The sequence below is a fragment of the Musca vetustissima genome, unplaced genomic scaffold (genome assembly GCF_032173495.1).
Source record: "Musca vetustissima isolate MV318-11 ecotype Yass unplaced genomic scaffold, APGP_CSIRO_Mvet_v1 utg6361, whole genome shotgun sequence".
Taxonomy (NCBI): domain Eukaryota; kingdom Metazoa; phylum Arthropoda; class Insecta; order Diptera; family Muscidae; genus Musca; species Musca vetustissima.
The window spans coordinates 1-55,915 of NW_026880425.1; the positions used below are offsets into that span (position 1 = coordinate 1).

The 55,915-nt window shown below is 35.0% G+C and overlaps 1 protein-coding gene across 1 annotated transcript; it reads left to right on the forward strand.

Moving 5' to 3' along the window:
- Window positions 1–973: 973 nt before the first annotated feature.
- On the forward strand, window positions 974–30,058 carry LOC133326018 (uncharacterized; the record flags this gene model as incomplete). The annotated part of the gene is made up of 3 exons (XM_061534695.1): window positions 974–1,107; window positions 27,352–27,580; window positions 29,899–30,058. Coding segments are annotated over 3 exons (503 nt in total), but the record flags the coding sequence as incomplete, so codon positions are not given.
- Window positions 30,059–55,915: the final 25,857 nt, after the last annotated feature.

Genomic DNA, 55,915 nt, shown 5'->3' on the forward strand with positions numbered 1-55,915 from the left:
ATTCTCAAATGGAATTATGGGTCTATCTCGTTTCCTTTTACCTGTTACAAACATATGCACAAAGACATAATACCCTGTACCACAGTGTGGCGAAAAAAAATCATCGTGCTATAATTTAATTACTATACTCGTCAGGGGCTCCCATACTCACAAGGAAATTTCACTATGCAAATCTGAACCGATTTCACAAGAAGTTTTCAACGAATATTTCCTGGTTATGTGAAATGACTCATTTAATAGCTACTGCACCTTATTGTGGAGGGTATAATAAAACAGATATTCCCCTCACACTAATGGATATACGAAACAACCTGTAATAATGTGCCGCACGTATCAAATATCTTTCAAGTCACAAAGAGCACATAAATATGTTTTTAAATAACTTAAAACCTTTTCGAAAAAAGAGTTCAAGGGCAAAGATTTTCCCAGAACGAAAACAAACACAAATTCCAAGAATACAAAACTATGCTCTACTTTTTGCCCTCACACCTTTGTAATATCCTGCCACAAAGACAATTCTTCTATAACATCGTTATTTTTTACCACACAATATAAATTATGGGGGCAATTTCTACAAGTAATCTTTTTTGGATTTCCATTTTAAAAAGCTAAACAAATATCCAATTCAAATTCAAGTCACGTTTTTACTCCCTTTTTATTTCCACGAAATCAGACCTCAATTCAGTTCCCTCAGATAGAGCGAGAGAAAGAGAGGGGGTGACAGCAAACACATCATCATCATTGACAGCACAACGTCTATTGTATAACATTAGTTATATCATCAATAGAGAAGAGGAAATCTATTTGTGAATAAAATTGAAATCAAAATGGAAAACTGTTTTATAATGGCACAAAATTAAGTCAATTTGTAAATGTTAAATTAGGCAGATGAAATTGAAAAACCAAAAACAACTTTCAATTAATGTGCTACGTTTTCCTTGTTTTCTCCCCGCGTTTTTCTCCGAAAATATAGATTTGCCACGTGATGGACCGCACATAAAAGGCCAACAATTTCAATATCAAATTGGTGAAATATTAAATTTAAATTGCTCATCGGGAAAATCACATCCAGCATCACATTTACAATGGTTCATCAATGACCAGCCGGTAAGTGGTTTTTATTTACACACATACATATTTATATAAAATATTTATATAATATATAATTTCATATGAATGCTATTTTATAAAATTAAGTGGATTTGTGCTATTATTTTTGAAAAATAATTTTGGAAGATATATGCCAACAAAATAAATTTAATTGTAAAAATAAACAAATATATATTGGACATAATCAGTACACTATTATTATGATGCCATAAAAATGTTACAAGGGATACTCTAATATTACAAGGGATACTCTAAAAATATAAGTACCAAATTTTCTATAAGTACGAATTTTCTAAACTACCTCAATCGGACACTCCAACAGTAATTTTAATTCCAAAATTCTGGAGTACAGCTCTATTCGTTCACACAAAATCAAGTTGTACCAAATATAGTACTATTTAGTACACATAAGTACTATACTTCCATATCTCAATTCTACACTACAACAGCAACAACTATTCCAAATTCTAGGTTTTCAGATCTCTCGATTCACCCAAATCCAATTTGTAAAAAATCTAGTGCCGTTTAGTACATTTAGTACACACAAATGCGAACTGCAAAACCTTTCGTTATAGCTCAATCATCAACAGTGATCTTAATTCCAAATTTCAGGCTTTCAGATATATTCGTCCAATCCAAATTGTATTAAATTTTGTACGATTTAGTACTTTTCGCAACCATACATACGAATTCAGAATATAATTTTTGTCATCTTTCACACAAAAGTCTGGTTCCATAAATATTGACCGATCTTTATAAAAACCAACAAGGTTCTTCTTTGGCCTGATCCTCTTCTCCATTCAATTTTTTATGTTCAGGTCATAATTGTGGCCTCCAGAGCGACCAGAAAAATAGACAAAAATAAAGTATTTGATCAATTCCATCCCCTAAATATTAACCGATCATTACCAAAAACAATAGGGATATTCTTTAGCCAGAACCTTTCTTATATACAAAAATTCCTGGTGGCCTTTATCGTGTTTACAAATTATAATGGACAGACGGGCGGACACACATGTCTAGATCGAGTCAGCAAGTCAAGATATGACGATCGGAATATCAAAAGGTGCTAGGACCAATATTTTGCGGGGTTACAAAATCTTGGGGCCACACAAAGCTATAATACGCTGACAACATATTTGTAGTGGAGGTACCAGAGAAAATGGATTCTTAGGGCTTGATTTCGGGATCGATCTAGGCTTACAAATTTTAAACTTTTGGTGGATGTTCCATAAGGGTGCATTTATAGACTGCATTTCCTGATGTGATCCGGATTTGATCAAAATATTATTTTGTGCTAAGTTCGAATAAAATCGGATATTCAATTTGATTCTCATGAGATTGTACAAATTTCAAACATTTTGACACTTTAGTACTAATGGGTGTATACTTAAATTCCTCAAATCTTGTGTAAAAAATACCTGAAATAAGCCAGGTCTCATATATATATGCGCTGTAAATTTTTCTTCTCAGAGAAATGCTAAATCAATGTTTGTCGAATTGTAGAGAATATCCCTGGCTTTCAGGCATCCATAGAAAACGGTAAATCAAATCCAAGGTTTTTATACCCTACTCAACTATGTTGTCAGGGTATTATAGCTTTGTGCAGCCCCAAAAGTTTGTAACGCCGCGAAATATTGGACCTAGACCCACCTTTAAGTATACCGATCGTCATATCTCGACTAGCTGAGTCAATCTAGACATGTGTGTCCGTCCGTCCGTCTGTCCATTATAATTTGTAAACACGATACAGGCCACATTTATGGACCAATCTTCACGAAATTTTGCATGTAGGGTGGTTAATATAAGGGGATGAAATGGACCAAATACTAAATTTTTATCGGTTTTTGTGGTCGCTCCAGAGGCCGCAATAATGGTCTGAACATCGTGAAATTTTGCATGGAGAAGGGGATCGGGCCAAAAAATAAGCATGCCTGTTTTGATAAAGATCGGTTAATATTTATCGGTTTAAGTGGACCCTGACTTTTGTGTGAAAAATTACAAAATTTGTACTCTATAGTGTATATATTTACCCCTGAAGGACATAGACCCGAGATGTTGATATTATATCCAAGAGGAGTGGTTGACCTTTAAGTAATACCAATTATATTGTTGCATGTGCTCGGATGTGGGAGTTACACCTAAATATTTGCAGGTATTCGTATATTATTTAATAACCCATAATCACTCTAGAGAGCGGAACTATAGCGCTGATCGCTTTGAAATGTTCCATGAGGTTCCAGTTATGGTCAAGGACAACGCCTATAATTTTCAGTGATGATCAGATAAAAAATTTTGGTGAAGTGGACCGAAAACTTATTTTTTGTGTTATTTTCGAGTCGATTTATAGACCACAAATTTAAGCCGAACATCACAACACCACAAATTTAAGCCGAACATCACAACACCTTCACCGTGGGTTGAAGGGAATCTGGACAATAGCTGTACTGAATACTCGTAATATTCGGAAAATATGTCAGTTTAAGGAAGAGGTGCTGTTTACCTCTAATCGGGCAAGAGGGTGCAAATATCACGAAATATTGCCCTGGCTCGGAATAAACATATGCAGAAAATTTGAGTTCCGTGGTAGTTGTGTAGGGTATCGTTTGGTCGGCCCCGTCCGACTATACTGCTCCGCCCACTGGTTTAAGGATTGGATTACTTTAAGGAATATTTTGGGTATGGATTTTGATTTACACATTCATAAGTTAAAACTGACTCTAGACAGAATTATGATTTTGATCACAATTCGAAGCATTATTGTCATACGGTAATCAAAATTTTTTTCAGCTATTGAAGAATGCAGGAAACCAGATACCTTCCAGGTAATCTGGTTCCCTGCAGACAGTAGCAGCACGTAATGCGATGGGGAAATATCGGGAAAATAGGGGAGATGAGAATTTTATTTTCAGAAAAAAGAAGAAAGAACAAGAAAAACGTGAGCGTGAGCAAATCGAGATGTAGAGAAGTCAGAATGAAGTCCGGAAATTTTACCAACGAGCAAATATGAAGAAGGAATCCTGGTGACAGACACAGACAGATGTGTTGGGGATCTGGAAGGATCATTTTGAAAAGCTTCTGGTATCAAATAGTGGCGGTGAGGAAGATTCTCCAGAAATAATAAAAAATGACGGTATAGAGTGTATACCACCTAGCCAAGATGAGGTTAGAATATCAATTAATCCGCTGAAGAGTAATAAAGCACCAGGGTTACCAGCCGAACTATTCAATACTGGTGGTCAGAGTGCTGTATGAAGGACTGAAGCCACCGGTCAATGACATTTTTGGACCAATGCGGCTTCAGACCTGGCAAATCCTTCATTGACTCTGCGGGAAAATCCTGGAAAAGACCCACAAAAAACACATCGACACATTCCACCTATTCGTCGGCTAAAAAGCTACATATGACTGTCCTATCCGTTCAGAGGTGTTCAAAATCGTGTCTGTGTTCGGGATTATTTTAACTTGCACAAGGTCAGCAGTTAAAGTCGGAAAGGCCCTATCGTAGCCCTTCAATATCTAAAGAGGATTCAGAAAAGGTGACAGTTTTTCGTGTGATCGTTTTAACATCCTGCTGGAAGAGGTCATACAAGACGAAAAGGTGAACATAAATGACACTCTGTGCACAGTGCTGCCAGTTAAATTTCATGAAAAATCGTCAATTTTTCAGAAAAAAATCGGGATAATCGGCATTTGTATTTTTAAAAATCGGCAAAAAATCGGCAGCATATAATTTATAAATAAATTCATATTTTTTGGTTTATAACAAATCAATATTGTTTATTACATTTAAAAAATTCAATTCTGTATAAAAAAAGATTCATTTTTCTACAAAAAATGTAGATTTTTTTTAATATAGTAATTATTATGTACACTAGTGAGATCTTTCTTTCGTGTGCGCACTTTTTATTCGTTTATTTTTAATTTTGCCTTATTCCATGTAAAATGTAAACTAGACAGAGTACAATGCTGACAAAAAATGCAGATATCTAAGCCATTGAAAACGGCTGCGGCGAGTCGCCGATATTTATAATGATTTAAAGCTGCCAATTTTATATGTTTGTATGGTAACGCCGTATTAAATTAAAAAGTTAGACAATTTTTGTCGATTGTTGAAATATCGGCAATTCTGAGTCAAAAATCGGAAAATCGGCATTTTCCATTTTTAGAGTGAAAAATCGTCAAAATGCCGATAAATCGGCAAATATGGCAGCCCTGTCTGTGCACCAAACAGAGTATGTTACTCGCCTACGCCGATGACATCGATATAATGGGTCGAAGATTGCGAGAGGTAGCAGCCACCTTTGAACAAATTGAGAAGGAGTCTGCCAAAGTGGACCTAGCAGTAAGTGGCGAAAAGACCAAGTTGATGGTATCAACTGGCTAGACGTCCAGTAGACACGGACCAATTGTGGAAGGTGAGAACTACAGCTTCGAGGTAGTCAAAGATTTTATATTCCGTGGTATCGTTGTAGATAAACCTAATGATACCAGTTTTGAAATTTGTAGAAGAAAAGTGTTGGCCAACAGATGCTACTATGGTCTAAGTAAGCAGTTTAGAAACATGGCCACGTCCCGCCAGACCAAACTCAAAATCTACAAGACGCTGATACTACCTGTGCTGATATATGGATCTGAAGCATGGGTACTTGCGCAAGAAGATGAGGCAGTTCTTGAAGTGTTTGAGAGAAAAATTCTCCGAAATATACCATAAGGAATGTACAAAAGTAGTACATCCTTATGGTACCTTACAAAGCGAACAGATTATTCGTTTTGGTCTGTTTATTGTTGTACAAATGTACAAATCTAGATTAAATCGGAAGATGGGATTTATAGGACAAATTCTCCTGGTACCACACCACTGATCAACTCTTTAATAAAAAAAGAACATATGCATTGGATGAAGCCAATAAAGAATAATCTTTGCAGACCCTAATTTTTATACGAACAATGTTTTTTATGCAATTATTGGCTGTGAAATTGGAAAATTACTTATAGGGATGAAATTCCTTGACGAGTACATAAAACCCAAAGCTGCGTTTTTATTGAATATTTGAGGATGAAAGAATATCGTATTGTGGTATTTATATTATGGTTGAAGAAAATAAGGACAAAAAATATTTCTCATTTAAAGGGAAAAAATTTGGAACCGATTGGGTTATTAGTATTTGAGTTATCGTGCCCGCCATTCGCAAAAAATGTTTAGAGAAAAACGCGTTTAAAGTTTGAGAAGCCTTTCAGCCGTCACTTGATGCTGACACAATAAATCGGATATATCTTCAGGAGTTCTTGAGATTTTCACTTGAAATTTTGTAGAGACATTCTTTAATCAGTGTAGATTCGAATTATATCAACAAAAATGTTGACCCCGAGAATGGGGGGTCCCCTTAACTGAAGACATGCAATCTCAAGAATAACCTACAATAGCCTTAAACAAAGTTATAAATCCTTTTCTTCATGGACTTGCAAGTTACCAGCAAAAATCATCACGCCATAGGTTAAGTCATTGAATTCTGACCATTGTGCTTCTGGGTTCTTAATATGTTCACCAAGGGATTTCTTTCCGATTCGGTTGAATTGATGCAAATGTCCCGCCGATGGCCATATAAGATAAATTGAGTAACATTTATAAATGTTTTGATTGTTACGTTATTGAATATTGTATTTAAGATAGACTAGACTATAGATTTTTTGTTAGAGCCTTCTTAACATGACAATTTTTTTCATCAAATATTTGTCACAAAACGACACCATAATTCAAAAATTTGTCTTCCTATAAAACAACTGTAAGGAATAATTTATATTTTCCAGCAATGTGCAACTGTTTAGAATAGTGTTATTGTAATACATGTCCGAAAATCACATGCCATTCTTTCTATGCGACCAATACTACAAAACAGCATCAAGTATTTTTAATATAAGCATATAAATCAAAGGAATACCCAACAACACTAACAACATTTTGATTAAATTGGCTGCTGTGAATTTCGATTTGTTCGCTGTCGCCAGCACACTAGTTATAACTGTAATCGTTGCAAAATTGAACAAATATTTCGGCTGAATTGTTTACATGCAGCTTATGGGCCACCCCGAAAATTTACATAAAACGCGATATTTCACTCTGTGCTCGTTTTCATTTTTAATTTCCGCTAAAACGTCACGTTCAGTTACAGGCAGGCAACTCTTTCTGTTCGGCAAATAATAAATAAAATAAACAAAAGATTGGAAGCAACACAAAGTATTCCGGGGTAATGGAAATGGAGGCCTTATCAGGGAAATGCTATTTCAGAATGTTATGACACTGCCTATGACAAGATTTATTTTCACAAAGTAAACTGCTTTCAAATAGGGCCTCTTTAGAGTTTTCCATATAACACCATGACATGCTGACAATAACCAGGTGGACATATTTTAAATGCAACATTTTTACAAAACAGCCACAACCATCGACAAACAAATACGCGAATGATGATGATAATCACCAACGCCATCATCATCATCATCGTTGCCATCATCGGTTGGCAAATCGATGAATGTTTGCCATTGTCACGAATTTGATTTACCGGCATCATCGTAAATTTATTCTATTTATTTAACATTTATTTATTAGTGTTCTCGTTTTGCACGACTCGATAGTAAATTTATGTTTACATTTAACATTTCTCTTCGATTTAAATTGTGGCCAAATGGGAAAATGTTGTCATGGCACAAGCACATGGCACAACACTGTAGCAGTCATTGAAATTTTTATGGATTTTAAATGAAATTTTAAAACGTGTACATTCGGAAAGGAAATTCTGAACGGGAACAAGTATAGAATTGCTACAAAATCCACGCCGCTAATAGTCATTATAAAAAACCCACGGCCTTATAAGTTCTTGAAAAAATTGTCTCTAAAAAACCACGCCTTGTCTTGGCGCCCTAATAGTCCTTGAAAAAATTGTGTCTAAAAAAACACGCCTTGTCTTGGCGCCCTAATAGTCCTTGAAAAAATTGTCTCTAAAAAACCATGCCTTGTCTTGGCGTCCTAATAGTCCTTGAAAAAATTGTGTCTAAAAAACCACACCTTGGTTTGGCGCCCTAATAGTCCTTGAAAAAATTGTCTCTAAAAAAAACCTTGAAAAACCACGCCTTGCCTTGACGTCCTAATAGTCCTTGAAAAACCACGCTTTGCCCCTGAAAAAATATTCTATAAAAAATCCACGCGTTGGTCCTTTTGAAAAATATTCTTTAAAAAATCCACGCCTTGTGTTGGTCCTTTTGAAAAATATTCTTTAAAAAATCCACGCCTGGTGTTGGTCCTTTTGAAAAATATTCTTTAAAAAATCCACGCCTTGCAATGGTCCTTGAAAAATATTCTTTAAAAAATCCACGCCTTGCAGTGGTCTTTTTGAAAAATATTCTTTAAAAAATCCACGCCTTGCAGTGGTCCTTTTGAAAAATATTCTTTAAAAAATCCACGCCTTGTGTTGGTCCTTTTGAAAAATATTCTTTAAAAAATCCACGCCTTGTGTTGGTCCTTTTGAAAAATATTCTTTAAAAAATCCACGCCTTGTGTTGGTCCTTTTGAAAAATATTCTTTAAAAAATCCACGCCTTGCAATGGTCCTTTTGAAAAATATTCTTTAAAAAATCCACGCCTTGTAAGGTCTTTTTGAAAAATATTCTTTAAAAAATCCACGCCTTGCAGTGGTCCTTTTGAAAAATATTCTTTAAAAAATCCACGCCTTGCAGTGGTCCTTGAAAAAATATTCTTTAAAAAATCCACGCCTTGCAATGGTCCTTGAAAACATATTCTTTACAAAATCCACGCCTTGTGTTGGTCCTTTTGAAAAATATTCTTTAAAAAATCCACGCCTTGTGTTGGTCCTTTTGAAAAATATTCTTTAAAAAAATCCACGCCTTGTGTTGGTCCTTTTGAAAAATATTCTTTAAAAAATCCACGCCTTGTGTTGGTCCTTTTGAAAAATATTTTTTTTAAAAATCCACGCCTTGTGTTGGTCCTTTTAAAAAATATTCTTTAAAAAATCCACGCCTTGCAATGGTCCTTGAAAAAATATTCTTTAAAAAATCCACGCCTTGTGTTGGTCCTTTTGAAAAATATTCTTTAAAAAATCCACGCCTTGCAGTGGTCCTTGAAAAAATATTCTTTAAAAAATCCACGCCTTGCAGTGGTCCTTGAAATAATATTCTTTAAAAAATCCACGCCTTGCAATGGTCCAAATCCACGCCTTGTGTTGGTCCTTTTTAAAAATTATCTTTAAAAAATCCACGCCTTGCAGTGGTCCTTGAAATAATATTCTTTAAAAAATCCACGCCTTGCAATGGTCCAAATCCACGCCTTGTGTTGGTCCTTTTTAAAAATTATCTTTTAAAAAATCCACGCCTTGCAATGGTCCTTGAAAACATATTCTTTACAAAATCCACGCCTTGCAATGGTTCTTTAAAAAAATATTCTTTAAAAAATCCACGCCTTGTATTGGTCCTTTTGAAAAAATATTCTTTAAAAAATCCACGCCTTGTATTGGTACTTTTGAAAAAATATTCTGTAAAAAATCCACGCCTTGTATTGGTCCTTTTGAAAAAATATTCTTTAAAAAATCCACGCCTTGTATTGGTCCTTTTGAAAAAATATTCTTTAAAAAATCCACGCCTTGTATTGGTCCTTTTGAAAAAATATTCTTTAAAAAATCCACGCCTTGTATTGGTCCTTTTGAAAAAATATTCTTTAAAAAATCCACGCCTTGTATTGGTCCTTTTGAAAAAATATTCTTTAAAAAATCCACGCCTTGTATTGGTCCTTTTGAAAAATGTTCTTTAACAAATCCACGCCTTGTATTTGTCCTTTTGAAAAATATTCTTTAAAAAATCCACGCCTTGTGTTGGTCCTTTTGAAAAATATTCTTTAAAAAATCCACGCCTTGTGTTGGTCCTTTTGAAAAATATTCTTTAAAAAATCCACGCCTTGTGTTGGTCCTTTTGAAAAATATTCTTTAAAAAATCCACGCCTTGTGTTGGTCCTTTTGAAAAATATTCTTTAAAAAATACGCCTTGTGTTGGTCCTTTTGAAAAATATTCTTTAACAAATCCACGTCTTTTGATGGCACTTGAAAGAATCAATAAAAAATCCACGCCTTATAGAGGAAAGATCCTCAAAAAGTATTCTTGAAAATCTATGTTCTGCATTGTAGTCCCTGTGGTTTTGTATCATATATACTAAACGCCAGACAATTTTGGAGAGTTATTGACATGGAAATGATTTCTAAATTTATTTTCCCATTCCAAAAATAACATCCAAAGCATATGTATGCAATTTTTGGCAATTTTATTTCATATATGAATGAACACAAAAGTTCGTTACCCAGACTACTACCATTTACCCTGCTTTGATTACCGAACAAAATACAAAAAAAAATAAATTGTCTATTACTGGTATGCATTCAACTTTGTCTACTCGATGGCAAACTTTTGGCATGTCAAAAGTCAAATGTTCATAGACGACAAGTGATTTTTGTTTCATTTTTTTTTTTCAAATAAAAATCACATTAAACAGTTTCCTTCCGGTGACACAAAAATGCTATGGCTAGACCATTAATTAGATTCACAAAAAGTTGCCAAAGACTTTAAAATCCTTTTGTACCTCAAAATTTAAGACACAAAGGACATTTGAAAATGAAAAATTTGTTTTGTATTTTCCTAAGTCTTTGATGTTAGTTTGGGGTCATCGTCACGTTTGCAGCGTAAGGTTCGTTGAAATGGTATATAGCTAATGGAATATGTGGAGCAGCATATCAAAGCCAATAGTCGCTCTTGTGTTGTTTTATTTATTGCAAAGGAATTGTGACCTAACAAAGTGCCTAAACACCGAAACACCCTCCAACGCCAATTTTGTTGTGTGGTGTCGAGTGGGTTCTACAACCGCAACATGCGAACAACTTGTGACAACTTTATGAAAATGAGCAATGATATGAAAGAAACACGGTTGTAAATCAAAATGTGCAACTGACATGCAATGCACCCTGCCGTCGAACTATAAAAATAATAAACAACACAAACAACGTGGAAAAAACACTTCATAATTCATATGCTTAGGAGGGCCAGAGTTGCCAAAAGGCATCAAAGGGACTAACTCGACCCTTTTAAAATGAATGGGAGAACAGGAGATTTTGTTATGTATATTTGTTTAACAGGATGTGGATTTAAAGAAGGACCAACATGAGCGCGATGTTGTTATAGATTTTTTTCAAGGACCAACACAAGCGTGGATTAAAAAAAATATTTTATATTTCAAGGACTAACTGATGCCGAGGATTATTAAATAATATTTGTTCACGAAACAACCAACACAAGGGCGTGGATTTTTTAAGAATATATTTTCAAGTACCTCAATGGGCGTGGAACTAGAACTAACACTAGGGACCATTAAAGTGCGAAGATTTTTTAAAGAACATATTTTCTGGGACCATTAAAGGACGTCGACTTTTTAAAGAACATTTTTCAGGGACCAATAAATGGCGTGGATTTTTTAAAGAAAAAATTTTCAGGGACCATTGGGATTTTTTAAAGTATATTTTTTAAGGACTATCAGAGGCGTGGATTTTTTAAAGTATATTTTTTAAGGACTATCAGAGGCGTGGATTTTTTAAAGTATATTTTTTAAGGACTATCACAGGCGTGGATTTCTTAAAGTATATTTTTTAAGGACTATCAGAGGCGTGGATTTTTTAAAGAATATTTTTTTAAGGACTATCAGAGGCGTGGATTTTTTAAAGAATATTTTTTCAAAGGACTATCAGAGGCGTGGATTTTTTAAAGAATAGTTTTTAAAGGACTATCAGAGGCGTGGATTTTTTAAAGTATATTTTTTAAGGACTATCACAGGCGTGGATTTCTTAAAGTATATTTTTCAAAGGACATATCACAGGCGTGGATTTCTTAAAGTATATTTTTTAAGGACTATCAGAGGCGTGGATTTTTTAAAGTATATTTTTTAAGGACTATCAGAGGCGTGGATTTTTTAAAGTATATTTTTTAAGGACTATCAGAGGCGTGGATTTTTTAAAGTAATATTTTTCAAGGGACTATCAGAGGCGTGGATTTTTTTAAGTATATTTTTTCAAGGCCTCAAAAGAGGCGTGGATTTTTTTAAGTATATTTTTTAATTTGACTATCAGAGGCGTGGATTTTTTAAAGAATATTTTTTCAAGGACTATCAGAGGCGTGGATTTTTTAAAGAATATTTTTTCAAGGACTATCAGAGGCGTGGATTTTTTAAAGTATATTTTTTAAGAGGAGACTATCAGAGGCGTGGATTTTTTAAAGTATATTTTTTAAGAGGAGACTATCAGAGGCGTGGATTTTTTAAAGTATATTTTTTAAGAGGAGACTATCAGAGGCGTGGATTTTTTAAAGTATATTTTTTAAGGACTATCAGAGGCGTGGATTTTTTAAAGTATATTTTTTAAGGACTATCAGAGGCGTGGATTTTTTAAAGTATATTTTTTAAGGACTATCAGAGGCGTGGATTTTTTAAAGTATATTTTTTAAGGACTATCAGAGGCGTGGATTTTTTAAATTATATTTTTTAAGGCTAAGAGGCGTGGATTTTTTAAAGTATATTTTTAAGCGTCTATAAGAGGCGTGGATTTTTTAAAGTATATTTTTTAAGGACTATCAGAGGCGTGGATTTTATAAAGTATATTTTTTAAGGACTATCAGAGGCGTGGATTTTATAAAGTATATTTTTTAAGGACTATCAGAGGCGTGGATTTTTTAAAGTATATTTTTTAAGGACTATCAGAGGCGTGGATTTTTTAAAGTATATTTTTAAGGACTATCAGAGGCGTGGATTTTTTAAAGTATATTTTTTAAGGACTATCAGAGGCGTGGATTTTTTAAAGTATATTTTTGGGGCATCTTTTTTTCGGCGTGGATTTTTTAAAGTATATTTTTTCGAGGACTATCAGAGGCGTGGATTTTTTAAAGAATAGTTTTTAAACTATCAGAGGCGTGGATTTTTTAAAGAATATTTTTCAAAGGACTATCAGAGGCGTGGATTTTTTAAAGAATATTTTTCAAAGGACTATCAGAGGCGTGGATTTTTTAAAGAATATTTTTCAAAGGACTATCAGAGGCGTGGATTTTTTAAAGAATATTTTTCAAAAGACTATCAGAGGCGTGGATTTTTTAAATAATATTTTTTAAATGACTATCAGAGGCGTGGATTTTTTAAAGTATATTTTTTAAGGACTATCAGAGGCGTGGATTTTTTAAAGTATATTTTTAAGGACTATCAGAGGCGTGGATTTTTTAAAGTATATTTTTAAGGACTATCAGAGGCGTGGATTTTTAAAAGTTAAATTTTTAAGTGACTATCAGAGGCGTTGATGTTGTAAAGAATATTTTTCAAAGGACTATCAGAGGCGTGGATGTTGTAAAGTATATTTTTAAGGACTATCAGAGGCGTGGATGTTGTAAAGGATATTTTTAAGGACTATCAGAGGCGTGTATTTTTTAAAGTTTATTTTTAAGGACTATCAGAGGCGTGGATTTTTTAAAGTATATTTTTAAGGACTATCAGAGGCGTGGATTTTTTAAAGTATATTTTTAAGGACTATCAGAGGCGTGGATTTTTTAAAGAATGTTTTTTAAGGACTGTCTCTTTAATGTTTATCATATTGTCTTGTTTATCATAATGTTTATCATATTCTAATCCCTTCTTTAAACAACATTTACCTCTGTTATCATCCTGAAGAAAAAATCTCCCAAACTAAGGAAATTATTCATACGATGACAGATTTCGTATGCAAATGAAAGTAATCGGAATAAGATATTTAACTTTTTCCGCATAATTTTCCATGTATATTAAATAGTTGAAAATAAGTTTGTGTGTGTGAGTTTGTGTGCGGTTGCGGTGTCAGTGGAACTGAACCAAAATAATCAAAATAAAGTCACGTGGTTACCCTGAGTAAATTTATATGCATGTCACATAAAACTCTACAACAATCAAGGAATGCGAAGCAAATCTGCTTCGTAGCACCAAACAAACAACGACAACAAAAAAATTTGCGAGAGAGAAAAAAGAAAACACAACGGGAAAATTTGAAAGGCAAACTCAGCAGGCTGACGACGACTGTCAGAAGCCACTGAAAAGGAAAATAAGAAAACAAAAACAACACCAAAATCCAACATAAAAGACGGCACATAAAATTGAAACTGAAAAGGAGAACGAACGAAACGAAACATGACAAACGAGATGGTGGGCGCGGGTAGTTTGGTATTCCACGAACATGCACTTAAAAACAAAATACAAACGACTCAACTCCTTCGCTGTCATAAACACTGTCACAAAAATAATGACGTATTCACATTCCACAAACAAAAGACGGTCGCACACAATGTAGCCTGAATAACAACGAGGTGGCAAAGAGAAGAAAATGAAGTAGGAGTTTTTGTTGTTGTTGTTTTTGTTTTTTGGTCCTGACAACATTTGTATATTCTATACGATGATTTTGTACTCAAGGTGTTATGGTTTATTATGCACTCGAAAGAGGCAAAGGTTCAGGTGCATTAGGTGAATGGGTAATGAAATGATTTTATTCACCTTTTTTAATTTCAAATCCTTAAAAAGGCTTTAACAAAGGAATAGAGGGCGCAAGGACAATTGTTCAGTATTTTGAATTTTTTGATGATAGTTTTATATAATTGAAGAAATCTATTTGCACAAATATTACTGCGATTCCTGGGATAAATATATCGGTCCACGTTTTGGAATAGTCCTCATATAACGGCACCGATCCAATTTTGGTATTTAAAATATTTTGTTATTGTACACATTTTTCTATATAGGGCCATATAAGGTTGGGAAAAATAAATCCATTATTTTTTTTCCGGAGATGGCTGTGCTGATGGATTTCTCGTAAAGTATCGATTAAACAATTTAAGATTTATGCTCGTTCGAAAGGATGACATTTCGCAGTCAAAAAAAAAAAAAGTTGAGAAATGATCGAAGTTGACTGACATGTTAGCATTCTTAACATCGCCCAGAAGCTGAAAATCGACCATAAAACTTTTTTAAACCATTTACAATTGACCAGAAACGGCCAGAATTGGCCAAGAGAAGAGGTGTCGTGTTCCACCAGGACAACGCTAGGCCATACACATCTATAGTGACTCGCCAGAAACTTCGGACTAGATTTAGGCTTGATAAAGATAATAGGCCATTACAAAGTTTGGTTCAAAGCGGACAATTTTTCTCATTGCAAAATTTTATTAATATTAAAAAATTTTTACCCTGAAGGGTTGTGGAGGTACTAGAAGTTTTTTGCAACTGGAGAGAAGGATTTCTAAAAGAAGCATTTAGACTTGGTAACACATAATAGGATGTGCAATGTTTGGTTCAAATCGGACATTTCATTCGCCAGATATTTAATATATAAATATTGAAAATGTTGACCCTTGTAGGGGAGGTATCCAGAAGGCTTGGTACATCGGACTAGATTTAGGCTTGATAAAGATAATAGGTCCTACAAAGTTTGGTTCAAATCGGACAACTCGCCTGATATTGGATTTATACATATTGAAATTTTTGACCCTTTGTTGGGAGGTACCAGAAGGAGTGGATAATGGGTCTCATCTTCAAAATTGATCTAGGCTTTGTAAAGATAATAAGTTGTGCAATGTTTGGTTCAAATATGATTGTCCTTTCCCATGATATTTTAAAATTACTTTTTTTCACAATTTTTAACATTTTGTGTGGGAGGTACAAGAAGGAGTCGACCAATGGGTCCCATCTTCCTACTTGATCTAGGCTTTGCAAAGATAATAGGTTTTGGACAGTTTGCTTCAAATCGATTATTCCCTTCGAGAGTTATCGTGCGGCCAGATAGATGGACACTTGTAAATTGATTCCGACTTGTCTAAACGGATTTGATCCAAAGAAACATGGAGTCTAAAATTAGCCATAAAGCTGACGGTATAAAAATGTGAACGGAGAGCATCCTTGATATACAACCGTATATGTTTTCATCGCGTAGAGTTCTTCGAGTTATGTGTCCTCGAACATTCCTCTTATTATTCGGAATATTCTCCGTGGTGCTTCCCATATAAAAGTTTGTCTGATGATGTTGGAGCTTATATGTGAAGCATGGTTTTCAACGGTCACACGGAATTGTCGGTAAGTTAAAGGTCCACGGTGGCTCAGCTAAACCTGACAATTTATTTACATATTTATATGATGGTAGATTTTGATATGCTGTTGCCCATTACATGCTTCTTCATTTCAGACTTGTGACTTGTGACTGAGTACCTTTAAATTTGAACGTCTTCAGAATCATTGTCTTCAAACTCAGGCTAGTTGGCAGAACACTTAGCAATGTACTTTGCTTTCTGGAAATATTTCATTCGATAAACGAAAGTTCTTTTCATTGTTGGTTCGATGTTGTCCACTTTTCTGAACATACAGGTCAATCGCCGAATTGATTGTTGTATGCTTGTCTGGTTCTGGCTACTCTTAGTTGGCTCGGTTCCAATTAATTCCCAAAGAGCTAAGATATGAAATATTTATTCACCAGCCGAACCTTCAGATTATTATCACAACTTCTACACCATTTAACTATTAAAACAGCATCGTACATGTTTTTCCAACAGAGATATTTTTTTCGTAAACTTCGATGAAACAACTCAACGACTCCTCAGAGTACGTCACAGAAATATATTTCTGTCGGCGACGAGAGTAAGGAAACACAGCCTTCAGTTTTTTATGAGGCAGTTTAGCTTTATTGTTATAGACTGTGGTATGTGTCTCGCCACAGTTGGTACTGGGGCTATGACCGTATGGAGGTAGCTATCTCGCCGGGGGAAAAACTGCTGGGAAAAGCCTCCTGTATGGCTGGAGTGCCGGTGCGTTCTTTTGGGCTTAGTGGCTTGGTACAACTCACTAGCGGAAACTGGTGAGAACAGCCTCTTGGATTACTGGAGTGCTGGGGTGACCTGTAGTTATAGTGGATTAAGACAACTCACTAGGGTACATAGAACTTCCTGGAAGTGGCTTTTCGTGGGGGGTCGGTGGTTTCAGTGGCCACGGGAAGCTCACTTAGCAGTCTCTCCTCCTTCACTTTGTGTCTTCGGAATGTGATTTACTCACCTGTTGAGGTCTTAGTGGTGCTTCTGTGCCTCTACCGACTCAAGGAACTCCAGGGGGTCCTGTCCATCGTCAAAATCCTGGTCGGGCACTGCCCGAATATTACTATAAGGTGACGTCCTGGGTATACCACTAGGAAATGCTGGACGTGCGAGGCTCTGAGGCTAGACGAAGGTCTAACCACTGGTATTCGTAATTGTTAGTCTTGGATTTTTCTTCGGTGACACGTGAGTTTTGCTATTTGACCTAGAAGAACTCTGCTCTTGGAAATCCTGTAACCGGAGTAACCTCTCGAGTATATCTGAGTCACGTTCCTCGCCTCAAAAATGGCCAAACCTCTTCCGGAGTTCTTCCACCGTTTCAGTTATTTCGAGGACAAATTCGTTAAGATAGTTACCAAGTTTCTCCTTTCGCAGACTGTACGCCCACGAGGTGCACACCCTCTTCCTATTTAACGGTTTGATCCTTACTCAGGTCTCTGCACCACTGTAACCGAGGATCATTCCGTGGATATGGGTTACATATTCCCCCTTTCATGAATATATAAAAAGTTTCCAACAAAATTCCAAATTTCCGATACAATTCGAACCTACCTCGTATTTCAACTGTTTGGCAAATTATGTATTCTTTGATGGAGCATAGAGGCCTAACTGCTTGGGCGCCACTGTAACCGACGATTATCCCGTGGATATGGGTTACATTTCCCCTTTGGAAACAATCGGTGAACAGAAAATTCATGAATATATAAAAGGTTTCATAAGAAATGATTCCGATGCAATTCGAACCTACCTCGAATTTCAACTATGTGGCAAATTACACATTACACAAATCAATTAAGAGGCGATGACATATGTCTAACATAAAATTGCTTTTCAAAACTAATTTATTTTATCCCCTTTCCTTTCCCAGAACTTAGTTTTCTTTAACAGTAATATATTCCCCAAAAATATTTATCTTCAATTTAAAAGAATAAACAAAACTATTTGGTCATACCTTAAAGCACAACTACTTAAACTCATTTCAATATAAATGAACACACACACACAGTCAAACTGTTATCCTGTAGGTTGCCAGTGTCCTAATGGTTTAAGGAAACTTCATCCGTTTATATGGACCACTATCTTGATGAATGTAAATTTCTGGTAGTTATTTCGTTTATTCACAAACAAGTCTCCGAAGGGAAAACTTTGTGCAAAAGAATTTCCTTCTCCTCAATTCCCTCCCCCTTTCCCCGGCATTTCGATCTCGATGTTGTCAGCTTTCTTGAATATGTTCATTTCACTCATTTAATGGCAGCTGAAATGGCACTCTGGCACTTGTAGACCAATTGGAAATGTCATTTGTAAAATGTAAAAAAAAAGGAGGTGAAAAAATGGATCGGACAAACAGTAGCAAGAACAGCAGGCGACGCTGACAAAGGCGACACAGATAAAGACAAAAACAAAAAAACACAAACAGAAATAAAAACAGACTTAAAGAACACAAAAGACCAGCAGCAGACAGAAATGTTGCAATGCTTGCAGCATGCCGCTTGCAATTCGCTTTTTTAAGAAAACGTAAACAAAATAATCACTAGGATTATCACCGCGGTGCACGACTCGAATGTTAAATGCCCGGAAAATATCTTCGTCGCCCCATGGCAGTTGTTAAATATTTAAATATTTTAGTAAGTGAAATTGTCGTCGTCAGCGTCTGGTGTGCTCGTCGAGAGTCCGTGCCAATTTCATTTCAAAAGCTACTACCATCAGTAGCTTGTTGTTGTTGCTTTTTTTCTTGTTTTTGTTTTTCATGTCAAAGAAAGAAACATTAAACACGCAAAAGATGTGGATTTTGTGCTGTTCTTAAGCAACTGACGTGTACAACACAAGTAAGAAGTTACCTTTGTGTGAATGTTTGTCTGTGTGTTTGTGAAAATATTTGTTTTGTGAATTATCCAATTAAACAGAGCAGGAGATGTACTCTAACTTATTTTTAATTCAATATTTATAAAGTTTTTCATAGGGATCAACGGCAGGTATTAGAGTAATGTAAACGATAAAACCAGTCTAGAAAGCATTCCTATTAAACATGTTTTATCGCACACCAATAGGACCGCGAAATTTAGTATACAGATCGCAATATCTCGACTAGCTGTGTCGATCTAGACATGTGTGTCCGTCCGCTACAGGACAAAATTATGACATATTTGCGACATTTTGCATCTGGCCAAACCGTATTGTTTTTGGTAATGATCCGTTTATATGTAGGGCATGAAATAGACCAAAAACTTTATTTTTGTCTGTTTCTCTGGTTGCTCCGGAGGCCGCAATTATTACCCGAACACCAATAAATTTTAAATGGGGAAGGGGATCTGGCTAAAGATTGGGCATATTTCAATGATAACCAGTATAAAAAGTAGTAAAGTCCGACTGGGCCGACTATATGATACCCTTCACCACTTTGGGTATATTGTACATATGTATCGTAACAATTGCATGTCTAGGTTCCCTCTTTCTCCAACCTATCCTAACTTTAATTTCATTCGAGCAGTATTAGACCCGTCTGTGTAACATGGGGAAAATTTATGGGAAACGATTTATAGCAAAATTGACACACGCTATTCGATTCCGATTTTTCCGAAACTCATCATTCTAGACTCAATTTAGTACGCTACGTCAAATTTTGTGCCAATCGAAGCATATAACAGGATTTTGGTGCACTGTTTACCTCGACGTATATATTGAGACTTTGGTACACCACTTACCTTAAATTGGACGAAAATATATATGGGAGCTATATCCAAATCTGAATTTCAGGAAACTTGACACCAATCATTCTAGACCTAATTCATTGCGCTGTACCAAATTTCGTGCAAATCAAAAGATATATAGGGACTTTGGTACACCATTTACCTTAAATCGGACCAAATATATATGGGAGCTATATAAAATTTTGAACCGATTTTCAGGAAACTTAACACACATTATTCTAGACCTAATTCATTACGCTGTGCCAAATTTCGTACAAATCGAAAGATATATAGGGACTTTGGTACACCATTTACCTTAAATCGGACGAAAATATATATGGGAGCTATATCCAAATCTGAACCGATTTTCACGAAACTTAACACACATCATTCTAGACCTAATATATAGGGACTTTGGTACATCATTACGCTGTACCAAATTTCGTGCAAATCGAAAGATATATAGGAACCGTTTACATTAAATCGGACGAAAATATAATGGGGGCTATATCTGAATCTAAACCGATTTTTCCCAATTTCAATAGGGTTCGTTCTTGGGCCAAAAAAGTGACCTATGCCAAATTTCATCCAATTCGGATTATAAATGCGACCTGTACTTTGTTTACAATTTTACATCGACAGACAGACGGACGGATGGACATGCATAAATCGACTCAGAAAGTGATTCTATGCATATTCTCAAAAGGAACCATATGCACAAAGACATATTACCCTGTACCACAGAGTGGTGAAGGTTAAAAAATTGAAGGACATAAACCCGTGAAGTTGATAGTATATCCAAGAGGAGAGATGGACCATTAAATTTATACCAATTATATTATTGTATGTTGTATGTACGAGCAAGTTGGAGTTATACGTCAATATTTATAGGGGTCTACCTATTCTGATATTGTTTAGCATTGCCGTTACCACACTGGAGAGCGAAAATGAAGAGCTGATGGCTAGGACATTTTGGAACAAAATCACTTTTTTATTTTATTGGTCTACCACCGGATTGAGTTAAAAGCGACATTTTGTAGATTAGCTGTGGTAGTTAGGTCACGGTCCAAGAAAATGAAGAAATTAATACAGGCAAAGTATCGTAATAGAAATACGATAGAAGTTCGGCCGGTCCGAACTTTTATACCCTCCGGCATATTTATATGGAGATTACCGTATGGTGTTATGTGGTAGTAAGTTGCAGAATTCGATATGTCAAATTATAGCCACTTCAATAACGAAAAGCAGTAAGTAAACATCAAAAGTGGAACGGGGCCGACTATATGATACCCTTCACCACTTTGGGTACATACAAGAGATGCTAATATATACCATATCGTGTAGATAGAACAGACATATCATCTTTAGGGGACCTTTGGAATGGAATCGGGCGAAATAAAATGTGTGATTTTCAAAGATATTTGACCCTATTCAAAAACCCCAAGGAAATACCATTCTGAAAAATATAAAAAAATCGTGTCAATCGGGGAGATTTTGTATGAAACTGAGCAAAGTTATGTATGTATGTAAATTTGAATCTAATTGAGCAACCATGGCATATACCATTTGGTATGATGCAACACAGTGAGCTGTCCACAATTTTATCCCGTGTATATGGATCAGACGTAAGCTCCTCGGTTAAACATTTGTATAAAATCAGACGAAAATAGACGATTTGAACAAAACTTCGCAAAAGTCTATCTGAACCTGACTCTGTACACTGTGCAAAATGTTTTCTGAATCAGGTAAATATTGGGATATTTGTGCACCATTTACCGATTTCAACAAAACTTCACAACCATCAAACTGGAATTAATTCAGTTCGCTGTGCAATCGGACACAGCGTACTGAATCGGACAAATATAGGGTGTTTGGCGGACTATTTACATAAAATCGGATGAAACTATATGGGCGCTATATCTAAATCTGAGCTGATTTCCACAAAACTTCATAGACATTAAACTGGTCCTAATTCAGTACATTGTGCAAAATTGTGTTTCAGTCCGACGATGCTTGGGCGTTTGGTGCACCATTTACATAAAATCGGACGAAACTATATATGGGAGCTATATCGTAATCTGAACCGATTTCCACAAAACTTACAGACATTAAACTGGTCCGAATTCAGTACGCTGTGCAAAATTTTGTCTCAGTCGGACAATCCTTGGGAGTTTGGTTCACCATTTACATAAAATCGCAACAAACTATACATCAATATGCTTTGCTAAGTTTTGTCTCAATCCGACCAATGTTGCGAGTTTGGTGTAACATTTACATAAAGCGTACGTATGCACAAAGACATAATACGCTGTATCACTGTGTGGTGAAGGGTATAAAAAAGGAACTCTTATATGGGGTTATATCAAAATTTGGTCTTATAAAGACTAAAGTCTTCAAAATACCGAAAATGGGATGGTAGCTATACTAACCCGTAAACTGACATTGATATTTTTTTAGTAGGACGACTTGATATATACAATTAGAGCGAGTTCGGTTAAAAAGTGTTACTCAGCCCCCACCCAAAAATACCGAATAATGGGTGTAGCATTATGTGACGAAAACTTGAGTAAGTATTGAATATTTTTTGTAGGGAGATTTTTTACTCAATGAGAATCCAAAATATAAAATTACAGCTAATTTGGTTAAAACACGTGTAGAAACTGCTTAAAATAGAAGAGAAAAACAGGCCCAAAACCCCCATAATACCAAATTAGGGATGTTATCATTATGTGGTGGCTGCCAGGAAACATCGGCCAATGTTGATAATTTTTGGTAGGGAAATTATTTACACAGTGAGAATCGAAAATATTAAATGGCTCCCAAATTGGTTAACATACGTGATCAAGTTTTCCAAAATATCCCCCTTTCGCTTGCCCTATGGATCAGACACAATTTTTTTTTAGTAAAAACTTCATTTCAGGTATGGCGGAAAAAACGTTATATATTTTATATCTAGAGACTTTGAGCTTTTCACCAGTAGCATTTTTTTAACAATATGGGTCACGGTTTAATGGCATGAGGTCAATGTCAAAATTTCGTATTTTTAAAGAATTTATATGAAAAATGTTATATAACATTGACCTGACATATCAAAATATTAACATGAAATTACGGTCAATTGAACTAGATATTATAATGAATGTGAAAATTATATGTAATTTGAAGATAATCATCGAAATTTTCATATATAAAACTCATAAATATAATTTTACTATTTTTGGGGGACTACCCTATAACAATAATTTTTCAAAATTGTGACATTTTATGAAGGATGTAGATGAAATTTAGTCACCTGTTGTATACGGTTCATTCGAATTTTGGTGTACGAATTAAAAACAAAAATACATATCTTTACAACATTATCCAGCTCTTTATCTTCTCATTTAAAATAATATTTATTTCGTGTTATAAAGAAAAACAAACAAAAGACATTGCTTGTTACATGAAAACATTCATTTTGTGTGTACTTGCACTTCATTCTTGATGTATTTACCACTTTCGAACAAGCACTCATTCACTCACTCGCTCGCATTTAACTACTGCTGCTGATGACGATGTCTTTTGTCTTTTCGAGGCGGGAAGAAAACAAAAAGAACAACAAAGCTTTTACAAGCATTTAAGACCATCAACATTTCGAGGCAAAGGCTTTTACTGCCACAGACTTGCAAATATATGCGCACGAATAACTTAAAGAGGAAGTCTCAGCATTCGCTCGCTATATGACGGCATTAATGCCGCACCGATGTTATTTTAGTCATTTACACACACACACACACACTACTCGTTCTTGTATGCATGCAACTTTTTCCACAAAACACTTGAGAAACATTTAAAAAACGAAACATGTTGAGCTGTGCATGTGTACGGGTACATACAGACATATTTAAATGTGTATGATGAATATTTACAAGAAAGTGTTACGTTATTGTTTATGCAATAAAGTGGGTAGTGGTTTTTAGCGGAATTTCAAACCGATGCGATCATTGCTAGTTTCGTGGAGGGTAAAGAAGTTTATCGTATCAAATTTACGCATTTCGATAATCATAAAGACATTTTCCAAACCAAATGTCTATAATTTGGCATTTCAGTTTTAGATAGTATATTTAGTATTGGAAATCGGATATATGGGTCCACGTTTGGGGCCACTTCCAACTGAGGTGGCTGTAACTTGTCATTCTGCGTTTAAGGAATGGACGAAAAACATCCTTGCAGAAAATTGTAAATATACATCTATATCCACAATATGATAGTGCAGTGTGAATTAAATTTGTCATTCTGTTTGCAATACCTCGAGATATTCACAGAATACCATATAAGGATATTAAACCAGTAAGGAAACTTCAAAAGTCGGATGGGGTCGACTATATGACACTCTTCACCATTTTGAGTACATGCAAGACATGTTAATATCTACAATATCCTGTATATAGAACGGTCATAGAATCTTTGGAGGACCATTGAGATGAATTCGGGCAAAATTAAATTTGCTATATTGATAAATAGTTTAACCAATTGAAAACCCCAAACACATACCATTCTAAAATCAATGAAAAATTGCATGTCAAACGGACAGACTTGGATTCTTTGATGTACCATTTGTATGAAATTGAGTCAAATTATGTATTGGAGCTACATATAAACACATGGACCTAATTGAGTAACCGTTGCATACAGCATTTGTTTTTTTATCACTATATTCAATGTAATACCCTCTGCCAAATTTCGTGTAACAACCATTTACTTAAAAGCGAACGAAAATATATATAAGACCTATATCAAAATCTGAACCGATTTCAACAATCCTTATTACGCATAATTTTTTTTCTCAATATGCAAAATTTTACTCAATCAGACAAATATTGGAAGTTTGGTTTATCATTCACAAAAATTCGGAGCTATGTCTAAATATGAACCGATTTTAACAAAAATTTGCAGACATCAGTCTGCACCTAATTCAGTACTCTGTGCAGAATTTTGTCCCAATCGGACAAACATTGGGAGTTTGGTGCATCATTCACATAAAAACGGACGAAACTTTATATATAGGTTTTCTTTTTCCTTTTGAAGAGTATCAGGTATTCTTCTTCCTGTGAAAGAGCTGCAGTATACTTCTTTCTGCGGAAACGCTGCCGATATTATTTTTTCTCTGGAAGAGCTGCAGTTATTCTTCTTCCTATGGAAGAGCTGCAGGTATTCTCCTTCCTTTGAAAGAGCTGCAGATATTCTAATTCCTTAAAAGAGCTGGGGGTATTCTTCTTCCTATAGGAAAGCTGGATATATTTTTCTTCCTATGGAAGAGCTGCATGTATTCTTCTTCCAATGGAAGAGCTGCCGGCATTCTCCTTTCCTTGAAAGAACTGCAGATATTTTTCTTCCTTTTAAGAGCTAGAGGTATTCTTCTTCCTATAGGAAAGCTGGAGGTATGGCTTCGATCGCTTTGAAATTTTCCAAAAAAATCCTAGTTCTGGTCAAGAACAACGCCTATAATTTTCTGTAATTATCAGATAAACCGTTGGTACAAAATGGACGAAAACGTAATTTTTTGTGTTGGCTCGGAATAAACATCCACAGAAAGTTATAGTTCCGAGGTAGTTGTGTAGGGTATCATAAGTCGGCCCCGTCGGACTATACTGCTTCGCTTATTGTTTTCTCTTTTTATACCCTTTACTATAATGTGGTACAGGGTATTATGTATTGGCGCATATGTTTGTAACAGGCAAAAGGAAACGAGAATATGGGTAGAATTACTTTCTGTGTCGATTTATGCATGTCCATCCGTCCGTTGATGTTAATTGCAAACATAGTACAGGTCGGATTTATAATTCGAATTGGATGAAATTTGACACAAGTCACTTATTTGGCTTAAGGACGAACCCTATTGAAATTGAATTTGCTTGATCCACGGAAGAACCTTATTGAATTTGGAGAAAATCAGTTCAGATTTAGATATATTTTCGTACGATTTCACCTAAATTGTGCGCCAAACTCCCAATATTTGTCCGATTGAGACAAAATGTTGCACTGTGTACTGAATTAAGTCCAGTTTGATGTATGAATACTAGGATAGATTGTGTTAAGTTTCATTGAAATCGATTCAGATTCATATATAGCTCCCATATATAGTTTCGTCCAATTTTATGTAAATGGAGCACTCTAATTCTTGTCCGATTTTGACGAAATTTGGCATAACATATGGAATTCAGACTAGAATAGAGTGTGTTGGGTTTCATTGAAATCCGTTCAGATTCAGATATAGCTCTCATATATAGCTTCTTCCGATTTTATGCAAAAGTGCAGCAAATTCTCAATATTTGTTCGATTGACACAAAATTTGGCATAACTAATGTAATTGAGACTAGGATTGATCGTGTTAAGTTTCGTTGAAATCGGATTATATATAAATATAGCTGCCATATATAGTTCGCCCGATTTAAGGAATGATTTAAGGTGCGTTCAAATCTTGGAAGACAAATTATTGCAATTTTGGGAAATCAGCAACAACGAAAGACTCGTTTTTCAGCAGGACGAGGAGCCAGTTTGAAAAAGTCGCCATACTCAAGTATGGTTGAAATAAAAAAAAATATTAAAATTTCCGACCAAAATCCGATTGAGAACATATGTGGAATCTTGACTCGTCGTGTCTATGCAGAAAACCGCCAATACCAAACTGTATTATCGATAAATGGCGGTCAATCGATGTAGATTTGGGAAAATTTTTGATCAACAGTGTGATGGGTAAAATTGTTGAAGTAATTCAAAATTAGGAAGGCCCTATTATTGAGTAACGTTATTTTATTTAAGTTTTTAAAAATATATTCAATTTCCAGGCTAGGCATTTAATAGTAATCTTAATATTAAATATCATTACTTTCACAATTTGCGATATATACCTTTTGATCTTAGTTCGACTTGACAAACACCACTGACTTTGTTGTGGTCTGGGGATTGCACCTTTCACCCTACACTCCTTGATTGAAAAACCTTTTATTTTAAGGCAGTATTGAAGTAGACTTGATTCCTGCACACTTTTTGTGACGAAGACCTCTTGTTGAGTTTTTTTGTTGTTCATGGTGTTGTTGCCACGACAAATCCATTAGTTAATGCATTTTATGGATTCAACTTAAAAAATATATGTGTTTGTACTTTGCAAACATTCTTATATATCCAAGGCATTGTTCCTGTGTGCACAGAAATAAGGGATTGTCGTGTCCTCCCACCCATTGTGGTAGTGGTAGTAATGGTGACTTTTAAGTTATTTCATGTCTTTGACATTGTACACATACGACATATACGTATGCATACATACGTATATACATATTTACAATGATTTACATGTTGTTTTTTGTTTTCTATTTATTTGTTTTTTGTTACAGGTCCTCGATGAACAGTATTTGATTCGTTACAATGACACGGTACACCGTCATGGCCTCATAACGTCAACATTGGGACTAGAGATGACAGTTGATGCTCGTCACTTTCAGAATGGTGCCATGCGCGTCAAATGTCTTGCCAGCATATCTCCCGTTCTGTGGAAAGGTGACAAAGAAAGTGTTTTACAGCGACGACCTGGAATAATAGATAATCGGGAGGCCATGTTATTGGGTAAGTGGGCATACTAAGGTAAAACGATAAAATATATTGTTGTTGTTTTTTTGTGTTGATTGAAAGGTCATTACATGGAAATGCATTAATTCCATTAGAAGAAAACAAATAGCAAAAAGCGAATAAGACAGTTTGACAAAGATTGACATCGATTTAGAAGGACAATCTAAATCAATGCACGTTTCTTACTACATTTTTTTAGTCTATGGATAAAAATAGAATTGCCATTAGCAGATATATATACTATATATAATTTATTGAAAACGGAATTATAAAAAAGTAAAATATTCTTTGCTATTGAAAAATATTCTTCAAATACACGCCTTTGATGTTCCTTCAAATAATATTTTTAAACAATCCACCAAGCCTTTGACGGTCCTTCAGACAATATTTTTAAACAATCCACCAAGCCTTTGATGGTCCTTCAGACAATATTTTTAAACAATCCACCAAGCCTTTGATGGTCCTTCAAACATAATGTTTAAAGAATCCAAGCCTTTGATGGTCCTTCAAACATAATGTTTAAAGAATCCAAGCCTTTTATGGTCCTTCAAACATAATGTTTAAAGAATCCAAGCCTTTTATGGTCCTTCAAACAATATTTTTAAACACTCCAAGCCTTTGATGGTCCTCCAAACATAATTTTTAAAGAATCCAAGCTTTTGATGGTCCCTGAAAAAAGTCTTTAATAAATCCACGCCTTGTAAGGTCTTTGAAAAAAGTCTTTAATAAATCCACGCCTTGTAAGGTCTTTGAAAAAAGTCTTTAATAAATCCACGCCTTGTAAGGTCTTTGAAAAAAGTCTTTAATAAATCCACGCCTTGTAAGGTCTTTGAAAAAAGTCTTTAATAAATCCACGCCTTGTAAGGTCTTTGAAAAAAGTCTTTAATAAATCCACGCCTTGTAAGGTCTTTGAAAAAAGTCTTTAATAAATCCACGCCTTGTAAGGTCTTTGAAAAAAGTCTTTAATAAATCCACGCCTTGTAAGGTCTTTGAAAAAAGTCTTTAATAAATCCACGCCTTGTAAGGTCTTTGAAAAAAGTCTTTAATAAATCCACGCCTTGTAAGGTCTTTGAAAAAAGTCTTTAATAAATCCACGCCTTGTAAGGTCTTTGAAAAAAGTCTTTAATAAATCCACGCCTTGTAAGGTCTTTGAAAAAAGTCTTTAATAAATCCACGCCTTGTAAGGTCTTTGAAAAAAGTCTTTAATAAATCCACGCCTTGTAAGGTCTTTGAAAAAAGTCTTTAATAAATCCACGCCTTGTAAGGTCTTTGAAAAAAGTCTTTAATAAATCCACGCCTTGTAAGGTCTTTGAAAAAAGTCTTTAATAAATCCACGCCTTGTTGGGTCCTTGAAAAACTAGTCTTTAATAAATCCACGCCTTCTTGGATCCTTGAAAACCTAGTCTTTAATAAATCCACGCCTTCTTGGATCCTTGAAAACCTAGTCTTTAATAAATCCACGCCTTGTTGTAGCTGTAGTGGTCCTTGAAAAATAGTCTTTAATAAATCCACGCCTCAGTTGGCCCTTGAAAAAAGTCTTTAATAAATCCACGCCTTGTAAGGTCTTTGAAAAAAGTCTTTAATAAATCCACGCCTTGTAAGGTCTTTGAAAAAAGTCTTTAATAAATCCACGCCTTGTAAGGTCTTTGAAAAAAGTCTTTAATAAATCCACGCCTTGTAAGGTCTTTGAAAAAAGTCTTTAATAAATCCACGCCTTGTAAGGTCTTTGAAAAAATATTCTTTAATAAATCCACGCCTTGTAAGGCCCTTGAAAAAATATTCTTTAATAAATCCACGCCTTGTAAGGTCCTTGAAAAAATATTTTAAAAAAATCCCCCCTTTTGATAATCATTTGGAAAGTAGTTTTTAAAAATCCATGCTTTGATAGTATTTTTTTCCACTTCGAGATATATCAACAAACTCTCTCATTTTACTTCGTTCGTTAAACCCAAAGAATTAAATGTATATGCGTTGAATATAATTCCAAGGATAACCACACACATACACACCCACACTCTCATTGTGCTACTCATTAAGAGTTAAAACCCCAAAATAAATTTCCATCTTATAAATGATTTCTAAATATAATTGACCACAATTTAGTTATTCAAATAATAAGATATAATAACTTGTTATATTCACACCACAACCTCATTTCATAAATATTTACACATACCCCCTCACACTTGTTTATACAACCCGCACACATATACAAATAACGTGTACACATTTTCGCAAAAATACAAACTTTTAATTGCAATTAATTTATTAGTCAAGTTAATTTATTATGTTTTAACTTTTTGTTGTATTTACAGTTCGCAGTTCGTCGACAGGTCTGCATCAGCGGTGTGGCCAATACAACAGCAGCGCTTTAATGCTTTTGCGTCTTCTAACCACAACGGCCATACTAATGAAACTATGTCAATTACTGCACTTGCATCGAGGATTCACTTAAATATCCTGTAGCACTTGAACAAAGTATGCTGTTGTACAACAACGACGACGACAACAGCAGCAACAACAACACAAGTTGGAGTGGCTTTTCAAATCGACGTCATGTTAAGGAAACATTATGTACATACATAGAAACATACAACATACATCCCTGCTTACATATTCGGAGAGGTGGCTGGCTGAGCAGAGGCAACATAGAACAACTTTAATATAAACAAACTCATGCAGGTATATTTAAAGCGATCTATATATGTATATGTAGAGATAGAGCAACAGAGAAGACATGTATTGTGTAATTGCATTTGTATTGGTCAAATTACATATGCAACAACATACATTGACTCCTGCAAAGGTTACAACTAAACTAGAAACTACAGCAACAACAACAAACATTACAATGTAAATACAAACAATCTGAACAAATTAAGCAAAAAAAGCGAACATCAATTTCGTATAATGTTTACACTGGTGTTTAAAAATTTGAAATTTTCTTAAATTTTAAACTAACAGAATTGAAATTGACTTTTACTAACATAGCATGCTGTTAATAAAAATTGAAGATATTAATCTCACCTTCAACCTAATCGCCTGTAATTCGTACCAAAAATTATCAGTTTTGGTCCACTATCTGGGGTAGCCCCCATATAACGGTACAACCTAATCTTTTTGGGTTTGAGTGCGCGTTTTTCAAAATATGGATATTTTGGGGATCTTACGTACGTTTCTCAATCAAATCGGCTATATATTACATTTTCAAAATCAGATTTCATTTTTGTAATCAATGGCCATAGCACTGCAAAACGTGTTAGGAACAATTTGATTAGTTAAATTAAAATAATACGACCCTATTTTCGATCCACCCTGTTGAATTTTTATGTTTTTCTTGCGTTCTGAAACACTTATATGTGATATTTATTTATTTCAAAATCCCATTGCTCTAATTATGGCCAAATAGGGTCATGTGGCAGTAATTTTGGATACCAGGCTCTTGGAGAGTTAAAAATATATTTTCGAAAATGTTCGATATAGATCTTAGTGTTGATGTTATATGTTGGCTATATATATAAAGGTTTCGTCCCACTTTCCGCGTTTTGAATGTGTTAGACGCATTTTCTAACACAAGGTCCCGTCCGAATTTCGGTATTTGGAAAATTTTGTAAATGCTTGATATATGTCCACGTGTTGATAAAGTTCCAGCCAAATTGTCGGCATTTTAAAGATTTTAACCGCATATTCTCACCAAAGAGGGTGTCACTTAGCGTTCCAAACACGTGTACTGTAACAAAAGTCTCGCACGGGTATTCAGTTTAGTCGTGAGTTAAAAGCTTCCTCATGTTATCCCCCAAGTGGCTGTAATTTGGCATTTCAGATTTCTGGTGACGTCTTCCAAAAATGTTTAATGTGAGGTATTTTTAAATTTTTTACCTGTATATTTCCGCAGAAGTGACTGCATTTGAAATTCTGGATCCTTGTCGCGTCAAAAGCAGTTTTTATCTGTCAATTGTAATATTTTGACAAACTGATTCGGTCTAGAAATATGGTTCCGTATGTCCATTATAATTTGTAAACGTCACCATTATTGACCAATCTTAACGAAATTTAGCATCTAGGTCCGGTTCAGGCCAAAGACGACACTTGTTGTTAAAGTGATGGTGGTTTAATATAGTATTTAGGAGATGAAATGTCCAAAATCTTTATTTTATGTCTGATTTTCTATACACTAAAATTTGGATCCGAAGATAACGAAATTTTACATCAAGAAGGGGATTTCGAAAAAATAACATGGTTGGTTTGATGAAGATCGGCCAATTTAGCGGGTCAAAAATGTATGAAAAATGCAACATTTGTTTACTATATTTACACCAGAAAGACGAAAGACGTATTTATATTTCCACCAGATAAGTTGACAGTATATGGCTGATTTTTAAATTGATGCCAATATTAGTTATATATGTGGGAGTTGTACTAGAATATCTAAAGGAGTTTACGAAAACTGATATTATTTCGTATTAGCATTACCCAACAAGCTATGAAATTTTACAGCCCCGGTTATGGTAAGGGCGATACCTATGGTTTTCGGTTAAGATCAGATGATCAGAAAACTTTTTATGTCAAGTTTGTGTAGCCGCAAGTGTTTGCAACGCCGCGAAATGTTGGTTCTACCCCACCATTTAGTATGTCGATTATATCTCGGCTACCTGAGTCTATCGAGACCTGTGTATTTGTCTATTACAATTTATAACCAATGTACTGTTGTGGACCAATTGCATGCAATTTTGCATGTATGTCCGTTTCAGGTCAATGATCTAAACTAAACTAAAACCTAAAACTTTATCTTTCTCAGGCCACAATTATGATCGGAACATCATGAAATTCTACATATGGAATGGATATTTACCCAAAGAATAAGCATAACTGCTTTGATGAATATCGATCAATATTTACCGGATCGAATGAACCAAAACATCGGAAAATGTATGTTCTTTTATATTTACTCCACAGATGTTGACAGTTTATCCCAGAGGAGAGGCTGATGGGTCCAACTTCAACGGGTCAAATAGCCCAAACCGTTTCAGGGTAAAATCACAAAATGTCCTAATTTTTCTCCCCGAGATAACAAGAATAGGAATATATGCCAGGATAAGAAAGGAGGGTTGTTGAGCTTTTCTCGATCAAGAGGGTGCAAACATCGCAAAATATTGACCAACCTTAGAATATAGATCAACAGAAAATTAGAGTTCAGTGGTAGTTGTGCAGGGTATCATATGGACGGCCCCGTCCAACTATACAGCTTCGCTCATTGAGCTTTAAAATAAATTATTCAGGATATATAATGGTGTTAGGCATTGTTATTTTCGGATATAATTATTTGAAGGATTGTCATGGCATAGGCTAGGAAATTTTTTGGGTGGCCATCAAAGCTTTATGCGTGGATTTTTGGAAATAATTTTTTGAGGGACCGTCAATGTGTGATGCGAAGACCTTAGGCCTTGATTTTGGAAAATAATTTTTAGACGACTATCAATGCCATAGGCGTTACTATAGAAAATAGTTTTAACGATTATCTATGCGCCTTAGCTGTGGATTTTTTAAAATATTCGATTGAGCGACCATAAAAGCATTGGCAATAATTTTTTGAGCGACCATCAAGGCCATAAATGTGGATTTTTGAAAATAATTTTTGGACAACTACCAATGCATTAAGCGTGTATTTTTGAAAATAAGGACTTAGGCGTTATGCGTGGATGCTTGAAAATATATTTTTTGGGACGACTATCAAGGCCTTATGTACGGATTTTTATCAATGCCATGGACGTGGATTTTTTATACATTTTTTAACGACTTTCAAGACCTTAAGCGTTGATTTTTGAATATTTCAATATATTTTTTACAATATGTTGGGATTTTTAAGAATATATTAGAATTTTTTAAAGGTAGATTTTATATTATATTTGTCATTCCGTTTAGAACACCTTGAAATATTTACCGTAGAACCATCAAGTTTAAATATTCCTAATCAAAACGATATTAAGTAACAGATTCATATGTCTGTTGAAGTCTTGATAGAACGCGAACAATTAAAGACTCATATTTTGGAGACGTTGGAAACGTTGTTCACCCAAATTAACTGGTATTTATACAGGACCAAATTAAAATAAAACTTGCCTAAAATCCATAAAAGTAATGAAAACATATTTTTGTTACGGCTAATCTTCCCAGAAATATCAGTCGATAGTAGCCTTTATATAAAGGTAATACATATTTTCATGGCCCTAATTGCATTTTAATATAACTAAGCAAAACAATACATGATCTTGCGTCAAACAGTACAAACTTTCAGATGCGTTTATCCCATATAATTAATAATAATATTGCTAAAGGAAATATCACTGAAATCATTTTGACAGGGTACACATTAACGCAAAATTTTTCGAAACGAAAAATGAGTCCGTTTACTCAGCCATTTGGCGTTTAGGATATTTTTAAAATCTGGAATTTAACTTTAATTTGTTTATATTCAAATAAAAAATATGTCACAAAAATCGGCCGCCAGTGTAAACATCCAGACGATAGTAATATATCTCATTCATAGATGCACACATATCTAGGTAATTTTTTTCAAGAAAAAATCTCATCATGAAAATATATAAAAAAGGAAATCTTAATATAGAAAAAAAAAGAAACTTGGCCTAAGCCGACCAAACACAAAGAGACACACACAAGCAAACACACAAAATTCGTATCTAAGCATTTACACCATAAATAAATATATGTATTTGTATGTATAAGTTATAATATTAAAAAAAATATAAAATATGTGGTTTTTAACATAGTCAAATATTCTTCAAGAACTATAGTCTAATAGCCTTACATTTAAGAAACTAATCTTAACGATAAATATTTACCAATGGTATTACTTCGTGGAACTCTCACTAAGCTAAGGTGGTGATCTAGAATAACGAATACAGAATAATAATAATAATAAAAATAAACATAGAAAATTTATAAGTCATAATTTTAAAAATAAAAATAAATATTGACGTATGTAAATTAAAAAAATTATGAAAATAAAAATAAATATTTAAAAATTAATTGGAAATATTTATTAACATAGTAATATAAAATAAAAAGTAACAAACAATAAGAACAAAAAAAGGAAGAAAAATATATTTTTTATTATTACAATTTTTTTAATTTCTTAATTGTTTGGTTGTTAAATAACAATTTTAATTATTAAGATATTAACCAAAAATAGTATACCCTACCTAATAATTCAGCTTACATCCCGATTCCGATTTTTAGTCATATAGGATATAATTTATTTGAAAACATGTCCTTAATGTTAACGGTGGCGTTACAATAAATTCTGCCCGACTTGCCATTCATTCATTCATTGCAAAACTCAAACCCTGATTTCAATGTCAAGCCCATTATAATCATCCACCGACATTTTTTTTATTGTTCCCATTTCGTCAAGGTTTTTTGTTTTTTTTTTTTTTTTGTTTTTCATATTTCACATTCAACTTCGCACAACATTCGGCGGATTCCAACAATTTACTTTACTTAATTTGCTTCGCATTCACATCGTTGCATACATGTATGCATGCATGTGTTTGTCTGTACATGTGTGTACACATTACTGGGTTAAACACAACAAGAACAAAAAACGACAAAAAATCCATTCACTTTATTTTCCAACAATACAAGTTTATTTATTCATGTGTGTAAATACATCCGGGTAAAAGCAATTCCGTAGAATTTAAATTTAAGACATCAGACTGCAAGGCTGGGCAAAGATGCACGTCATGTTGTGCCAAGACTCAATTTTGTGGCATGTTGTGTATTTCATTCATTCATTTAGTGAGTCAGTCATTCGTTCGTACGTTCGACGTTCATTCATTCACTGTAAACTTTCACCAGCACTATTTTATAGTTGATGTGCGGCTCACATGTAAATAAAAATGTATGGAAATGTATATATTCTTTAAGAGAGTGAATTGCATCGTCATTTTATTGGGGGGACGATATATTAGGGTGTAATGAAGTTAAAAATTATTTGACTATATATTTTGCTGACCTAATAATTAAAACAATATTTATCACTAAAACTTCAAAAGCGATTTTCTCGATCTGACATTTTTGAAAGTTCGAAAACGAGAAATTCGATCTTCATATGTATTTGTGACACCTATCGGGCTAAGTGTTCAAGAGTTGAAGGTTTATCTACATCTACATCGCATAGCCCCATAAAAAAGTGTTAAGTAGCATGATCTTGGTGACCAGTTTATATAGTCAGCCTAGACATTACGGCCAGGAAATGTCTCTTGCAATAAACGAGACGATGCCACACAACTCGGGCGAATATGGCTTTGTTGCAAGAAACATTTCCAAACGCTCCGAATTGACGTCGGTTAAGAAGATGTAAGGTCCACTCAGACCTCCAGACCAAAGAGCGCACCAAACAGTGACTTTTTGGGATGTAATGGCCTCTCTTCAATTACTTGAGGATTTCCAGAACCACCAATACCCGTATTAGGACGATTATGAAAACCATATTAGGGCGGAAAGAAATCCATTATTTTTTCGGCAGATGGCTGTACTGATAATGATTTATCGTAAAGTGTCGATCAAACATTTTCAAGTTTATGCTCGTTGGAAGGGTGACATTTCACAGTAAAAAAAATATTTTGCTGTTTTTTGTTTGGTGCATTCAGTTGTGAGTTAAAATTCGGCACATTTTACAGATTTTCTTTGACAAAGGCGAAAATGCAAGCAAAGCAGCTAAAATTGTGCATGGTGTTTTTGGTTCTGTTCGTAGATTCCGTTCAGGAATTTTTGATGTTAAAGATGCACCTCGCACAGGAAGACCGGTCGTTAAAAATGTCGATTAAATCGGAGAAATGATCGAAGTTGTCGTAACATCGCCCAGGAGCTGAAAATCGACCATAAAACTCTTTTAAACCATTTACAATTGACCAAAAGGAGGGGTGCCGTGTTCCACCAGGAAAATGCTATGCCCCACACATCTACAGTGACTCGCCAGAAACTTCGGGAGCTTGTCTGGGAAATTTTATACATCCGACACACAGTCTGGACTGGCATCGAGCTATTATCATATTTTTCTTGCATTGTGAAATTTCTCTTATGATAAAAAATTGGTATCTAGGGAAGATTGTGAAAATCGACTACTAGAGTTGCTTGCAAATAGAGATCCGGACTTCTATTAGAGAGGCATTATGAAGTTACCTTTTAAATGTCAACAAATCATACAACAAAACTAAGCATATTTGGCCCAAATCCGACATTACGAAGCATGTCCTATAGTTCATATAAAAATAAATGTCTTTTTCCCCCACCTAATATCATCTTAAAGCGCTATATGTGGCTGTGACAGAATCACCATTTCTGTAGTAGGGTTTGATAATTTCTATGCGTCATGAGATTTTTAGCGATCCATTGTCGACAGTGCATACTGTCTACTGAATAGAACAAATTTTGTTTAACAACTTAGAAGACTTTACAAAATTTTTAGACAGGCAGAAATTAGGTGTGGTCTTTCTGAGTAAAAAACATTTTCAAAATAATATCTATATAAAATCTCAGGAATAATATTTCATTATTCAAAGTATTCTGGCCAAGGCCGCGCAAAATCTAGCCTTGTGCCATCTGACATTTCCATTAGAAAATTGGAAACCAATCAGAATGGCTGGCAGATAATTATCAGAGATGATGGATATACATATCCTATACTTGCACTGAATCTATAGTTAGTATAAACATTAAGGTCAGCGTTTGCTTTATATTATGTACATATTTGTACCTAAACTTTGACCACAAGTACAGGAAAAGTGAAGCGATGGGTCCCATCTACGGACTTGGTTTTTGTGAAATAGAATACGATATTCATTTAAGGGATACTCAATTAGCATCATACAAATTTTCACATTTTGTCCAAAGGAGTAGACTGATGGGTCCCATCTTGAATCCGTTCCCAATATATTATAAAAGCTGTGAGTGGAGCAGTATAGTCGCCACATATTTATATATTGCACCATATGTTACCCTACACAACTACCACGAAAATCTAAATTTCTGCGGTTTTATATTCTGAGCCTGGGCAATATTTCGCGATGTGAAGCTGTTGTTGTTGTAGGTTTTGGTTGATTTGACTCTTGGAATATTGGCCGACCATCATCGAAACAGCCGCTCAATGTATTTGGTCAGATCCCCTTCACCGTGTTAAATATGTGGTGCCATTATTATATGACTACTAGAAAATCTGACAAAAATAAAGTTTTCGGTTCACTACAACTTCTAAACATTATATCAATATTACCGAAAATTATAGGCGTCGTCCTTGACCATAGCCGCGGCTTCGTGTAAAATTTCAAAGCGGGGTAATAGTAATACAATATCATAACACATAGACACCTTTAAATATTTACGTATAATTCCCACATCCGAGTGGATACAATAATAGAATTGGTATCAATTACTATCAAATACTATATCGGGTCTATGTCCTTCAGGAGTAATAATATACGACCCAGAATAAAAATTTGTAATTTTTTCTCACAAAAGTCTGGGTCAATTTGACCCGTTGACCTATTGTAAAATTACGTGGTGTTCGGTTCATAATTGTGGCATGTCTTTGCCAAAAGTAGGGGTCTTCTTTGGCCAGAACCCACCCTTCATGCAAAATATCGTGACGAATTGTCCATATATGTGGCCTGTATCGTTTTTACAAAGTATAATCAACAGATCGACGGACGGACGGTCGAATGGACAAACATGTCTAGATCTAGATCTGTTTATTAAATAGAGGGTTTAGGACCAATATTTTGTGACGTTACAAACTCTTGGGGCGGCACACATCTATAATACCCTGACAACATAGTTGTTTAGTGTATAACAAATTTTCTGCTAACTTTTGACCATTTTTGGGAGTCAACCTATATGTCCTCCCTTCGAGAGTTATTGTGTGTAACAGCCAGTTAGATAGGTGGATATTTGTATATCGACTACAAATTGTCTGACACGGCCCAAAGAAATGTTGAATCTAAAACCGATATTTCAATGAGGTGCCTCTTTAACGATGCAAATTTTATGTACACTCATTACCCATAAGGCTGATGGTTTAAACAATTATTTCGTAAACATTTTCGTACGATCATTTTTATAATCTTCACAATAAGGTGGGCTCTACAGCGAATTATTACTCGCAGACCCTATGAAGTATACATATTTTTGATCTATGTCGTTCTAGACATCTGATATTCTTGAAAACACGATAGAGATCATAGTACTTAACTACGTTTAGGCATGGTCACATATATAGCAGTACGTCAACTTTTCGGTATTTTGTTTTTATCAAAATTTTGATATTTTGTTTTCAATATGTACCCCCATATTTGTCCTCGGCATATTTTCCAACTGAATTTATTATAATTGAACAGAAACTGTTCAATGCGACCTATATACTGGTCCCGCTCTATAATTTAGACTCGTTTGTCTATTGAAATTACGATAGAGATCATATTTTTTAAGAACACATACATCGACCGATATAGTTGCCCCACTTTTCGGTATTATGAGAAAATTTCTTAACAATTTCTTTGTGTTCAAAATCGGTCCTCTAGGTATATCACCCCTTTACGTATATAAAGGTTACGCCCTTTATAGGTATTTCATCTGTTCTTGGCCTAATTTCCAAACGATATAGTTGCCCCACTTTTCGGTATTATGAGAAAATTTCTTAACAATTTCTTTGTGTTCAAAATCGGTCCTCTAGGTATATCACCCCTTTACGTATATAAAGGTTACGCCCTTTATAGGTATTTCATCTGTTCTTGGCCTAATTTCCAAACGAAGCTCCTATAATTGGACATTCCGTATTATAGGATGGTAATATACGTCTAAACAAAATATGTTCAATATATATATAAATTCGTCAACATATATAATGGTTCTGATCAACAATTTTTGTAATAGATTCATATTTTCACATAACTATCGATTGACGGCCAATTCAGAGTAGCAACCCCTAATTTATTTGTCGGACAATTTTGAAAAAAAAAAAATAATAAAAACAAAAACAAACCAGAGAAGGCCAATTATTCTGCGACACATCGGCTAAAACAAGCGGCCTTTCAACCGATCAAAACGTGGAATTGATGGGTCGTCCGCCGTACAACCCTTACTTGACACCAAATGACTTATTTTTTATTCCCGCACATCAAAAAAAACACACACATTTGTGGTCGACAATTTTCGTAGACACAAAATGCCGTTGATATGTCTCAATCGGAGTGCTTCGACACCATTTTTGAGGACATGAATAGTATGTAAATTTCAGTGGAGCATTCTGGGTAAAGCAATAAAACAAATTTGAAGTTTAAATATTCACGTGTTCTCACTTGGCAAGAAATTTATAAAATATCCATCTTATATTAAATTTGGCATTCCATCTCAATATAGACGATGCTCTTCGTCTAAGCTAATTTTGTGTTAAGTAGGAGTTTTAGGAGTCGAATGACTTCTGTGATGATACTTGTTTAATATATTTTTGATTTTTTATATATCAGTCCATTATATTGGTACCTATTTTTTTCTCTTTAAAGAGTTCGATTTGATCTCGTTATATTGTCTTCTATTAAAACCATGCATGGTTTAGCTTTCAAAAATTGACTTCCGTTTTCATATATTTTCCCCCATACCCTATTATACATACAGTCATAACGACATTTTCGGTTATTAGTATTTATATTTCTTTCATAAATAGTCACAATGTTTTCATTACGCATTTCATTAATTAAAAAATCGATAGTTATTTTATTATTCCTTTTGCATCCATGTAAGAAAATATATTTTTATTTATGTAAGGAAATGTTTCCTTTGTTTTCAATTGTATCTTTCCAAGGTATGGTATTGTATTATATTGATTTTAGATTTATTATTCAATAATGAAATAACATATCTACATAATATTGTATATATTAGGAAGAAGAAGAAAAAACAATTATATTATGAAAATAGATTTAAAAAAAAAACAAAGTAAATACAATTATAAAAAAAGAACCGAAAAAAAATAAAATATATGTCAAACATATAAATGATGTTAGTTGTTATTTTTTTAGGCAATTACAAAATATGAGGTAGGTATACATTTTACCGTTTTTAGCTGAAAATATATTTCAGAGTTTTTTTAAGAATAAGTACAGCAGGTGAAGGCAAAATATAGGATTATATATTGATAATAATATACACTGAACAACAATGCGTATAATTTGCATCATAAATTATTTTATTCCTCCTCAAGGTATTCCACTGCAACATATTTTCTACTCCGATGGAGACACTTCCAAAGCATGGTTTTGAACGCTTCAACAGCAGCTTCTGCAACGAAAATCGTGGCAGGCCAAGACTGTAGGGCGGTTGTTTCATCAATTCCACGTTTTGGTCGGTTAAAAAAGGTAGGTAGGTACTTTTACCGAAGTGTTTCATCTATGAAGAACTGTCGTTGCTCGTCTTCGAAAACCGAAAACCGAAATCAGGTCGACTTAATTTATTTATTAGTTAATTTACAAAAAATCTTAAATATAGCCCTGCCGTCATTTTTATACCCTTCGCCATGAGGTGGACATTCAAAATGCGTAACATCGAACTAGACATTATATTGGGACTACATTGCTGGTAGGAGCAAACGAAATACACATCATATACTCAAAGAAGAGATTCTCACTGAGGAAAAAGTATTTAACGAAGAAGTTCTTTACGCCTTGAACCATCAAAATACCTATTAAGGGACTGAAATTGTTCATGGGGGCTATACTGAATTCGGCCGATAATTATAATTGTTGGTAGAAAGATTTGCCACCAAACGAGAAATAAAATATCTTATTAGAACCAACTCGGTTGAAATAACGAAATTTTTGGGAAATTCCTGATCATGGACCGATATTGTTAATTGTTGCCACTCAGTGAATTGTGTCATTCGAAAAACGTAGACCGATATCGATAATTTTTGGTAGGAAGATTTACGAACTAATGTGAATATGTAATATTATATTATAGTCAATTGAATTGGGAAAAGTACCCAAAATACCGAATAATAGGGTTTCCTAGGGAAATATTGTTACCAATAAGAATTCAAGAATTCATATATAATGACAGCAAATTTGGTTGAAAATCTCAAACCCAGACTCATCAAAGGGTCGACATTTGAGTAGGGACTGCCTTAAATCGGGACCCATATTCATAATTTTTGGTGGAAAGATGCTTTCCCTATGATAACCTAAAATAATAAATTACGGTCAAATCTCCACATTGCTGAGATATCGTATTACGGGTTATATCAAACCGTTGACTGATATAACCCATATTAAAATTAGGTATAGTAACATTTTAAGTGCTCCATCATGATTTCATCATACATATCTGGTGTTACAAACGGAATGACAAAATGAATTAACACTCCATCATTTGGTGCAGGGTCTTATAATTTAATTTAAATCGTTTATTTATTTTTTTTTTTTTTTTTTTTGTAAAGGCGAAAATATACGCAGTAGTTCATTATTGAATCTGCACCAACAATCGAGATGATTGTTTGGATAGCGCGCTGTGTTGCGCCATACCATATGGTGTGTGCTATGTATTCTTCAAATCAGCGCTGATTTATATATACTTTACTTACTTAGCTGTCTTATGATTGTTCCATAAGCCGAGCTTAAAAAGACTTCCAAGCTCGTCGGTCTTGTACGCATCTCATCCAATTTGAAAGACCATTTTCCGAGATGTGGTTTTCTACTTGATCTTTCCATTGGATTCGAGGCCTTCCCCTTCTGCATGGCCTAGCCATGCTGTGAGTATGCTCGCTATGCATCGATACGTCTGACCAGTCCCACTTTGGCAGACACCTTCTCAATTCTTTCAAAGCTGGCTGTTACCGCTCGCAATGTTCGATCCATTATGTCTATGTCGTCGGCGTAGTCGAGTATCATATGCTGTTTGGTGTACAGAGTGCAATTTCTGTTCACATTTGCATCTCGTATGACCTTTTCCACCAGGATGTTGAACAGATCACACGACAAACTGTCACCTTGTCTGAATCCTCGTACGGTATTGAAGGGCTCCGAGAGTTCCTTTCCTACTTTAACTGCTGATATTGTAACAGTTAAAATTATCCTGTATAACCGTATTTTTCAGGAATGCCAAAACGCAGACATGGCTTTAAACACCTCCGAACGGATAGGGCTGTCGAATGCGGCATTATAGTCGATGACTAGGTGGAATGTGTCGGTGTGTTTTTCGTGTTTTTTCCAAGATCTGGAGCAGAATGAAAATCTGGTCAATAGTGGATTTGCCAGGCCGCATTGACATGGTCCAATAATGTCATTGACCATTGGCTTCATTGGCTTTATATGCGATGGAAAGGAGACTTATTCCTCTAAAGTTGGCACATATCGTCTTGTCGCCTTTTTTGTGCACGGGACACAGGATGCTGAGGTTCCAATCATTGGGCATGCATTCCTCTAGCCAAATTATACTATTCAGTTGGTGCATGCTTCTGACCAGCATCCTTTCTTGAATACCGGTCTTAAATAGTGCGGCTGGTAATCCATCAGCACCTGCTGCTTTATTATTCTTCAGTCGATTGATTGCTATTCTGACTTCATCTTGGCTATACAACCTATAATAGTGATATACAACCTATAATAGATTCGAGATGCTTGAATCTGGTGCCGCGAAGACAATCAACCTCATGCCGTTGCTGGATGTTTCTTCAGTGAGGCTGAATTTTCCCACAGTGCGGCCAAAAATATTTCCCCTTCGGATTTTTGGAAGCTTGGGCTTTGCCATGTTAAATCCAATTGGAGCCGTTGCTAGGCATCAATCTTCACCTACGCCACCCGGGCATATTATGTTATAAAATTAATTTTAATAAAAAATTTGACCATATGGCAGATACCAGAAGCAGAAATTGTCGAAACGGATTTGGTCAAAGGGAACATGGAGTCTAAAATCAATTAGCGATGAGACAAGGCCGAGGGTATTAATATAGTGGTCATAAGCACTTAAGATCTCCATAGCCCTCGGGGACATTAAATCCAATTAAATGTATATACATATATAAACGGTATTTCTATTTGTAATTACCGTAAATTATTAAAATATGCACCACACATTTAATAAAAAAGCGCACACACACCCACATTAGCCTTTCATTTGAACCCCATAACCTTTTCGTAATAAATATATGCCAAAGTGCACACTTGTTATATAACACCATTAACGTTTAGTTATAGAAATATTAATTACATATATTTTTGTTTTTAAGCACTTCATTTGAAAAGCTCGCTAAAAATGCGTTTTAATTAGAACTCTGACATTTAAAGTAATTTATACTTGGCCGACCGATTCGACCGGGCCGGGTCGTGCTGCACAGTTCACGGAACAAAACTTTGATATAATTGCATAACATTTTAATTTATCGTTGTTGCAAATGCAATGTAACACAGCAACAACAACGACGACGACGTAAAAAATACGCCATCAACAACAATTGCACGCGATCTCGGGGTAAATTAACAACAATAACAACAGCAAAATAATAACAAAAAACTCAGTTCATATATACAACTCTACACACTGGAATATTCGATACCAAACTTCAACTATGAAGGACCTATTGTTGGCTTAAATTGTTGCAACAACATGGAGAGAGTTACATCGACTGCTTGTTTACTTGTGGGTGTGTGTATGCCTGTGCCTCTGCCACTGTGTGTATGTGTGTAAGTGACTGAGTGAATGAAGAATATTCGTGAGAGTTTCGAGACTTAAAATAAATATCAATAGTTTACAAACGCGGAAACACAACAAAGTCCTTTTTAACAACAGCAACACCAACAACGCGAACGCCAGCAAGCCTGGCAGTGAAGTGTAGCCATAGAATGGATAGCTTTCATGACTTTCATTCGCCGACTCTGAGTGGCTAACAAACAAGAATTTAGGAAATTGCAAAAATGCTGTAAACACACAATTGATGGTTATTCAAAAGTGTGAAATATTCCAAATGGTAAATAACACAGCGAACATAGCTAAAACACGGTTCTGCCGCACGGCAAATGGTGGCGATGCCACTTCTTCAACACGATTCAATTCAATCCAATTCAGCGGAAAAGAATGGCGAGTAAATTAAACAACATGTGAATGTTGTTGGCAAAAAAATATATATATTTATTGGATTGGTTTTGCGTCAAGTGGAAATTTGGTACAATAGTTTAGTCGTATATCAACAAAACGGAAGTACAACAATAGCAGCAAAAACAAAAAACAAATCAATACGATATCTAAATTTGAAGAGAGTTTGTTTTTGTTTATCGAAATCAAACTGTTGTAGTTTTGATGATGTGCAACAACATTTTCAAATATATGCGTTTAATACCATGAATCCTATACATAGGTATGTTTATACCTATACAGAGAAATAAAATTTAATTACAATTTACAATGAACATATTTGAAAAATACCAAACAAAAATTGTCAACATAGGAGCATCAAATCGTTATAAAATAAATAATGTTTGATGCAAAATGCTCTAATCGTTGCAGCTATTATCTTTGAAAAATTTGGTGTTAGGAACGAATGAAAGTTTTTCCACGTCTTGAAAGTTTTTCAAGACGTGGATTTATTAAAGAATATTTTTTCAAAGACCATCTGCTTGCGCAGATGATCCATATAACAGCACGGGTAGTACCTGCAGCTCTTTCAAAGGAAGAATAATACCTGCAGCTCTAACATAGGACGAAGAATACCTGCAGCTATTCCGCAGGAACAAGACTCCTGCAGCTCTTCCACAGGAAGAGGAATAAATGCAGCTCTTCCACTGGAAGAGAAATTCCTGCAGCTCTTTATAAGGGAAAATAATACCTGCAGCTCTCCTATAGGAAGAGAAGAGCAGCTCTGCTATATTTTTCTTCCTACAGCTTTCCTGTAGGAAGAAAAATACTTTGCAGAATATCTGCAGCTTCTGCAAAAGAAGAAGAATACCTGCAACTCTTCCACAGGAGAGGAATACTCACTGCTCTCCTATAGGGTAGTATAAGCGTCTTGTAGAGTGTGAGTTTCGTCAGGCGGGAGGTGGCCTTGCTTTTGAGTTGTTTGCTCAGACCATAGTACCATCTGTTGGTCATCCTTCTCCGAATTTCAAAACGGATGTCATTCAGTTTGTTCATGGCGGTACCAAGGTATATAAAATCTTTGACTACCTCGAAGCTGTAGTTCTCAAGTTCCATAGTTGGTCCGAGTCTACTGGACGTCTTGTGCGTTGATACCATCAGTTTGGTCTTCTCTCCGTTTACTGCCAGACCCACTTTGGCAGACTCCTTATCAATTTGTTCAAAGGTGGCTGTTCCCGCTCCCATTATGTCGATGTCAGAGTGCCATTTCTGTTCACTTTTGCCTCTCGTATGACCTTTTTCCAGCAGGATGTTAAAAAGGTCACACGACAAACTGTCACCTTGTCTGAATCCTCGTTCGGTATTCAAGGGCTCCGAGAGATCCTCTTCGACTTTAACTGCTAATCTTGTGCCAGTTAAAGTTATCATGCATAGCCGTATTAATTTTGCAGGAATGCCAAACGCAGACATGGCTTTATACACCTGCGAACGGATAGGGCTGTCGAATGCGACTTTATAGTCGACGAATAGGTGGAATGTGTCGGTGTGTTTTTCGTGGTTTTTTTCCAGGATCTGGCGCAGAGTGAAAATCTGCTCGATAATGGATTTGCCAGGTCTGAAGCCACATTGGTATGGTACAATAATGTCATTGGCCATTGGCTGCGTTCGTTCACACAGTACGCTGGACAGTACATTATATGCGATGGGAAGGAGACTTATTCTACTATAGTTGGCACATATCGTCTTGTATCCTTTTCTGGACACAGAATGCTGAGGTTCTAATCGTTGGGCATGCATTCTTCTAGCCAAATTGTACTAATCAGCTGGTGCATGCTCCTTACCAGCATCTGAACACCAGATGCTGCAGTTTGTAGGGAGTGGACAATTCTCTGCCACTGTCCTTCAATATTATTATCGGGATAAGGGGTGTTTTCGTCAAGCAGTTGGGTTAGTTGAGCGGAGTAGGCTTCTGCTATCTGTTGTGTTTGCGCCTTTTCGACGTCAAATTTCCGTGTTACATTAGATCACCTTTGCTGCTACATTAAGACGGATGCGTACCTTGGCTGCCACAAGGTAATGGTCCGAATCGATATTCGCTTATCGGATCGATCGCAGGTCTAAAACACTGGATGTATGCCTTCCGTCTATCACAACATGATCGATTTTATTTTTCGTTGTTCGATCGGGAGAATTCCAAGTGGCCTTGTGTATACCAAGATGCTTGAATCTGGTGCTGATAACTACCATGTATTTGGCTGCCGCGAATTCAATCAATCTCATGCCGTTGTCTGTTGTTTCTTCATGGAGGCTGAATTTTCTGACGGTGGGGCCAAAGATATTTTCCCTTCCGATTTTTGCATTAAAATCTCCTAACAGAATATGCTATGTCTAGGAGCTCGTAAAATATGTCGTTGGTCTCTTCATCTTTATCTTCGGTCGGACCATGGGCGCAACTGAGACTGATTTAAAAGAACTTCGCTTTTATACGGATTATAGCAATTCGCTCATCTACTGGAGTGAATCTGGAGTCGAGGTCTTTTATTCTCCTGTTAACCATAAATCCGTAGCCAAATTCACGTCTCGTTTCATGGCAGCTATACTACAGGGCGTAATCATCTGTTTTACTTACGCCAGTCCCTTTCCAACGCATTTTCTGTAATGAAATAATATCGGCTTTGTATTTCTTGAGTACATCCGCCAAAGCGAACACTGCGCCGGTTCTGTACAACGTGGGCACATTCCAAGTGAAAATCGTGGTCCTTTATACGTTTGCGGGTATCGTCATCTTTAGGAGGGTTTGGTTTTCTCTGTTTTTTCATAGTAGGTTCCGTTTTCCGAGTGTGGGCAACTAACCCGACGCCTCAATTAAAGAATATTTTTCAAGAACCATACAAGGAGTGGATTTGTCAATTGCCAAATTGAAATCGAGATTTTTCATGGTAAAAAATATTTTTACAGTATGAAATAGCGGATACGTATTTTTAGGTAATGGAATTACAAAAGAAATATACGCTCCATTGTATGGAGCAATACGTATGAATCGGTACTTAGGAGCGTATAATTTTTGTTATATACATCAGGTGATTAATCATACGCTCCAATATCCGCAAAAATATATTATATTAACAATTTATATCTAAAATCTCCAAAGATATCAAAATCAATACAATCATAGTGTTTTTTTTTCCAAATCATTACGGTTTTAACTTATTTCTATGATAAAATTATATTATTCTATTACAATTTATTATCCAATACACAAATTCACATTAACTATCTCATCAACTAAGCAAACAAATGCAACAAACTAACATTAATCAAACGATTTAACCCAAACAATGTTTAAAAACTCTCTTAGTCATGCCATGACATCCTTATGTGTTTTTTTGTTCATAATCATAAAGGTGCTAATTCATTCTGGTACTAATAGTTTCATTAACACCACCACCATGTCGGGACATGGGTCTTTTGTTTCAACTTCTATTGTCATTATCTCAGCCAGCACTCAGTACTTTTTCTATAGCAAAGCACAGCACAGTGCAGCACTTAACACTAACGTGCCATAATTTCAACGCTAATCGATGGCGGAATTCAAAGCATTTTCATAATTTCAAATTTCTACGATGGTGATGTGGGGGTGTTGTATTAAGGGCGGAGTTAAGTGGGGAGAAGTAAAACAAAATAAAAATCACCATACAAAGCATGATGAATCAAATTCCGAATGTAAAGTTCAAGTTATTTCCGTTCAACAACATTACAGTCTATTTTTCATTTTTTCCAGTGGCAAACGAAGTTCCATTTTGTGGCAATTTTTCTATTCTCTGTATTATCATAGTCAAATGCTTTTGTTGTAGTTGTTGTTGTTGGCGTAGTTTGGAAATTCTAATAAGTACCGTTCACATGCTGTTCTCCTAGGAGAATTATTCCCATATATTTACCTAACACACACACACATATACACATCAGTGCACTGAAAAAAACTTTATCGAAATATTCATATGGGCAGGACATTTGCAAGAGTGGCCCGGGGGAAATAATAACAATAATTATTTAAATGGTATAGGTCACATTAGGAACTGGTAAGAATTTCTGTATTTCTCTATTGACGTAGAAAGAAATATGTTCAGAATATATTGAAAATTTATGTATGTCTGCTTTGATGAAGATCAGTCAACCGACTTCAAGACAGCTCTCGATAGACGTACGGCCATATGAAAAGCATTGAGCAAAAATTGAGTACCCCAGGAAATAAGCGGAATAAAGAGGGCGATATACGATGGTGCAAAACGGGAACATAAACCAACCGATAATAAGGAAATTATAACCAATTCGGGTAACAAATGAGCATATAATCCTCAAAATACCGAATAAAAACCGGTACCGTTATATGGACGCTATCGTAAAAAATGAACCAATAGTAATAAACTTTGGATGAAAACGTGTTAAACCTCCTTAAAATATTGAAATTTGAGAGGTTACTATCTTACAAAAAGGGCCAATATTGATCATTTTCGGTAGGAAAAAATTATAGTAAATTACGTGAAAAACGATTCAATTCTCCCTACAATACTGAAATTTAAGAGGTGTCGTTATATGGGGGATATTGAAAATATTTCTAAAATAACGAAATTTGAAAGCAATGTTAAATGAGAAGAAGTAACATAGATTATACAGTCAACATTAGAAGACCTAAAAAGAGACTGGCTCACAATGCTCGACTTCCTACACACCTACGATAATGTTAATTTCAAATTTTATTATTCCAACTCGATTTGTAGCTCTAAATTAAATTTGTACCATATAGAACTTTTCGTACACCTGAGTACACGCTTTCAAAACCATATCTTTAAATATACCCCACATCGCAACCCTAATTCGCTTTTCAAGTTTCATGTTTTTAGCTCAATCCATTCACATGCTAAGAAGTTGTATCAACATTAGTACTGTTCACATATTTATAGTTCGAATATCCAAAACACCCTTTGTTGTATCTATTCTACACTCCATAAATGACCCTCATTTTAAATTTGGATCAAGAGTGACCCTCACCCAATATTTCAAGATTATAGCTGCAGCCGTTTCGTCTGGGCGTTGATAAATCGTTAAGTCAGTCAGAACTCTTTTATTAGTTTAGTTTTTTTTTTTAATTTTTTACCTGGACCCTTCAGATAATTTACCCCTTCATATGTTAGTTTAGAATAGTCATGTTAATGTGATTGTGTTGGTATTTTTTTTTGTGCCACACTAATGTCAGATGCTAACGGATGTTGGAGCTCATGCATTAGTGTGGTGGTATTGCGGCCATGCACGGAAATAAAACCTATGAAAATGTAATACATTTACCCAATTGTGGTTGTAGATGTTCGTATTCACAACAATGCATATGGGCCTATTTATGCACCCATTGGTATATACGTTTTACAGTTTGTATATGTACAACGTAAGATGATTTTCTGCATATTTGTCGTGGGGCCTTAGATCTACGATCCGAAGGAGTTATATCCAGCAAGAACACAATATAAGATTCAGTAGTGTACCCTTAATTTACAGATATTAGATCGGGAAAATAAATTTAGAGAAATTACGAATTCTACAATATAGACTTCTGGTCTAGGCAAGAGTAAGTTTGGCCTTGCTCCACATTTTCACCGTCAAGTTTAAAAATTGTATAGCATAAACGTACTCTGATGTTCTGTAGTATAAGTTAGGTTAAAAAGAGAGTTGTTTCATACCACCACATACCCAATGGTAGGACATACAATTAAGCCTGTAAAAAATCGTCTTGTGTGCTCTAGTAAGATATGAAGCAGTATCTAGGAACTCTGTTTTTTATTTTTTTTCTTAAAAAATTGGAATTGTTTCCAAACCCCTCGTTATATTTAAACCTCCATCTGTAGGGTCGAATTGTGATCTGACAGTAGAAGAGAAATATTGGTCCCAGTTCTTCAATAAAAAGTCTCATTCCCGTCTACCCTGCTATTATATGGGCTCCAAAAGCTTAGTTGTGGTTTTCCGCATTGTCCCACATATACCCAGGCAGCATGTTCTCTGGTCTTTCTGTCATTCTGATTGTACATTACATTTGCAAAGTGAGATATATACAGAATAACAACATAAAACTCCTGCAACAACCTTCGTACCTGATCTAAGTTTGGAAGTAAGTTTGAATAAAATTGGTTACTCTCTTCGAGATTAATCGTGTCCAGCAGCCCGCTACATACACGGAAATATATTTGTAAATAGACTCCAAAGAAACATGGACCGAAAATCCATATTTCAATGTGGGGTTTCTCATTAGCCACAACGCTGATAATATAAAGTACGATACGATCGCCGTGCATCTAAAGACGTTTATATGATCGTCGCAGTTTACTTATAAGTGGTAAAAGTAGGAGGTCGATTATGAATAATACACGACAAGTTCTTTGACTGAAGTCTTCGAAGAAATTCGAAAAATGAACAAGAGAAGAATATGTGATGAATCATGCTCTGTACAGCCCTGACATGAAACACGAACAAGGGAAGAATATGTGATGGATCATATTATCTACAGCTCTGACATGACACCCAATGATTTCGTTTTATTCCCGCTGCTAAACCTTCAAAATACTGACAATGGATGTCTACCCTTATATGAGCGCTATTTCTAAACATAGACCTATAGTGATAATTTCTTGTATATATCTATGTCTTCTTTTAAGGAACCTTTATACTAAATTACATTTGTTGGAAAATACGGCTAACCTTCACAATAACGGAAATAGGTCGCTGCTGTTATATAGAAGCTACGCCAAAAAGTCAACCGATATAGATAATTTTTAGTAGGAAAATTTGACACCCCGTAAGAATGTTAAAAACTTAATAAGAGCCCTCAAAATACCCTATAATGGGGGTACCGAAACTTGGAACCTAAAATACCAAATTACAGAAAATTCACCCGAAAACGTGTCAATTTGATTATTCGCTTAATTGAATTTTTTTTGCTTAAAACCGCAAAAGTTGGCAACACTGCGAGAACAATACTCTCTTTCAAATGCCGATATTGACAATTTGCTCAGTTTTTTCGTCGGGTTCTTAAAGTGCGGTCGTCTTCTGTAGTGCTCCGCAATTATCAGTGTTAGTTGTTAAAAAATAGTTGAAAAATAAATTAGTTTGACACGTATTGTATGCAGCCAGTGCAAAAGATTCAATTCAAACGTAAATATAGTGAAATGAAGTTATATTTTATACATTTGAAGTGTTTTCTTTTGTTTTGTTTACATTTTTGTTAGTCGATGGTGCGTGTTTGTGTTTTTGCATTGGGTATTGTTTCGTTAACTCCATTAAAGCTTTATGATTCGTTCAAATGCAAACATTAATCGGCAAGCTGCGCTCGTTCGTCAAATTATATAGGTATGTGTGTGTATGGAAGATAAATGTAAACTTTACGAAAAGGTAAGATTGTGGTTTGTGTATATGATTAGTTAATTTGTAAACTATCTTTATGAAGGATGCCATCTAATGGCGATCTTAGATATTACATCAGTTGTTATCCCCAATGGTAAAATGTATATTAAATTGTCATTACGTTTCTAATACCTCAAAATATTCTCCTGGGACCACATAGAATAATTGGTGTTAAAAAGGGGATAGGGGAGAGGGGGCACCTTTGAACACTTTTTCTTTCAAGCCTCATAACATTTTTTATTTTATAATTTTTGGTTTCTTATAAATTTTAACTAATAGGTACATATGTAACCTTTACAATGCATATACAAATGACATACTTTAAACTTGATATAAATATGTTATTGCTGTTTTTAGGGAGGAAGTCAAAGTGCCCCCACAGGGGGGCCCCTTATATATTATTTGGATTTGGATTTCATATGTCAAGACCTGATTATAGACGACACATATCAAAAGAAAAAGCAAAAAAAAAAATTCAAAATTTTGGTAAAGTTTTAACTTTTTCAATATAGAGAAGAGGGTAAATTTGTGTACTGTACTAATTTGTGTATACACTCCAAATTATTTCAGAATTATTTTTGAATATAGAGAATAATTTAAAATTATTTTTCTGTCGATTTTGCATTTGGGTTTCTTGGTATTGGACTTTATTTTTTCCGAAAGAATGTACTGTATCTCCCGAATGCAAGGATGTAGCGATGTCAAATTTTGTGTTTATCCTATTTGAACACAAATCTGTTCTAGGATTGCGGAAAATATCGGGGGTCAAAGGGTAAAGGTTCTTGGACACGTTTTTCAACCGAATTGGTTGTAATTTAATTTGAGTATTCATTGGGTAAAAAACTTCCTGTAAAAACGGATATATTTCAGGCTACAATTTTCGGTATTTTGGACGGTTGTTTGGACGTTCAATCATATTGGCTGGAATTTTATATTTAGGATTCTCATGAAGTAGAATCTCCCTACCAAAAATTATCAATATTGGATCAAGGTTAAGGGTAGCATCCATATAACGGTACCACCATTATTCGACATTTAGGGTGATGGGCTCCTACTGTTGAACAGAATTGACATTAATTTGTTTTTCTAAGTTAGGTTAGGATGTTGTTCGTACCAAAAATTATGAATATCGATTTACGTTATAGTATAGCTACAACGCATTTCCGTTTTTTTAAGGCTTTAGCAAAATTTTCTTACTGATTTGACTTAAATTTGGTATAAAGGAGTTTTAAAGTCAAACATACATACATATTCTTTATGGTCAACATAAACCCATATAGTGACGTAACCCCAAATATTAGGGTAGTGCCCCATTGTCAGTATTTTGAAGATTTAAGTCACAGATGGGATTCCGGGATATTGAAGGATAAAACAAATTGTTGCAGATATTTTTCTATATAGTTTGAAGTTTTGATATTGCCCCGACATGTAGATATTTTCGTCATTACTACGTTTTTAACCAGATTTTATCATTAAAATTATTATAATTGGACATGTCGGATTTATCGTGAAAAATATGTGTTAAAGTTTTAATATAGCCTCCTTACGAATTTCTCGTTATACCTTTCACCACCCTGTGGTACAGAGTATTACGTCTACGTGCATATGTTTGTAACAGGCAAAAGGAATCGAGATAGACCCATGGTTCTTTTTTAGAATATGCATAGAATCACTTTCTGAATCGATTTATGCAAATTCGTCCGTTCGTCCGTCCGCCTGATATCAAATTGTAAACATTGTACATGTGGCATTTATATTCTAATTTGGATGGAATTTGATACATCTTATTTATTTAGCCCAAGAACGAACCTTATTGAAATTGGTGAAAATCGGTTCAGATTTAGATATAACTCCCGTATATATCTTCGTCCGATTTTATGTAAATGATGCACTAAAGCCCCTATATTTCTTTTGATTTGCATGAAATTTGGCACAGCGTACTTAATTGAGCATAGAATGAGGTGTGCCAAGTTTCGTGGAAATAGGTTCCGATTTAGATATAGCTCTCATATATATATCTTCGTCCGATTTTAAGTAAATGGTGCACTAAAGACCCTATATTTCTTTTGATTTGCTTAGCGTACTGAATTGAGTCTGTGCTAAGTTTCGTGAATGTCGGTTCCGTTTTAGATATATATGTTCGTCCGATTTAAGGTAAATGGTGCACCAAAGTCACTATATATCCTTCAATTTGAAGGAAATGCTGCATAATCTATTGATGTGTGCTAAGTTTCGTGGAAACCGATTTAGATTTAGATATAGCTCCTATATGAATATATATATATATATATATATATATATATATATATATATATTCGTCCGATTTTAGGTAAATGGTGCACCAAAGTCCCCATATATATTTAGATTTGCATGCAATTGGGCATAGCGTAGTGAATTGCGTCTAAAATGACGTTTGCTTCTTGAAAATCGGTTCATAGTTAGATATAGCTCTCATATATATATATATATATATATTCCTCCGATTTAAGATAAATTGTGCACAAAAGTAAATTGTGTACAATGTACGGAAGTAAGTGTGTCAAGTTTTATTGAAATTGGTTCAGATTTACAAATCGGCCATAGCTAGGCCGATTGACACAACGTACTGATGTTAATATAAATTAATCTTTGGCGTAGATTCCCATCTACATAAAATGACTCAAAGGCTCTTACCACTTCTACTATACGTGGTATTGATATATCGGACCAGGATATCATAATATTTATGAAAATAAATTTAAAATTTTGCACATACGATGGATGTTTGGTATTGAAAATGCGATATACTGGTTAATGTTTTGATAGATAGATTCGGGTGTAATTTGGTTCTCAGTAGATGTCAAATCTTTCTACAAAAATTTACAATGGCATGGCTGCACTAAATAAACTTTCTGAACGATTACATGTGTTTTAAATGTCCATCTCATACTTTATGTTCGAATTTTTTTCAGTTTAAATCAGATAAATCGATTCCATACTATATGAGATTTGACATAGTAATAAGCCCGTCAAAAATAATAACCCATATTTTCCAATACATATATTCATAGTATTGATTGTTTCCATTTACACATCAATTTCAATCTTCGTTCTACACTCATATAAATTTACTATTAAAGGCCTAGCGATTTCGAATTCCTTCCGCACCTCGCACACACATAGCTCTGTTCGACAGAAAACAACACGGCCACGGACATGATTTTGTTCATCATTACCGGCAAAGCACATGTGTGCACGCGAATTGAAAAGTGTAATGCATTTTCATGTCAGTCCTGTCACGGAGTTGGGAGTAGCAAATGTGGAGTAGCCTCTAGTAACAAATGTTACCCTCTATGAAATCATAATCAGTTATAAATTTAAACAAAAGCGAATACGTCACAGTACAATACACAACACAATTTTAATGTTATCGGCGGTGTTGTTGTTGCTGTTGTTGTTGTTACTCTGCAACACATACATCTAATAACTGTATACTGCTAGGCCAGCTGTCAGCTAACATACTTTCAATGTATCTTCCATACATCGATGTTATTTTCTACTGGTTGCAATTGTATTGCGCCCCATTTTTTGATGTGGCGGTGGAACGTTGTTCTTGGAATCTCAATACACTATCGTTGGAGTAAAAAAAATCTGTTGTTTTTGAGGGAGAGAGAATGCCAGTCAAAGCATAGAATAATTTCGAAATGTGATTACAAACAAACATAGCCCGGATATGTCAGAAAAATATGTGTGCCTGTGTGCTATACAGTTACT